General features: G+C 45.8%; 1 protein-coding gene across 1 annotated transcript; it reads left to right on the top strand.

The window, feature by feature from the left end:
* Positions 1-7,160: 7,160 nt before the first annotated feature.
* On the top strand, positions 7,161-36,032 carry LOC126518672 (cytochrome P450 3A8-like). Its single transcript, XM_055064921.1, has 5 exons — positions 7,161-7,379; positions 8,845-9,034; positions 13,444-13,683; positions 30,071-30,198; positions 32,663-36,032. Exons 1-5 carry the CDS (start codon positions 7,206-7,208, stop codon positions 33,644-33,646), a joined length of 1,716 nt encoding a protein of 571 aa, XP_054920896.1. The 5' UTR covers positions 7,161-7,205; the 3' UTR covers positions 33,647-36,032.
* The last annotated feature ends 36,057 nt before the right edge of the window (positions 36,033-72,089 follow it).

Here is a 72,089-nt window from a genome sequence, read left to right on the forward strand (position 1 = left end):
TTGAAGTACACGTGGCGCCCGCGGCAGAAAGGATGTCCCACATCCGTCGCCAAGGCTTGTGAGTCCTGACGCTAACACACTCTGGAGTTAGTTCTGGCAGGTAAACATTTTTACCCCGGAAGTTGATGGTAAAACGGTGCCGCGGTAGCTAAATTGGAAGGAGCATCGCACGCGTAATGCGAAGACGTGTCTTTGTATGCTACTTCCGGGGAATTTCTCCAGGCACTTTGACTTACATTAACCTATAATTTTTTATTTCAATTAAAAATGCACTTCCCCCACGCAGTACTTGGTGTCCTCGCTTATTGGCTTCTTATGCGATAGCGCAACTACAGTGCCACAAGTATCAAGGAATTGTTTTCTTTGCCCTTCCTTCAAAAGGGCAGACTAATAGCGCTGTTAGCACATTTTCATGCGGTTTATCATAATAAATCCCTGTTCCTTGAATTTCACATAAGTACAGCTTATTATATTTTTCAGCGTCTTGATCACCCACCTAAAATACCACCCATTTATGCACGCACTAATCAGCGCCATCATTCACCTTTCCTTTTGACAATATAGCATTGTATGAACGACCAAGGGACATTGCATCTGTTAATGATCAATATGTTCCTGTTAAGAAGCTAAAGCGTTTCCTAAATGAGTCATCATTTCTTGGTTGAGTGCTTACTTGCGTATGCTTTTTTTTCTGTATATAATTATGTCCCTGTATCTTACTAATGTTCCTTTATTGAGCGTTTGTTATTGCTATAACTGATTTCACCCCCCTCTTGTGTAATGGCCGATTGGTCCTTTATGGTGTATCAATAAATAAATCACTACAATATTTAAGTAATTAAAAGTTCATTGGTAGTAGAAATTACATACGGCACGAAAAGTGCCCCCTTCTCCCCCGTAAAATGCACATAAAAGAGAATATTTAAAGTAAGGCATTCTATAAAACCGGCTGCATGGTGCATTTTGAAAATAACCACTGGTTTGCCAATTCTGCAACATTTTGTTTTTATCCCGACACAGTCGTCTAGGGGTTACGTTGTTGCGCTGCTGAGCACGAAGTCGCATGATTAGACTGAACAAATACATGAATAAGCAGAAGAAAAGAGAAAAAAATTTTTCCCGATTCTACGCTTTTGATACCGTTAGCTTTCTGCGATTGGTGAAAATGTTTTCGGACCTCGCCTAGCTCACCCATAGCGTGACGTCACTAAAACGCGGAAATTGCATAATTCAAGGCCGTGGCAGAAAGATTCTGACGGGGCTTTATGCAAGAACGCTGCTGTACCCTGCTTTCAGTCCGCGTTAAAAAAACACTGATCTTCCAGTCTATCAAGAAGGATGACCAGCGAAGCTGTGTATGTGGGCCCCTTTAAGGTGTACTACACCTCCACTGCGGGTCGACAGAACATTGCGCTAACATCTGGGAGTATTGGGAGTGCTTAACGTATTGGGAGTGCTTAACGGGTGCTTTACCTCCACCGCGGGTCGGCCTTGCATTGGAGTATCTTCGGGATGGCCCACGCATGGGGAGTGCTTAACGGATGTTTCAGCTCCGCCGGTGGTCGGCCTGGCATTGCCCTATCTTCGGGATCGGCCCACGTATGGGGAGTGCTTAACGCCTGCCATGAGTAATGCTTGACGCTTGCTTCACCTCCGCCGCGTGTCAGCCCGGTATTGCACTATCTTGGGGATGGGCCCGCGTACGGGGAGTGTTTAACGCCTACTATGGGAGAGCTTGACAGCTGCTTCACCTTCGACGCGGGTCCGCTTGGCATCGCCGTATCTTCGGGATCGGCCCACGTATTCGGAGTGCTTAACGGATGTTTCAGCTCCGCCGCTGGTCGCCCTAGCATTGCCCTATCTTCGGGATTGGCCCACGTATGGGGAGTGCTTAACGCCTGCCATGAGTAATGCTTGACGCCTGCTTCACCTCCGCCGCGCGTCAGCCCGGCATTGCACTATTTTGGGGATCGGCCCTCGTATAGCGAGTTTTTTTTTTTTTTGCTTACCACAACGGAACGACAATTTCGTTGGACGGTAGAGTTATAGAGCTTTGCTATAAAATCCCGCAGAAACGGCTCAGGTAGTTGCCTAAATACGCGTAAGCATTGTGCCACTTGCTCATCTACACGCAGCCCGGTGCCTTTGTCAATGTTATGGAACTTCGTCCAAGCAGTATAATCTCTTATCAACCCTCTTCGGTCGTACGCTTATCATGTTCGATAGGGAACATTAAAATGCGGGTTTAATTACGATAGAGTTCGTTACGGCACTCGACCCGACGACAATTGGTGTTAATTAAAAAAAATGTTGCGGTATCCAGTGTTGGCTTCTGTTTTCGGTTTTGGGTCGTTCACGTCAGGGCGCCACTCAGCGCCAAACGCTGCAAGTTGCCTCCTGTTTCCCCTCGCAGAAATAAAAGAGCATTCTTTGTCTGGTCCCCGACTGAAGCAGTCCGCCTCTTTCTTGCGGCGCTGCGCGCCCCGGCCCTTTAGGCCTCATGCCGTAAAACATTTCGTCCGGCCGCCCCGTCGAAGCTACAACAAACTGGCGTCGAGGTAAATCATTACTCTGCTTCTTACGTGCCCTTGCCGTATTTCTGCTCCTCTCCTGCTTCCGGCATGCAAGACGCCGCAGCTACGTCTCCTCCGTCAACCGCAACTCCTCCGCCTTTGTTTTCGGTGCCCGGCATGGTGTTTGTACCCCACATGCCGCCTTTCCTGGCGCTACCCGGCACTCCTGTGGTACCGTGGCTCACATGGAAACGGTACTTTTGCACGTTTCTCGAGGCAACCGGAGGCGAGGCACTACAAGCCGAGAGGAAGAAAGCCATTTTACTGAGTAACTTAGGCTTCGAGGGGCAGCGTCTCTACTACGACCTCGCGTCGCCAACGTACCAGACGCGTACTACGTTCGAAGACATTCTCCGCATCTTCGACCAGCACTACGAAAAATGCACCAATCCCCAGGTGCACCGCATTATCTTCCGGGACAGGAAGCAACTACCTGGAGAAACCTTTCAGGACTTCGTCACCGTGCTACAAAGGCTAGCGCCTGCTTGTGCGTTCGGCGCTTGGCATGACGAGTCCCTTCGCGACCAAATGCTTCCAGGTGTCGCATCAACAAGCATACGAGAAAGGTTACTCTACGATGGAGCGTCCCTCGCGCTCAAGAAGGCCCAGGAAACCGGACGAACCGTACAGCAAGTTCACAAAGAACTTCAAGTCTTTAACAGCTCGTCTGTTCAGCGCGTCTCGACGCAGCGCCAAGATGGCGGTTCCCGCCACCCTTCTCCCTCGACCCGGCGGTTTCAAAATGGCGCTCGGCGGCATGGCGGAAAGTCGCGACGTGGGGAGGCCGGCCAACATTACGCGGCCCAAACTCCTTGAAGCCAGTCGAGACATTGCGGGCCATTGCTACCGATGTGCTTCACCTCACCGCATCGCATCTGATCCAGGCTGTCCAGCCAAGCACATTTCCTGCCGTGCGTGCGGAAAAGTAGGACATTTCGCTTCAGTTTGCCGTTCGATGAACCGAAAGCAACGACAGTCCGCTGCTCGTACGCAGCTTGTTTTCGCTGCATGCCAACAAGTGTCAGGAGTTCCAGCTGACCCAAGCGTTCAGTTTCCGTCTATCCCGCACAACACTCCCTCTGAGTTCGTCCAGCCGTACTCAGGACAATCGGGACTTGTAAAGGACTTCATCCACGACGTTCATCTTCGAGCTTCAATGCAACCAGTCTCGGCGAAACTGCGTCCTCAACCTCGGGTTCTCCGTGAGCAAGTCTGCGCTGCAAACGGTATTTCGCCCCTGAAAAACCAAGTTCAGTCAGTTGTTGAGGCAGCGCAGCCAACTGACAATAAGTCGCTGCATTCATTTCTCGGTGTCACGCGATACTATGCTAAACTGATCCCGCAGTATGATGAATTGGTAGAGCCGCTTAGGAAACTGCTAAAGCAAGGACAACCGTTTGTCTGGGATCAGGATACCGAGTATAGCTTCCAGACTATTAAGGAGGTGATTGCACGCGAATTCGGCTCTTACGCCAAAAGTGTTAAGACGTACGTGGACCATCGTCGTGCATCAAAATGCCCTCAAGTTCGTCCAGGAGATCTTGTCCGTGTACGCAACTCGAGAAAGTCCGATCCTAAATACTCGGGACCATTTGAGATTTACCCTAGGGTAGGTCGCAATACTTTCACGCTCGAAAATGGCAAACGATGGAATGCATCCAAACTTGTGAAATGCCGTGCACTACAGGATTTTCTTGGAAAATTCGCCGAATAGAGTCACTGTAGTGACTACCCTTCCCTTGATGATTGTCTCACACCTTTTCTTCCAGTTACTACTGGTATACGGGATACATTACGTTTCTTGTAGCGTAATCGTGCAGTACGCACATCATGACTACGGTGCTGACCGCCATACGAATTGCGCTTTCATGCCAAAAAAAGTTTTTCAACATAGGTTCTTACGGGGGGGGGGGGACTATGGAGTTAAAGTGCTTTTACGCACAATGCCCAATCGACGACAGCCACAGAGATTGTCTCGAGTCAGGCTCAGGGCGAATGAGCCACCCATCAGTGCTGTCCAAGGGCGCACACAGATCTTTGTTACTGGCTACTTTTGTACTTCGTGAATTTTTCGTTTATCTGTGTGTGCAAGGCTGCATCTCATCGTCCTCCCAAGACGGGTACTGATACTCTGCAGAACTGGAGTGCAATGGTTCATATTCAGTTTTCATGTGCGCTTTTCTTAAATAGGGAAGCCAAATATGTCATTTTCTATTGTGTAAAGATGTCACCACGAAACACGTGTGTTAAAGTGCTAACATGTGTTCTTCTGTACCGCGTGACTTACTTTTGTTGCGAGGAGAGCGAGTAGCGCATTTTCCTTTCAAGGGAGAGGCGATGTGGTATCCAGTGTTGGCTTCTGGTTTCTGTTTTGGGTCGTTTACGTCAGGGCGCCACTCAGCGCCAAACGCTGCAGGTTGCCTCCTGTTTCCCCTCGCAGAAATAAAAGAGCATTCTTTGTCTGGTTCCCGACTGAAGCAGTCCGGCTCTTTCTTGTGGCGCTGCGCGCCCCGGCCCTTTAGTCCTCATGCCGTAAAACCTTTTGTCCGGCCGCCCCGTCGAAGCTACAACAAAGGTACTTAGCAACAGCTAAGATAGAGTTTCTCGACCTCTGGTGTGAGTAGAATTAACCCATAACTGTCGCTGGTAATTAAGGTGAATAAAGTTTATTTAGCGAAGCTGCTGCAAAACCACCGCTACATTGCTGAACGGGGTATGCATTGCTTTTTTGATGGTTTGCATGCTTGTTTTGAGCTTGCTCTTTATTGAAACGTATGCTGTTATGTGTGCTGTACGGGTCATTTCAATGAATGTATGCCCTGGATGGATGGAAACAACTTTATTTTGAATCCGGCAAATTTGACGACCCGGGCTCAGGTCTCCCATGAGGGGACTTCGAGGCCTTGCCTCGTCGCCGCCTCTCGGGCTTGCTGGACACCCCACTCTTGTGTCTTGAGGTTGGAGCTGCGCAGAGCGGCGGCCCACTTCGACGCAAGAGACTCCGGAGCTACTGCCATTGTAGCTGATGTAACCCGACACTCCACCAACATGTATGCCCTGCTGGCTTCATTTTACTGATCGCCTGTAGCCTCTGCCTTACGTTGGCATGAACCCTTGCATTTTCTCCTTGCTTACGGGAGTATTAACCGTTGCTTAGGGGGTTATGAGCCATTCGTTGTCTTACGTGACCAAATTTCTCGTTGCGTAGGTATTTAAATACGTATTTAAAAACCCCGAAGTGGTTGAAAATTTTCCGCTGTGCTCCACTGCAACGTCATTGACAGCCTATACTCTTTAGTCCACGGAGATCAATACCGAGAATTCAATTAATATTGTGGATGTAGGATGAATCCTTGGAATTATATAACATATTTTTGTAATGTATTTCTATTCCACTTTCTAGCTTAGCCCCCACTCTGCCAGTCTGCCACGAGGCATCACGAAAACCGCGAGAACTCCCCACCTCAAGATGATTTCTACACATTGATTATGCATATTCAGACGGAGCAAAAGAAAACACTTCTATCCGATTGTAGGCGTTGTACTTGTCATATAGTATGTAAGCATTGTCTCCAGGCACTCATTTTGCACTCATGCAACGAATGATTGGCTGAGTAGCCCAGTTACACAAACCGCGGCACACTGTGTCGATGATGAAGCATTGTACTGTAATTATTGCAATCACATGTCGCATTTATCTAATCATGGACATAATTGATGGAAATAATGTGACTGGACGAGATTAGTGCAACTGGAAATTTTCTGAACTAAGTCTAAGTAATGTAAGAAAAATTAATCCTCATTACCCTCCTTATAATTGAATTCCCTGAAGTAGCCTAATCGCAACTAATCCTTATTAGATTAAGGTCAGCCTAATGAACCTTAATTGATCATCATTGGCCCCTAATAAATTTCATAGTAAATATGCTTGATTAAGCCTACTTAATGCAACTTAAGATACTCTTATTTCGGGTAATTGATATAACGCAAAATATTTCAAATATCCTCACTGTTCTTAATTACTTTCAATTACTATTCATTAGGCTTCAGTAATTTCATCTTACTTAATAATTATTAGGCTTTCTTACCCTTCATTAGTGTTAAGGGGTCTTAAAAAGGTACAAATAATTGCGTCTTAAGTAATTTTGTTTGTCACTTTTTAACCTCAATTACTCTTAACTCCTCTTCAGTACTGACTACGTACAGTCAATCATAAATCCCAATAGGCACACCTAGTCATAAGGCATTCTCATATGCACTCACGTACGACCCTAAGTATACCTGTCGAGGGCATGGTGTCGCATGATACAGAGAAGCAGATGCAGAGATTTCCGAGAAAAGAAGCCCTAAAATCATCATAATCATCATCAGCCTGGTTACGCCCACTGCAGGGCAAAGGCCTCTCCCATACTTCTCGAACTACCCCGGTCATGTGCTAATTGTGGGCATGTTGTCCCTGCAAACTTCTTAATCTCATCCGCCCACCTGATCTCATCCGCCCACCTTAGAGGGCAGCCCTAAAATGTTTACACTTTAAAAACGCTTCATTCACTGTGCTTTTTTTCTGTTTGGTATCCCCAGCGCAGGTTTCACTCGGGGCGAGCCTTGCAGGCCGCGGTTACGGATATAAGCATGTTCCCGCTGGAGGTTACTCTGTTTGCAGCAGTCTTTCTCGTTGCTACATTTACCCTGTGGGCCACTAGGAGACGCCACAAACAGGGTCGGCTGAGAAGATACGGAATTCCCGGACCTGAACCAAGCCTACTTTTTGGAAACTATATTGAATTCAAGAAGGACCGTATCAAGGTATTCAGGTCACCATCACGCATGTAATTAGTAGTTTCCCATGTTTGAAAACGTAATTCTGGCCACCACCGTAAGAATCTTCTGTTGATACAACGTATAAAACATGCCACTAAAATCAAAGCTGCACTGCGGAGGTCAAAGGTGACGGTAAAATAGACGGTAAAGAATGAAAGTAGAACGCAAGGTTTATCAGAATGCCAACCTTCCACAAGAGGGCTTTTCTTCCAGAAGGACCTGAAAACGACAAATCCTTTTTTCAATAGCAACGCCGCAATGTTGAAGCACAGATTCTGTTCCTCTTCTCTAAGAGTTGATGATGTAGTTTAAAGAAGCACGTTGGAAAGCAATAAATTACCAATTGGTATTTTTTTTTCTTATCTAATAAAAGAGAAAAGGCGACTAGGTGGTAGTGTCTTCTCATTGTGTCTCCCGTTTGACTTGTGGTCGTTCAGCACGAAATGCTATTCTAACTTGCACATATTTATGAGCACCGTGTTCCCAGAAATGGAGTCTTTCATGTAAAAACCACTTTTGATGGTTAAACTAACACTTATGTAACAAAACATTACACAAACAAAAATCATGAATAATTTTCTTCTCTCTACCATGTTGAGCAAGAAAACGTCCACCTAGATTATCGTAACGCCACCGTATCAAGCACAATGAGCAAAAGGTCCGGAAGAAATGAGGAAAGTAGGAGCACGCGTAAAATAAAAATTGCTATTTTGAAGTGGCTAGATGTGGTCAGAAGGACGTATTTTCGTTTTTAAATTGCATAAAATGTGATATAAAAGATATGTAGACATAAATCTTTCTTTAATATATTTATACCTGAGGACCCCTCATGGCTTTTTGATGCATGCCGCTGCATTCGCCAGTCACAGGACCAATCAGTAATCAAACGGATCTTCAAAGTATATTTTTCATAAGTATGCACCAAAACGTTGAATCTCACTACCTCGCGCCTTTTCAGCACAACGTCGTTTTGGCATGTAATACCCCAGAATTCCTGGTCGTGGTCCCTTTCAAGGTCACATAAATATCTAAAAACTTAATACACAGCCAAAGTGGGGGAAACAGCAAAAAAATCTAAACACTGAAGTTTGGTGCCACACAGAAGGGTCAACAGGATTTCAGGTCTTCCTCGGGTGTTCGGACTTGCCCCGAGACAGACGAGGCCTCCTTCCTCTTCATTTGCTCCCCTCACCCTCCCTCTGCGCAGTGCTACTGAGGTGTCCTCACAAGGGCAGAAAGTTACGACGCTGCCCTTTTCTTTTTAATTTCCTTCCTTTAAAAGTCGCATACTATTACTTTTCACATGAAATGTCAATCAAACGTTTCCTTCATGTCAATGTTAGCTTGATAACGCTGTCTTGGGGCAAGTTAATCGGTCGGGTGTGAAGTAGAAAACAAAACTGCCGTATTTTGTTTGTTTTTTTCACCGATATTCACTGTCCCTACACAGATCATGGAGCAGTGGGCCCAAAAGTATGGCAAAGTGTACGGTTTCTACGAAGGCGAGGTTGCCAAAGTTGTCATTGGCGACGTCATCACTGCCAAGGAAATATTCGTTAAGCGAGCGCATACATTCAGCGACCGGCCCCCGATGGTAACCGACATCGAGTGTATACTGAACAGCCTCATAGGACTAAAAGGTAACATTTATTTATGGCGCATCTACACTTTTGCATCTACGGTGCCGCGGTGGCTTATAGATATAGCATCCGCCTCTCGTGCAAGAGGGTCGTCATTCGAATTCCAGTGCCGTGCGATTTTCCACCGGATAAAAAAATCCGCTTGTTGATAAAGTCACACAAAGAGGCCTTGGGTGCAGCCTGATTCCGGTGACCAGAACCAGTAACGCACTCTTTCACCAGAACAGGGCTGGCCACCCTGGTGCAGTACTTGGCACCAACCTCCTATATAAATACGACAATGAAACCCAGGCCCTCAGTCCCCAGCGGCAGCGAAGCAACTGACCATGGCGGCGGTCAGACCTGTGACGCAGCAGAGGGTGCTAAGAATACCTGGGACCGAACAGGCCGCCATTTGAATCTGAACCTGGCAAAGCTTAATGCTAGAACGTTATCTAGAGAAGCGAGTCTAGAAGTACTATTGGAGGAATTAGAGGGCCGCAAATGGGATATAATGTTGCTCAGTGAAGTTAGGAGGACAAATGAAGCGTATACAGTGATAAAAAGCGGGCGCGTCCAGTTCTACGGGGGCTAAGCGGAGAGACGAGAACTAGGAGTCGGATTCCTGATTAATAAGGATATAGCTGGCAACACACATGAATTCTGTAGCATTAACGAGAGCGTGGCACGTCTTGTTGTGAAACCTAATAAGAGGTACATATTGAAAGTCGTACAGGTCTACGCCCCTACATCACGTCATGATGACCAAGAAGTCGAAAGCTTCTATGAAGACGTGGAATCGGCGATGGGTAAACCCAAAAACAAATTACGCTCTACTAATGGGCGACTTCAATGCCAGGGTAAGGAAGAAGCAGACTGGAGACAAGGCAATGGAGGAATATGGCATAGGATCTAGGAATATCCGGGGAGAGATATTAGTAGAGTTTGCAGAACAGAATAATATGGGGGTAATAAATACCTTCTTCCGCAAGCGGGATAGCCGAATGCACGTGGAGGAGCCCGAATGGCGAGACTAGACATGAAAGACTCTATACCCTGCGCAAACCCAGGCATCATACAATATGTGGACGTCCAATACAACATGTGTCCACGGCAAGGTGCGCTGCAGTGACCACAGGATAATAAGAACTCGAATTAGCCTAGGCTTGAGGAGGGAACGGAAGAAACTGGTACATAAGAAGACGATCAGTGAGTTAGCGGTAAGAAGGAAAATAGAGGAATTCCGGATCAAGCTACAGAACAGGTATTCGGCTTTCACTCAGGAAGAGGACCTCATTGTTGAAGCAATGAACGACAATCTTATGGGCATCATTAAGAAGTGTACAATAGAAGTCGGTGGTAACTCGGTTAGAGAGGATACCAGTAAGCTATCGCAGGAGACGAAAGAACTGATGAAGAAACGGCAATGAATGAAAGCCTCTAACCCTACAGCTAGAATAGAAGTGGCAGAACTTTCCAAGTTAAACAAAAAGCTTAAGACAGCTGACATAAGGAACTATAATATGAATAGAATTGAACATGCTCTCAGGAACGGAGGAAGCCTAAAAGCCGTAAAGAAGAAACAAGGAATAGGCAAGAATCAGATGTATGGAGAAAGCGTCAAATCCGGCAATATCATTACTAATATGGATGAGACAGCTCAAGTGACTGAGGAGATCTAGAAAGATTTATACAGTGCCAAAGGCACCCAGGACCATAATGGAAGAGAGCATATTCTAGAGGAATTTGAAATCCCACAAGTAACGACAAAAGAAGTAAAGAAAGCCTTGGGAGCTATGCAAAGGGGGAAGGCCGCTGGAGAGGATCACGTCACAGCAGAGATGTTGAAGGATGGTGGGTAGATTGTTCTAGAAAAACTGGCCACCCTGTATACGCAATACCTAATGACCTAGAGCTTACCGGAATGTTGGAAGAACGTTAACATAATCCTAACGCATAAGAAAGGGGACGCCGAAGAGCTGAAAAATTAGAGCCCGATCAGCTTACTGTCCGTTGCCTACTATTTACTAAGGTAATCGCAAAAAAATTGGAACACCTTAAACTTCTGTCAACCAAAGGACCAGGCAGGATTCCGTAAAGGCTACTCAACAATAGACCATATTCACACTATCAATCAGGTGATAGAGAAATATGCGGAATATAAGCAACCTCTATATAAAGCATTCATTGACTACGAGAAAGCGTTTGATTAAGTCCAAACCTCAGCAGTCATGGAGGCATTACGGCATCATGGTGTAGAGGAGCCGTGTGTAAAAATACTGAAAGATATCTATAGCGGCTCCACAACCACCATAGTCCTCCATAAAGAAAGCAAGAAAATTCCAATAAAGACTGCCTTAGGTAGGGAGATAAGATCTCTCCAATGCTATTCACCGCGTGTTTACAAGAGGTATGCAGAGACCTGGATTGGGAAGAATTGGAGATAAGAGTTAATGGAGAATGCCTTAGTAGCTATGCGATTCGCTGATGATATTGCCTTGCTTAGTAACTCAGGAGAGCAATTGCAATGCATGCTACTGAGCTGGAGAGGCAAAGCAGAAGGGTGTGTTTAAATATAACCTGCTTAAAACTAAAATATTGTTTAACAGTCTTGGAAGAGAACAGCAGTTTACGATAGGTAGCTAGGCACTGGAAGTGGTAAGGGAATACATCTACTTAGGGCAGGTAGTGACCGCGCATGCGGATCATGAGACTGAACTAATCAGAACAATAAGAATGGGCTGGGGAGCATTTGGCAGGCATTCTCAGATAATGAGCAGGAGGTCGCCATTATACCTCAAGAGAAAATTGTATAACAGCGGGGTCTTACCAGTACTCGCGTACGGGGAAGAAATCTGGAGGCTTACGAAAAGGGTTCTGCTTAAATTAAGGACGATACAACGAGCTATAGAAAGAAGATTGATGGGTGTATCAATAAGAGATAAGAAAATAGCAGATTGGGTGAGGGAACAAGCGCGAGGTAACGACAACTTAGTTGAAATTAATTAAAAGAAATGGACATGGGTAGGACATGTAATGAGGAGGGAATATAACCGATGGTCATTAAGGGTTAAGGACTGGATTCCAAGGGAAGGGAAGCCTAGCAGGCGGCGGCAGAAGGTTAGGTGGGCGGATAAGATCAAGAAGTTTGCAGGCACAACATGGGCAGAACTAGAACATGACCGGGGTAGTTGGAGAAGTATGGGAGAGGCCTTTGCCCTGCAGTGGGCGTAACCAGGCTGATGATGATGATGATGATGATGATGATGATGATGATGATGATGATGGTGATACACTTTTGTGTTACAGAGAGGTAGGCATAATAAGAAGGCCAAAAGCAGGAACTCAAAGGAGAATAGAAACGCCATTTTTCAATCGGTTTGTTCCTATAATTGCTTTCGTGTTTGCAGGCCGGCCTTTCAGCAGCATTATATACCTAGAAATTTTATAAAATTCATGTCGCTCTAAGAATCCATAGTGTTCGCCAGAAAATGATATGTTCTTGCTACTGGATTCCCCGACATAAGCGTGTTCTGGAGTGAAAATTTGCTGAGACATGCCGAAAGGAAGACACGTATAAGGATAACAGCAAAAATCCCACTAGAAGACAGGAATCGCGCTACACTGACCAATGCAGAGGGAAGCATCTGCTGTTGTACTAGATTCCACCGTTTATGCCCACAAGTAAGTTGTGGGGACAACATCGAACAAAGAGAATCATCAGGAGCGTTTACAAGAATGCGACAATGGCGTATAGCATTGATTTTAATTCATAGCGGCAATTCTGTGTGACAGAGTCTACAGGTGATGCATACCTCATGGTCCTAAATGAGGCACAACCTGTTCCCGGCGAGCTCCTTTTGCCATTGAGAGGAATAGAGCACACGCCGGCAGTCGGCTCACCTTTAATCTTTCCATGTAAACGCCTACGCTTACATTCAACGCGTGAGTCGACTTACCCATCGCGATCTACCCTTCCCTATTGTACTGATGTGATTCGCCTTGCTTACGTATTTCCGCCGTATACAATGATGCGATGCTTTAGAAATGCGATTCGATGTGATGCGCCACTTGTCGCATTCATGTAAACGCGGCTACTGAGGTACAACATTCTGTGGAATAAATAGTCACGTGCATTTATCTATTTTTGCACTCATTGATATGGGGCTAAATTGACTATCGTAATCAGCTAAGCCGTATCGACTGTAGCAGTGGTGCCCTTTCTCAGGTCGTTGTTACGAGCACATGTTCGATGAAGTATGGTTGTCCTCGACCAGTTGCATTATTAAATTTGTTTTGATTAAAAACTTCAGCGTCTATATTTTAGTAAAGCTAAGCGGACATTCTTTTCAAATACTGGAGAGAGCACATGACAAACCATGTAAGTGGCATTGACATTTTATTCTGGTCGTTTTATCTTTGCTTTGCAGGTGACGAATGGAAGACAGTCCGAAACCTACTAAATCCCAGTTTCACGTCAGTTAAGATGAAGCTGATGCTAGACATCATCCACCTTTGTTCAGACACTTTGGTGGAAATTATTGGCGATCAAGCTTCGGTGGATGGACAAGCTGATGTAAATCTCTCCAAGCTGTGCCAAGGTATCTCTATGGACGTCATCACCAAGTGCTCTCTAGGATGGCAGGTGCGAAGCCTAAATAATTTCAACCGTTGAGGAGCTTATTAGTGGCAGCGTCAACTGCCGGTTCAGGGCCCCACTGTCCTTTGTTTATAAAGCGTGATGCAGTGATGCATCCCCCTCTGGGGCACTAAACGCTTGAGTATATTATGTGCCTCTCGCTTGCTGGATTGTATTCAGTTACCTTTTGCTTTGTCTGTCATAGCTATATTTTGCACTTAAGGAATGATGAGCCAACTACCTGAAGCATATTGTTTTTCGAAGGTGTAAACTTTACGGACGTGCATTGAGCGATAGGCTGTGTTACGACTGACGTTTAAGGACCACACTAAATAAGAGTAACCAAAGCAAACGGGTGAAAGGAGCTCCCGCCTAGACGTGAGTAAACCCGTCGTAGATGGTGACATGTCAACAAAGGCGGTTTCGTCGCGGCAACAGAACCTGCGTCCTTCGAGGAAGAATTGCTGCCAGTCTACCAGAGCCTGACCCTTGCAAATGGACCATCATGAATGGATCACTCATTTATCAGACGGGACAACGTCTAGGACTTCTGGGAAAACAACTTCGAAATCATGTTCCCCGCTTGGCAGGTCATCGGGTTCCCCGCTTGCCAGGTCGCTTGGCAGGTCAACGCCTCGAATGCAGGGGCGTACCTAAAAGACTGGAGGATGAGGCTCGGCAGGACGATGGGATGTCGTGGGCGTGATTTTCCAAGCGGTTTAACGTTCACGGTTAGCCGAGAACAAGAATAGTGATTTTATCCGACGAGGGGAAAAAGAAGTGCATAAAGAGCGTGCTACGACTCGTACGTGTGCTCCAACTCGTACGTTTGCTCCTACTCTTGCTTGTACTAGTACTCGTGCTAGTACATGTAATCTCTCACCAACGTCAATATGCAAATAAACCCTTCTCTCATTCCTTGGACATTGCCACGGACCTCTCGATTGCCCGGCACCTGGCACATCACCAGCATCGACAAAATAATGAACGCTCGGACGTCCGAAATGCAACAACTGGACGGTAGCGGGGAGATATGACCTGCGGCCAACGCCAGTCGCCATCACCTGATTCACACGCAACTGCTCGGCAACTGATGGGATTGACGACGCTTCGTCCTCTCTAGAACTAACGTCTCTGGATAGCAACTTCAGAACCATCGTCGCAGGATACGTGATTGCAGTTGGGGAGCGCGTGGCTTTTCTTCGCTGAGATATCACTTGGCTTTGTGTATTTTTGGGGGAAGTACAGACCAGTGATACTACTAAACGTCGACGAGTGTTCTTAGAGTACGTCATGGTCGTGTAGCCGTGAAGAAATAGAAGCACTAGGTAGAGCCGTGGAGCTGAAGGAATAGGTAGAGCTGGTCAGTGAGCTTGGCGGCGATATAGAAAATTCAAAGAGAACGAGAAAGGAAGAGTTATTTGAGGAAATCGAGGGAATCGAGGAAATTGGGGCAAATCACAAGGAACTAGAATGCTTAAGTAGCATCACCAAATAAAAAAAACACAGGAACACAAGCGTGTAGCACGTGAGACCAGCGGGGAAGGTGAGCGTGTATCATGTGAGGCCAGAGCAGAGCACTCACCATGGGAGACCAAAGAGTAACACGTAGCACATGATTTGCTCGAAGTTAGATTACGAGAAAGCGTTTGATTCTGTCGAAACCTCAGCAGTCATGGAGGCATTACGGAATCAGGGTGTAGACGAGCGGTATGTAAAAATACTGAAAGATGTCTGTAGCGGCTCCACAGCCACCGTAGTCCTCCAAAAGAAAGCAACAAAATCGCAATAAAGAAAGGCGTCAGGCAGAGAGATACGATCTCTCCAATGCTATTCACCGCGTAATTCCAGGAGGTATTAAGAGACCTGGAGTGGGAAGAATTGGGGATAACAGGTAATGGAGAATGCTTTAGTAACTGGCGATTCGCTGATGATATGGCAACGCTTAGTAACTCAGGGAACAATTGCAATGCATGCTCACTGACCAGAAGAGGCAAAGCAGAAGAGTGGGTCTAAAAATTTATCTGCAGAAAACTAAAGTAATGTTTAACAGTATCGGAAGAGAACAGCTATTTACAATAGGTAGCGAGGCACTGGAAGTGGTAAGGGAATACATCTACTTGGGACAGGTAGTGGCGGCGAATACTGATCATGAGACGGAAATAATGAGAAGAATAAGAATGGGCTGGGGTGCGTTAGGCAGGCATTCTCAAATCATGAACAGCAGGTTGGCATTATTAGTGTATAATAGCTGTGTCTTACCAGTACTCACCTACGGGGTAGAAACCTGGAGGCTTACGAAAAGGGTTCTACTTAAATTGAGGACGACGCAACGAGCTATGGAAAGAAGATTGATGGGTGTAACGTTAAGAGATAAGAAAAAAGCAGATTGGGTGAGGGAACAAACGTGAGTTAATGACATCTTACTTGAAATCAAGAAAAAGAAATGGGCATGGGCCGGACATGTAATGAGGAGGGAAACCGATGGTCATTAAGGGTTACGGACTGGATTCCAAGGGAAGGGAAGCGTACCAGCGGGCGGCAGAAAGTTAGGTGGGCGTATGAGATTAAGAAGTTTGCAGGGACGACGTGGCCACAATTAGTACATGACCGGGGCTGTTGGAGAAGTATGGGAGAGGCCTTTGCCCTGCAGTGGGCGTAACCAGGCTGATGATGATGATGATGATGATGATGATTATGATAATGATGATGTTGATGATGAAGCGCCTTGAGCTTGAGATATTGGGGGTTCAAAATACTGGAGGAGCGACTCCCATCTGAAGCGAAGGCGAGCGAAAAATGAAGGACTTAATGCAGTCATACTGAGTCGGAGAGGATGTGGGCCGCTTCGTGGTGAACTTTGAGCGTACATGTGAGAGGGCTGGATATGTAGGAGACACGTTGCCGTGGCAACTGCGGACGTTGCTGCCATATGAGGTTGCAGACGTAGTACCCCGCATGTAAAAAGAAGATTCAGGGAACTATAAGAAAGTAAAGTCTAGTCTTCTGAAGAAGTACAGGTTGCAGGCGGAAGCATTCGGAACAATGTTCAGGCAAGCCTAAAAGGCCTGAAATAAGTTCTATTCTGAGTTCGAGTACTCTTTCCTGGCCATCTCGAGGGAGCACCTAAAAGACGCCGGAGCTTCTGGTGACCACGAGAAAGTGGTAGAGTGCTTTGGGCTGGAACGATTCTTTCATCTACTGGCTGAAAACATAACGTATAGGGTGCAAGACAGGTCAGGCGTAGAGACAGTCACAATGGTGGCACAACTTTCTGAGGAATACGTTCGTGCCGAGTCCCCGAAAGAGCCGCCCAGGAGGGACACTAGATACAAGTTCGACAAGCAGTAGCGTTTGTGAAGGTGCAGACCTAAAAGGGCAAGGAAAAGCCACCAGAACTAAAAGCTGAGCAAAAAAAGAAGGCTTTCGAAGCTAGAAAGCCAGTGGCGTGCGTTAACTGCAAAGAGAGAGGACATATTGCCGTCGGGTGCAGAAAACCAAAAGTGGTCGTTTTGTTAGTGTGGCGTGCCGATTACAATATGAGATTGTTAGAACCATACATTCGGGATCCTGAGATGAAAACAAACCTTGTCGCGTACTTCGGGACTCGGCTGCCACGATGGACGTAATTCATTCCTCATACGTGGAGTCAGTTTATTGGAGAATGCGCTTGGATAAAGCAAGCAGCAAAGGCTAACAGTCTCTGTCTACCGGTAGCGAGAGTCCGCGCTGAGGGTCCTTTCGGAACACTTGATAGAGAAGCCGCCGTGTCAGCGCACCTTCCACCGCAATATTCATATTTGCTTTCAAGCAAATCCGATGAATTGTTGCGGAGCAGGGGAGTTGTTTTCGGCGAAGCAATAGTCGAAGCTCTAACCAGAGCTAAGGCACGACTATGACGGCAAAGATAGCATGTGCAACCTCCGCAAAGGAGGAGACAGCTTTAAACAAGGAAACCTCAAAGAGCGCTAATGAGGTTACCAGTGAAACCGAGGTCGTTGAAGGCACGTCGGCAAGAACAGGCTACTGCTCTGGTTCAGGAAGAGCAGGCAGTTTTGAGAGAGAAAGGGGAATCTGTAGTATTTCGGGAAACGGAATGCAGGCAAAATCTGTTAAACGTAAGAACTTGCACTTCGGTTATTGAACAAGGATACGACCCCTCTCTTTGGAACCTTAATCCCAACGGTAAGGCGAGGATCGCTAAGAAAACGTAATGTTGCAAAAGAGGGCAGGCGTTCTCTATTGAAGGTATCGCGATAGAAAAGAATTGCAGTTTGATCAACTAGTGCCACAGCGTTTTTGTCAAGATCTGCGACACTTGGTCCGCGGGGACTTTTGGTCGGGTTACATTGGCATTCCAAAAACCAAGAACCATTTCTTGCGGGAATTCTACTGATCCGTGTGCTTTCGGAAAATGGAAGCATTCGTAAAAAACTTCGACACTTGCCAACGTATTGACAACCCTGATTGCAAAGCTAAAGCCCCATGACTCTTCTTCCAATAATTACGGAGCCGTTTCGCAGACTCGTAATAGATACGGTCGGACCTCTACCGGCTACTCAGTACGGCTACCGTCACATGCTCACAGTACTGTACCTCGCACCATGTTCCCTCAAGCAGCGCCCTTAAAAGAGCTAAGCTCAGTCGAGATTATGAACGCGCTTTTCTCCATTTTTGTACGAGTCGGTTTCCCAGCGGAAATTTAGCCTGGCCAAGGAACCGTCTTCACGAGCGCCGTAACCTCGACATTTCTCGAAAAAGGCGGTATCAAACTTATCCATTGTTCTGTATGCCATCCCCAGTCCAACACCGTAGAAAAACTACCATCGGTCATGAAACATCTGTTGCGAGCCATGTCTTATGAGCGCGAAACAGATGCTGAACTCTGATTCCCAGCACCTATACTCGCCATTTGAAACATCCCACATGAGGCGACGAGCTTTTCAGCGGCGGAGCTAGTCTATGTTCGCTCCCGGTGGTCACCGCCCCGGATTATTCGGGAAGCCTCGGAGGGTCGGGCTGACGATCCATCTGTTGCTGAATACGTGCTAGATTTACTATATCGGATGCACACGAAGTACAAATTGGCAGGACGAGAAATGTGCAGTGTCCAGGGCACTGTCAAGCTTTACTGCGATAGAACGGCTCGGGCACAACGATTTGAGGTAGAGGTTCAGGTAATGACAGTACGTTGGTCACCGAAAAACAAGCTGCAAGTACAGTGGGAAAGACAGGCCGTCATTGTTAAGAAATTATCTGATAGGAACTACATAGTAACAGTTCCAGGTACGAGAAGGGCTCATCAGGTATACCATAGCTATTTACTGCACCGTATCGACAGAGGGAGGCCATCATAAACATGTCCCTTAACTTGCAAGAAGAAATGCCACTTGACTTTCTCGAGTTCACACCAGCAAAGGAAGCAGTTGTAGGCGAAACCGGAGCTACACAAACTCGTGTATGACATTAGGGGTAGTTTTTCGGAAAAGTCGGGGCTGACGGCCGCTGCTGTCTGTATAGAATAAACCTCATCAGTGCACGTGAAGTTGAAGTTGCATCGCAATTTGCCACACCAGCGTGAGGTCATGGCTGTGGAAATAAGACAGATGCTGCAGCTAGGCGTAATCAAACGGGGAGAGTGATCGTACTTCACCTCTGATCTTAGTGCAGGTCCCCGGAAAGGAATAGCTGCCGTCTAGCGATTTCCGGAGGCTCAACCTGATCACGAAGGATCAAACTTATCCTATACCTCATATCGAAGAAAGCTTTGCCAAAGTGAGAAGCGCCAAAGTTACCTCTATTCTAGATTTAGTCAGGGGTTATTGACAGGTTTTGTTGGGAGACCAGGCGAGTAGGTATGCCGCACTTATTTCTCTGTTGGGAACGTTTCGGCCAAACGTCCTGAGCTTTGGATTTAAAAATTGTTGTTCCAGTGTTATGGGCCGGGGGTTGCACAGTATGGAAGATTTTGTGCTTCCGTATCTCGATTATATTGCGATCTTTTCGGCATCGTGGACAGACCATCTGACGCACCTGCTAGTCGTACTCACCCGAATGCGCGATGCTAACTCAACTGCCAAATCGAGGAAGTGCCAATTGGGTCGTGCCGACGTGGCTTATTCGGGTCATGTAATTGATCAAGGCCGCTGCCGACTTTGCGAAGTCCAACTAGCTGCGATGGAGAGTTTTCTCCAACCTCGCACAAAACGGTATATCCGGTCATTTCTTGGGGTAGCAGGATATTACCAGAGATCTATTCCGCGTTACATCGATGCCGCAAGCGGTCTGACGGATGTGCTGAGAAGAACGGAACCGCAAATCATACAGTGGGACAAGGCCATGGAAAGGGCTTCCCTTACACTAAAGAGGGCTCAGACGAGTCAACCAGTGTTAACAGCGCCCGATTATTTTAAGCCCATGATTGTTCAAAGTGACGCGAGTGGTGGTGGAATGGGTGTTGCGCTTTGTCAAAAGCGAGATAAAGACGAGGAGCACCCTGTACTCTACGCCAGTGGAAGCTCCCTTCTCGCGAGGAAGCCTACAGTGCTTCTGAAATGGAATGTGCCTGCGTTGTGTGGGTGGTACAGAAGCTAGCCTGTTACCTCGCTGGTTCCAGCTTCACCATCGAGACAGACCGCTGTCCAGTTACGTGGCTGCAATCGATGCGACTCAAAAACGACCATCTCTTGCACTGGAACATGGCCAGTCGGTCGTAGAATTTTCGCATTTACTAGAAGAAAGGTAAACTCAATGGGAATGCAGATGGTCAGAGTCGTCGCCCCTAGTGTATCGAAAGCCACATGCCTCTTCTGGTTTGCTTGTCATTTTTATGTTGGTGTTTCTTTTATACCTTTTTTATTATCGCATGGTTATAGCTCATTGCTAGATGATTTAGGTAATAAATTCTTCGAACTTTCAGGAAATGGCTCTTTTTAGTGTTTTAGGAAGGAGGATGCACAAATGGGATAAGACAGCAGTAGCGAGCTTTTTTTTTGTAAAGCCTGGTGTGTCTCTGTGGAGGGCGGCCTTGTGCTCGCTTGTTTTGTGGTTGAGGATCTGGCACTTTTCAGGAGTGATTACTTTTCAATTAGCCGACAAAAAGGTTGCAAGGCCGGTTTGCAAGTGCAGCTTCACCAGTCGGGCAGAGGGAGAAAAGGCACACGAGCACCACGTGGCCTGCTGAACGACTCCAGGGAATCCACATGCTACTAACAAAGGGTTCGACACAATGGAGGGAAAATCCGCTGCTGTAACGCCGATCCCTCGCCCAGTGGCTTCTGGCCCTTATGCGTTGGGATCTCCCCCCCCCCCCAAGATATTGTTATGGCTACGTTTAAGCACCATACTAAATCAGCGTAACCAAAACTGACGTGCGATACGAGCGCGCGCCTGGACGAGAGTTGTCCCGTCATAGCTGGTGCCTCGTCAACAAAGGCGCTCCCGTCGAGACAACAGAACCACAGTCCTTCGTTAAAGAATCACTGCCACTCTAACGGATCCTGACCCTAGGAAACGGACCGTCACGAAGGGGTTATGCAACGGTTACCGTGTAACACCCAGAGAAAAAAGCATGTTCGAAAGACCCTGCTCAACTGAAACGGAGGATGGATTCATAATTTGCCATGGTTGTCTCGAGTGGTTGCCGGTCTGGCAGGCGCCGCGCAGTGATCACAGGCCCCTTTGTGTGTGCGACTCTAGGAGAGACCCTTTCCGCGAACTGTCCGACTCTATGGGGGGGCCCTTTCCACGAACGAACGTCGCCTAAAAGAAAGGATCAGCTGCCCATCCTCGATCAGACTCCGTGGGGTGCCGCCTGAGGAGTCAAGTACGTGCAACGTCACCTGGGAGAAGGGATCAGGCGCCTACAATCCCGGCACGCGGGTTGCCACTGGACGAGGCGATCCCGGGCAACGTCGCCTATAAGAAAGGATCAGCCGCCTGGGATCCCCGACCCGCGGGTTGTCGCCAGCGGAGGCAAGCAAGTGCAACGTCGCCTAGAAAAGTGGTAGCACCCGCCAGTGCTGCTAAGGGACTCAGTGCATGTGCACGGAAGAGACTCAGTGCATGTCACGTGACGTTGACTTGAGCAAGATCCCGATTACAATTTTAGTGGGCCTATTTAAGGGGCCCTGCAATGTACTTTTTAATTCATTCATTCTCTTCTTCATATCCTTCACCAACCATTGAAAAAACAGTGCGAGTTTCGCACTAGAAATCGTCGCATCCTTTCCTGGTCGCCATGGTCTACCAGACGCCTGCAGCCCACCGACAACGCCACGCTAATGAATAGTAACGCCGGTCGAGTTTCGACAAACCGGCGTCGCAACAACTGGTTGGCCGCAATGGCATACGGTACCCCGGAGACTTCAACTTTGGATGACATCTAAGAAATCATCGCCTCTTTGTCCTGGTGACAACGTTCGGAAGGAAGGTTACAGGATTCATGGCTGCATATGGTGAGTGCACGGCTTTTCTTCACTAAGATATCACTTGGCCTTACGTATTTTCGGGGGAAGCACAGAGCAGTGATTTTTCTTTAACCGTTCATGGAAGTTTTGAGTACGTCGATGTTGTTATAGAGTGAAAAGTTAGCCGCACTAAGGGCAGCCATGAACTTGAAGGCATTAAAGGAACTGGAATTGTTTAGCTTGGCCAGAGAGGTGGGCCTGCAGATTGCCGAATCAAAGAGAAAGCCGGAGATCATTCAGGCGATCGAAGTGATCGGGGCAGACGACGACGAACTTAAGGACTGCCTAGAGAGCATTGCGGATAAGGAGGAAGAGCCTAAGTGCCTAGAAGAAAAGAAAGAGTGTAAGCATCTAGAAGTAAAAGAGCGTGTTGCACGCGACACACTCGAAATGAGGCACCTACAGATTGAGTTTTCCTAGGCTCAAAATACTGAAAGACTGCTAGAGGCACATGAAAGCGAGCGCAGAATGATAGACTTGATGGCACCCTACGCAGTAGGAGGGGACATAAGTCTTTTTTGGTGCAGTTTGAGCGCACTTGTGAGAAAGCAAAATTCCCGAGAAACATGTGGCCGTAACGCTTGCTTATGTTGCTGCCACGTGAGGTAGCTGATATCATTGCCCGCATGGGACAGAACAAGCAGATGACTTTGATTAAGTAAAAGCGAATCTACCTAAAAAGTATAGATTATCAGCAGTAGCATTCAGTCGAAAATTCAGGCAGTTCAATAAGACCAAAAGTGGGTCATACGCACATTTTGCATACACCATGGAGGTAAACCTGAAAGAATGGCTCAGAGAAGAGGGTGCACTCGGTGACGCCAAAACTACAATGCAGTGCGTTGCATTAGAACTGTTCTACCGCCGGCTGTCAGAAAACATCAAGTATTGGGTTCAGGATAGGCCAGACGTGGACGCTATTACGAGAACGGCCGATCTTGCTGAGGAGTACATAACTCGCGGTCCGTTCGAAGGCAACGAAGCTCCTAAGAGGAAGATGAATAAATACAGACACGGCAAGCCAGAGCGATGGCCAAAGTCGAGTCAGTGTAAATTCAAGGTCACATTCGGTCAAAGTTAGTGACGAGAACAGCAAGAGAAGAGAGGAGCACCCGAACAAAGGGGAGAAAGGCAAAAGAAAAAAGCTTTCGAGGCAAAGAAACCAGTAGTTTGCTACAACTGCCAGCAAACGGGGCATATATCCGTGGAGTGCGAAAATCCTAAACTAGTATTGATGTCTTTACCAAGTAACGAGGAAAATCTGAAATTGCTAGAACCGTACATTCGAGACATTGTGGCAAACGGCAAACTGTGCCGGGTGCTTCGCGACTCGGCAGCCACAATGGACGTGGTGCACCCATTGTACGTGGAAGAAGGCCAGTTCACTGGAGAGTCTGTTCGGATAAGGCAAGCCATAGAGGCTTCCAGTCTTTGTCTCCCTGTGGCAAAGATTCGTATCGAAGGCCCTTTTGGAGAACTGGACACTGAACTGCCGTCTCAGCACATCTCCCGCCACAGTCTTCATATTTGTTTTCTAATAAATCTGAGGATTTGCCGCGACGCAGGGGAATCGGCTTTAGTGAAGAAATAGTGCAAGCCGTAGGTTGTTCCAAGCCAAGGGAGCTCGCGGCCAAGGCAGTGTACGAATGCCCAATGGTGGAGGAAACAGGTTTGACGGAGGATTCGTCAACCAGTACCAAACAGGACATGACAGCTCTATAGGGGATATTGCGGAAAGTACACTAGCGAATAAGGAGGTCACGAAAGCACCGGAGCCCTAAATGTTTCGAGAGGCAGAATGCAGAACAATGTTATTGAATGTAAGCCCTGCCACACTGATTGCTGAACAGCAAAAAGATTCCACCCTTTGTAACCTAACGCCAGACGCGAAAGAAGGTAAGCCCAACAGAACGTAAAATTCCTCAAGAGGGCAGGCGTTCTCTGTACAAAGTACGCTAGTCGAAAGGGAGTGCAATTCGATCAACTCCTGGTGCCGCGTCCCTATCGTGAACCGCTCCTGCACCTAGTCCACGGGGGCTTTTGGACAGGGCATCTGCGCATTCAGAAAACAAAGGTCCGCTTACTGCAGGAATTGTAGTGGCCTGGCTGCATTCGGGAAGTGGAAGCATTTGTGAGAAGCTGCGGCCCATTTCAACGCAGAGGCAAGCCCGGAGATAAGGCAAAAGCGTCAATGAAACTTGTTCCTATTATAACGGAGCCATTCCGCAGGCTCATGATAGACACAGTGGGGCCACTTCCTGCAACGCAGTCTGATTAGCTGCATATTCTCACTGTAGTATGCCCCGCAACGAAATTGCCAAAGGCAGTGCCCCTCTAACAAATGAGCTCGGTGGAGATCATCAACGCGTTTGTGTCTCTCTTCGCACGATTAGGGTTTCCCGCAGGAATCCAGTCTGATCAAGGATTCGCTTTTCGAGCGCACGGACCTCGACGCTTTTGGAAGCGTTCGGTATTAAAACCATTCATAGCTCAGTGTACCACCTGCAGTCAAACGCGGTAGAAAAGGTCCACTCAGTCATGAAGAGCTTTTGCGAGCCCTTCGTTATGAGCACAAAGCCGATTGGGAGGTTTGCTTGCCTGCAGCTATGTTAGTGCTTGGAACTGCACCGCACGAGTCAACAGGGTTTTCGCCTTCAGAGCTCGTGTACGGTCGCTACGTTCGGTCCCCTCTTCGCATTGTTCAAGAAGCCTGGGAAGGCCGGGCGGACGATCATTCAGTTGTGGCATACGTGCTGAAGCAGTTAGACCGACTGCACACATCTCAAGAATTAGCAGGACAGCAAATGCGCAAGGCAAAAAGCAATGCTAAGCGTTACTATGACAGAACGGCTTGAACGCGACGCTTTGAAGTTGGGGAAAAAGTAATAATTCTGAAACCCTCATTGAAAAACAAACTACAGGTTCAATGGGAAGGACGGATGACATAATTCAGAAATTATTGAAAACAAACTACGTAATCATGGTACCGGGAAAGCGAAGGATACCACAGCTGTACCACAGCAATCTACTCAAACCCTACCGGCAGAGGGAGGCCATTGGGAACATGTCCCATAAGCAACCTGAGGAGATGAGGAGATGGATGTCGACTTTCAGGAGTTGACATCCGTAACGGGGGGAAAAGACATTTATGAGACAATTGACAAGCTAGTAGAGCAGGCGGAGTTGAATGCCATTCAAAGGGCCCAACTGAGGGAACTTGTGTTTGAACTACGATCGTTCAACCCGCCGTGGTTGATCAGTGGCTGCGGAGTACGAGGTCGCGGGATCGAATCCCGGCAAAGGCGGCCGCATTTCGATGGGGGCGAAATGCGAAAACACCCGTGTACTTAGATATCATCATCATCATCATCAGCCTGGTTACGCCCACTGCAGGGCGAAGGCCTCCCCATTCTTCTCCAACTACCCAGGTCATGTACTAACTGTGGCCATGTTGTCCCTACAAACTTCTTTATCTCATCCGCCCACCTAACTTTCTGCCATCCCCTGCTACGCTTCCCTTTCCTTGGAATCCAGTCCGTAACCCTTAATGACCATCGGTTATCCTCCCTCCTCATTACATGCCCTGCCCATGCCAATTTCTTTTTCTTGATTTCAACTAAGATGTCATTAACTCGCGTTTGTTCCCTCACCCAATCTGCTATTTTCTTATCCCTTAACGTTACACCTATCATTCTTCTTTCCATGGCTCGTTACGTCGTCCTGAATTTAAGTAGAACCCTTTTCGTAAGCCGCCAGGTTTCTGCCCGTACGTCAGTACTGGTAAGACACAGGTGTTATACACTTTTCTCTTGAGGGAAAATGGCAGCCTGCTGTTCATGATCTGAGAATGTCTGCCAAACGCACCGCAGCCCATTCTTATTCTTCTGATTATTTCAGTCTCATGATCCGGATCCGCAGTCACTACCTGTCCTAAGTAGATGTATTCCGTTACCACTTCCAGTGCCTCACTACCTATCGTAAACCGCTCTTCTGTTCCAAGACTTAAATATTACTTTAATTTTCTGCAGATTAATTTTCAGACCCACCCCTATGCTTTGCTTCTCCAGGTCAGTGAGCATGCATTGCAGTTGGTCCCCTGAGTTACTAAGCAAGGCAATATCATCAGCGAATCGCAAGTTACTAAGGTATTCTCCATTAACTCTTATCCCGAATTCTTCCCAATCCAAGTCTCTGAATACCTTCTGTAAACACGCTGGGAATAGCATTGGAGAGATCGTATCTCCCTGCCCGACGCCTTTCTTTATTGGGATTTTCTTGCTTTCTTTATGGAGGACTACGGTGGCTTTGGAGCCGCTATAGATATCTTTCAGTATATTTAAATACCGCTCGTCTACACCCTGATTCCGTAATGCCTCCATGACTGCTGAAGTTTCGACTGAAACAAACTATTTATCGTAATCAGTGAAAGCTATATATAAGGGTTGGATATATTCCGCACATTTCTTTATCACCTGATTGATTGTGTGAATATGGTCTATTGTTGAGTAGCCTTTACGGAATCCTGCCTGGTCGTTTGGTTGACGGAAGTCTAAGGTGTTTCTGATTCTATTTGCAATTACCTTAGTAAATACTTTGTAGGCAACGGACAGTAAGCTGATTGGTCTATAATTTTTCATGTCTTTGGCGTCCCCTTTATTATGGATAGGATTGTGTTAGCGTTCTTCCAAGATTCCGGTACGCTCGAAGTCATGAGGCATTGCGTATACAAGGTGGCCAGTTTTGCTAGAACAATCTGCCCACCATCAACAAATCTGCTATTACTTGATCCTCCCAGCTGCCTTGCCCCTTTGCATAGCTCTCAAGGCTTCCTTTATTTCTTCCGGCATTACTTGTGGGATTTCAAATTCCTCTAGACTATTCTCGCTTCCATTGTAGTCGTCGGTACCACTGGTACTCTATCAATCTCTATAGAACTCCTCAGCCACTTGAACGATCTCATCCATATTAGTAATGATATTGCCGGCTTTGTCTCTTAACACTGATCTGATTCTTTCCTATTCCTAGTTTCTTCTTCACTCCTTTTAGGCTTTGTCCGTTCCTGAGAGCATGTTCAATTCTATCCATATTACACTTCCTTATGTTAGCTGTGTTACGCTTGTTTATTAACTTCGAATGTTCTGCCAGTTCTTTTCCAGATGTAAGGTTAGAGGCTTTCACACATTGGCGTTTCTTGATCACATCTTTCGTCTCTTGTGATAGCTTACTGGCATCCTGTCTAACGGAGTTACCACCGACTTCTATTGCACATTCCTTAATGATGCCCATAAGATTGTCGTTCATATCTTCAACACTAAGGTCCTCTTCCTGAGTTAAGGCCGAATACCTGTTCTTCAGCTTGATCTGGAATTCCTCTATTTTCCCCATTACTGCTAACTCATTGATCGGCTTCTTATGTACCACTTTCTTCCGTTACTTCCTCAAGTCTAGGCTAATTCGTGTTCTTATCATCATATGGTCGCTGCAGCGCACCTTGCCGAGTACGTCTACATCTTGTATGAAGCCAGAGTTAGCACAGAGTATGAAGTCTATTTCATTTCTAGTCTCGCCATTCGGGCTCCTCCACGTCCACTTTCGCCTATCCCGCTAGCGGAAGAAGGTATTCATCATCCGCTTATTATTCTGTTCTGAAAACTCTATTAATAACTCTCCCCGTCCTATTCCTGGAGCATATACCATATTCCTCCACTGACTTGTCTCCAGCCTGCTTCTTGCCTACCTTGGCATTGAATTCGCCCATCAGTATAGTGTATTTTGTTTTGACTTTACCCATCGCCGTTTCCACGTCTTCATAGAAGCTTTTGACTTCCTGGTTATAATGACTGGATGTAGTGGCGTAGACTTGTACGACCTTCAATTTCTACCTCTTAATAAGTTTCACAACAAGACATGCCACCCTCTCGGTAATGCTGTAGAATTCCTATATGTTACCAGCTATATCCTTATTAATCAGGAATCCGACTCCTATTTCTCATCTCTCTGCTAAGCTCCGGTAGCATAGGACCTGCCCGCTTTTCAGCACTGCATATGCTTCTTTCGTCCTCCTAACTTCACTGAGCCCTATCATAACCCATTTACTGGCCTCTGATTCCTCCAATAGCACTGCTAGACTCGCCTCACTAGATAACGTTCTAGCGTTAATCTTTGCCAGGTTCAGATCCCAATTGCGGCCGGTCCGGCTTAGATTTAGATGCACGGTAAAGTACCCCAGGTGGTCGAAATTTTCGGAGTCTTGCACTACGGCGTGCCTCATAATCAGAAATTGGTTTTGGCACGTAAAACCTCATAATTTATTCTTTTACAATCGTTCACGATTTCGGGTTAACCTCATGGGACCCAGTTCATTCGAAAGCTTATCGCATTTCATCTCGTGAACGTCAAGTCATGGCCACTAAAATAAACAAGACGTTAGAGCTAGGTGTAATCGAGCCAGGGGACAGTGATTATACCTCGCCCTTATATTGGTTGAGGCCCCAGAAAAGTAGCCGCGACCGTGTATCGACAACGCAGGCTTTGCATAATCACAAAGGACCAGACCTACCCAATGCCGCATATCTAGGAAAGCCTTGAGAGAATTAGCAGTGCTAATTTCTTCTTCACGCTCGATTTAGTCAGTGGGTACTGGCAGGTTCCCTTGACCGAGAGGGCAAGCAGGCTTGCGGCGTTTATTTCCCCAAAGAGAACCTTTCGGCTGGAAGACCTGAGTTTTGGATTGAAGAATGCTCCCTATTGTTTCTCTAGTCTTACGGACCAGCTGCTACAGGGAATGAGGACTCTGCACTTCCTTATCTCGATGACATAGCAATCTTTTCTTCGTCGTGGGCGGACCATATGCAACACTTGCGAACCGTGTTGTGTCGTCTACGAGAGGCCAACTTAACTGTCAAGGCTCCCAAATGCCAATTAGGGTGCGCGATGGTATCTTATCTAGGTCATGTAATAGGGCTAGGCCATCGTCGGCCTTCCGAGGGTAAACGGACCTCAACAGACAACTTCCCGTATCCACGCGCCAAGCGGGACATCAGGTCATTCCATGGCTTGGCAGGTTATTAAGAAAATATATCCCGTGTTATTCCGAATTAGCAAGTTCTCTAACAGATGTTCTCAGAAAAAGAGAACCGCAAACGGGAAAATGGGATAACGCAAAACAAAAGGCTTTTAGTATGCTTAAGAAAGCACTAACGAGTCAGCCAGTGTTGAACGCGCCCGACAACTCTGAGCCATTCATTCATCAGTGTGATGCCAGCGATCGGGATATGGGGGTGGTGCTTTGTGAAAAGAGATATGACGAAAATGATCACCCTGTACTGTACGCAAGTAGAAAGCTTTCAGTTCGTGAGGAAGCATACAGTGCATCAGAAAAGGAATGTGCCAGCGTGGTATGGGCAGTACGGAAGCTAGTTTTATATCGCTGGTTCAAGGTTGACCACAGAGACTGACCACTGTCCCCTCACATGGGTGCAGTCCATGTCTACAAAAACGGCCGTCTTTTGCGTTCGGGCTTGGCTCTTCAACAGTACACCTTCGATATTCGATATCTGAGTCGGTGCCCCTAGAGTAGCGAAAGCCTCATGCTCCCTCTGGTTTCCCTGGCATTTTTACGTTTGTAAGTGTTTTTTATACGCTTTTTTAACGGGAAGTTGTTCATTGTTAGCTGGTTTTAGCAACCACGTCTCAACGCTTTAAAAAAAATGACTGTATTAGTGTTCAGCCGGGAGGACGCTCGAGTAGGATAGAAAATCATACTTGAAGGAAAGAGCGCTGCGAAGACGCGGACTAAAAAAGGAACATGTAGGATGGAGAAGACGCTAGCAGTAGCGGTTTTTTTTTTTTTGTAAAGCCTGGTGTGTCTTGGGGGTGGGTGGCCTTGTGCTCGCTTATATTGTGGTTGTGGCTCCGACACTGCTCTGGAGTGATTGCTTGCCCAAACAGGAGACGAAAAGTTGCCAGACTGGTTTGCAAGTCCAGGTTCACCAGACCGGACCAGGGAGAAAAGGTACATAAGAACGTCACGAGGACTGATGAACGACTCCCAGGAATCTACCATCCACGAATCAAGGGTTCGTCACTCCGGAGGGATATTCGGCTGCTGAAACGCTGATCCCTCGACCAGTGGCTGCTGGCCCATACGCGTCGGGATCTTCCTGCGCCTAGGAGGTGTTGTTACGGTTGGCGTGTAAAACCCCGAGTAAAATGGATGCCCGAAAGACCCTGCTCAACCGAAATGGAGGATGGATTCATAATTTGCCATGGTTGTCTCGAGTGGTTGCCGGTCTGGCAGGCGCCGCGCAGTGATCACAGGCCCCTTTGTCTGTGCGACTCTAGGAGAGACCCTTTCCGCGAACTGTCCGACTCTATGGGGGAGCCCTTTCCACGAACGAACGTCGCCTAAAAGAAAGGATCAGCTGCCCATCCTCGACCAGACTCCGTGGGGTGCCGCCAGACGAGGCACGTACGTGCAACGTCGCCAGAGAGAAAGGATCACCCGCCTACAATTCCCGAACCCCGGTTTGCCGCCAGCGAAGGCAAGCAAGTGCAACGTCGCCTAGGAAAGTAGTAGCAGCCGCCAAGCACGGAAGGGACTCAGCGCATGTCACGTGACGTTGACTTGAGCAAGATCCCGCTTGCGATTTTAGTGGGCCTATTTAACGGGCCCCGCAATGCACTTTTTAATTCATTCATTCTCTTCTTCATATCCTTCACCAACCATTGAATAAACAGTGTAAGTTTCAGACTAGAAATCGTCTCGTGCTTGCCTGGTCGCCATGGTCTACCAGACGCCTGCAGCCCGCCAACAACGCCACGCTACCCAATAGTAACGCCGGTCGAGGTTCGAGAACGGGTGTGGAAACCGTTACTAATCGATCAAAGGGGACAACATCAAGTAATTCTGGGAGAACAAATTGAACATCATATTCCCCGCTTGCCATGTCATTCCTTCTTATGCGGGGGCGTATATGCAAGGTTGGAAGCTGCTCCCGGTGGGACGATGCGACGTCATGGCCGGGATTTTTCGAACGGTTAAACCTTTGTGGTTGACTGAGAAGAACAGTGATTTCGCCGACGAACGAAACAGAAAAAATTAACGCATAAGAAGTGGGGTTGACTGCTGTCAGGGTGTGCTACAACTCGTACGTGCCCTCCAACTCGTATGTGTGCTCTTACTCTTGCTCGCACTAGTACTCGTGCTAGTACTCGTAATCTCTCACGAATGTAAATGAGTAAATAAACCCTTTTCTCATTCCTTGGACGTCACCTCGGACCTCTTGATGGCCCGGCACCTGGTAGATCACCAGCCACGACAATATAATGAGCACTCGGGCGCCCGAAACGCAAAGCTGCCAGAAGTCTCTCGTTGCACCCCACATGTCATTTTCGCTTCGCGTTTACTGTATCATTTACACAACATTTGTGGAATCACATGAGCATGTCCAACCAATAGCGGTTTTTTAAATCGTACGGCCAGCAGGTATTTGGTAGAAAAGCTCATATACATATATTTATATAGTTCTTTTATATTTTCTACAAGTTAGCGTTTTTAGCATACACATCACAGTTGTATCGAAGACGAAAGCTTTCCTTTTCGCTGAATAAGAAAGTTTACTATTTCTTTATGCATGAAAAATGCATTACGTTTGTTAAAATATGATTTGATGTATGCTTGCTTGGTGAGAGTCAAGAAAAGAGATATTAGTATGGGCACCTTGAAGACGTCGCAGTACTATACATACGCCTCAAGAACAATATTCATAACCGAAGCACTTGGAGCTTGAACACATCAGCTTCAAGCGTCAGAAAATGCGTGATGTGATGTGTCAGTTCCTAGAAGTACGTGAAACACGTCTTCGAATGTAAGGAACGTTAAGTGCAAAACTTTCCTCGAGGTCAGTTCATAGGTTACTGTTCTGAATTAAAATTTTTGAATTTTGTAAGCCACGAGGCTTACGTAGACGAAATGGTGTAAACGTGAATGAGTTAGGAGGAGTACCACCATCATTTTTAACATGTCGAGTTGGTTACTTGCGCATCCGTCAGATTATTTTAAAAGGAGCTCAACCGTTTGTATAGTCAGAACTGATTATATAGTCAGACCTGCACTTATTATCTCGTCCTGTTTAGTGCGCTCGTAATGGCAATTTTTTTTATTACAATAGCAATTATATCGAACCTCCTGGTAAAGTTCCCCCTTTGGCCTCACCGTAATGTTTCGTCCAAGCGCGATCACGTGGCAGCCGCCGTTGGCTGTCGGCGATAGCTCGCGAGGAAGAATGATGCTTCGATTCGGCTGTGCATTCTCGCAAGTGGAGAAGGTAGGGAGGGTTACGCACATGTACTGTTTTTGCGGGATATATAGGCTAAGGACGAAAAGTACAGCATTCCGTTCCAGTTTTCTACGTGATTTTTATATCATGGTAGAAAATGAATAATGATGAATTTCGTTGCAGGCAACTTATATAATATGTGTTTGTCCTAATATTGCTTAATTTCGAAGCCCTAAAGGTTATTTTCTCGTTTTTCGCACAGTCGGACTGCCAGAAAAATCCGGATGATCCCGTCATCACAACGATCAAGAAGATACTGTGGAATTCGGGGAACCTGATCAATGACGTCTGCATTCTGGTGCCGTCACTCGGAACTATTATGTCCTACATATTTCCGCTACTCAGCTACGGGAGGCTCTTCACGCGCATGCACGAGAATCTGCACCAAGTCCTCCAGGCGCGCAAGAGCGGAAAGTCTGCCATAGCGGATATTGTTCAGCTAATGGTTGAGGCTCAGAAGAACGCCTCTAGTACGAACAGGGTTCAAAATGGAACGCTTACATCAGCATCCGGCGTTCTCAGCTTAAAGACCAGCTTCATCAAGGATACACACATTGTGTCCAACTGCTTCGTCTTTCTCGTTGCTGGTTACGAGACAACGGCCAGCACATTAGCATTTGCGCTGTACGAGTTGGCCAGACACCCTGAAGAACAGCGTCGGCTTCACGACGAGCTCATGTCCGCCTTCCCCGATAAAGACGTCCTTAGCTACGAAGATCTGCAGGCACTGAAGCGACTCGACGCGGTCATCAGAGAATGCTTGCGTCTTTACCCACCTTTGGTGCTGGTAACGTCACGCGTGTGCCCTGAGGACACTCCGCTGGCAAGTGGTCACATCATCCCAAAAGGTTCGCACGTCATCTTGCCGACATGGAATGTTCTGCACGATCCCGATCTGTGGGCTGACCCTTACCACTTCATTCCTGACAGGTTCAGCGAGCGACTCGCAGGGGAGCGCCTCGCTGCGTCCGGCGTGGCGTTCGGCTTTGGGCCGCGTGAATGCATCGGAAAGCGTCTCGCTCTGCTTGAACTCAAGGCTGTATTGTCGAAGCTCGTGAGAAAGTACAAATTTAGCGTCTGTGGCCAAACACAAATTACTATGAAAGTGAAGGTTCCTCTCATCAACGTGTTTCCGGAGCGCGATATTGTGCTGCGCGTTCAGGCACGCTGTCCACAGAAAGTGTAGGAACAGAGTATTCGATCGGCGTGTTGCGTCGTAGTGAGACGTAACAACATTTTACAAAACAAGCACTCGGACGCCTTCTTCATTATGAAAATCATTTCGGCGGGAGGCTATTGGCACCTTCAGGTAATATCGCACACCGAAACTTGCTGCTTCACAATCCCACCAACTTTCATAAACTCATGGTCACTTCCGCAAATCTGTACATCGCATCGCCCGGCAGCACATAAGAAAACGCATCAGATCTAGGAAATATCTCAGACTTGTGCGATTCACTTTAATGACTCGCTTAGATACGTACAGGAAGTTAAACACGTACAATCAGGCCTACCGATGCCAGCTATTCAGGCTTAAGACGTAATTAGCTCCCGACCACGTAACTGAATCCCATGTCCTAAAGATATATTGTGGGTAAAAAATAAACAGACACCACACCACACAAATCACTCAGAACCACGAGGCACCGTCAATTCCTTTCATTAGTCTCATTCAGGAGCTTCACGATCACCCTACATATTTAACATCATCCATTCCTGTGACATTGGCCTAGAAAATGTGCCTGTTTCAGAATGTATCGTAAAAGAAAGAGGGAGTGGTGCAATTGAGTCTCGAGAATTCATTTCTACACTTAGTTCCAGCACTGATGTAACGGTGGTGGAGCTGCGTGGATCGCAAAGGCAGATGCGCATCAGATGCGTTACGTAACTAAAAACAACGTTAAGTAGAACGCTGTCGGCAGTCTTCTTTACCTTGCGTATAACCAAGGGTAGGACGAAAGAGTGTTTAAGCTCTTGAACCAGTCGTATCTAGTCGGTGCCACAGCGAACATAAAAAAAGTACACACTACTCTTTGACCCCTCAACGTCATTATTTCTTTATCACCGGATCACAAGCGTAATAAGTTAACGCAGCACGATAGTTTTTTTGCATGCCCTATTTCAAGCCATCAGCTGAAAGGCAAGGCGATGAAATTCTGCATCCTTGTCCACCTCGCAAGCCGAGAATCCGTGCTGCATCTTCAGCTCTATCAGATATGGAAATGGAAATCTTTGAGTGTATAGCCCTTCAATAAAGCTTTCACAACGAAAAAAATGGATGCAGATACCATGCACTCTTGCAAAGGATGTTGTGTGAAGCCTTTTGAGTATAGCTGTTTATCCAGTACTGTTTGAGATTCTGCATAAACTTACATTCAACGTCATTGCTAGCAGCACTCCCCAATAAAAATTTCTGTTTGCGAACTTTCAATACTTTGAGAATAACAACAGACACAGTAATTGTGGAACAGACCAACCAGGATTCCTGGAAAACAGCTTCGGTAATCAGAGCGGTACCTGTGAGAAGGCGCTGTCATGCGCGAAGCAGAACACCCGAACCCCTAACTGGAAGTTATTCCATGACATCATTTATACGTGCTTACCTGCACAACACTGATGTCATCTTGCGATTTCTTGTGTTCGAAATTTCCGTCAGAGATTGAATTTTTTTTTATTTTGCGTATACTAAAATCTGCAATTGAACTGTTTTATATTAGAGTCAAAGAACGCACTAGAGACGCCACTAACGAAGTTAGGGCAACACCAGGTGATTTTGCGCACTTAGCTAAAACAGCACAAGAATATTCTCTTCGCAAGTACCTTTAGTGATTTTGGCTGTAAGTTAGCGGAAACATTACCTACGAATACCACATAGGTATGGGCTAATTGCGATAGCGATTCTATAGCAATCAGAGCAGAATAAGCACTAAGAATTAGAACTCTGAAAGTGACGAACAAATAGCGTTATCTTATCAATTTTGTTTGTTTGAGTTGCGCACACATATAGAGAGAGATAGAATGGCTGAAAATGTGAAAAAGAAGCTATGAATTAAACCAAAACAATCCGAAACAAAGGGTGCTATAACGTGAAGCTGTTACAAACTTTTCTATAAGAATTCTACTGTCAGCCCTCCATGACTAACCACACATTTTGGAGCCACACCCCACAGCACCAGTTTATCACCCGATGTAATGAAAACCGCGAATTGGATAAGCCGCGAATTGGATATGATGTTTGCGCAGTCATTATGCGCGATTAGACAGAACAAAAAATAATAATTTCTGATCAGACGCCTTTTTCGCTATTAGCGAAACTGGCATCGTTTCACGGATGGGAAACCGTCAAACATTTCCGGGCTGCGCCCACTTTGCCATTCTGCACCGAGACGAATTAAAGAAAAGTGACATCCTATAAACGAGAAGTGCAGTTTTATTGGGCTTTTCAAACAACGCTGCGGCTTACCGCCCGATGCTTGCGTCGATGGTTACGTAAATTTAGCATCAGGAGTTTGGAATAAAAACAGATTGTAATAGTGAATTGGACAAATTCAACCTAAGGTGTAGAAGAGGGATACGGCATACACTGTAGGTATTGATTCTTGCTGCTTTTACATTATTTTTGTCTTGCGCAATGGTTCTTGGTAGCGTTTCCTTTTACAGTCCTTCAGCGTACATATATACAAGCATATGCACGCATTATAGAAATACAGAGTAAATTGACAACCCTCTTTCAGTATTCTTGGGGTTTGTGCCGTTTCATCACACGCTGCCTACCATGGTTTATCTGGAAACGTTACTGCCTTAGAAATAGCGTAACGTACACGTGATCGGTTGTAAACAGTGACAAATAAAATCACCAGTAGGTGGGGCGCAACAAGAATGACGCTGGAGGAGGAAGGTGTGCCTTACATTTTGCAACATCTTCCCAATGGCCATAGCGTAACATATGGCTTGTGGAGGCCTATATGCTTCTTATCTATGACGCATTTACACATGTGCGTCAGCGATGACGCGAATACCAATACCGACTTTGTGAAGATATTGGCAATCGGTGAAACTTTTGAGCATTGAAACACATCACGATGAAGTATAGCGACAGGAAGCAGCATGCAGAAGCCACCGGCAAGAATTTAGAATAATGGACAACGCGTATCATTGTACTTATTAATTGGCTTGTGTAAGCCATTGATGTCATTCGCAATATCTACTTTACGACAAGCGGGTTAGTGGAACCAAGAAAGCTAGTCGCGCCCCACTTACCCTGACCATTGATATAGTTTCACTGTGCTACGCCGTCGTCCACTTCAAGTGTGAAAATGGACTACTTACAAACTATCACATACCCTGTGTGGTTTCTTTCTCTCCTCTGCACGGGTGTTCTGTGATATAGACAAGCCGTGCTGTCATATGTCATCTTCAAAACATCAACGCTTTTTTTTAAAGTACCTCGATAACGCTTTTAGTATGTAGAGTTGCCTAACAAATTCGCCTTTGGGATGGCGAAAATGCCGTTTCTATTTCAGAGTATAAATTCCGTCCGCAGATCATGTCAGACTTATATCGCTGTTCTGTCCAATAGATATTCTCTCCTCTTTCACACCTTCACCCTATACAAGGCAAGCATGAATGTATTTCTTCGGGTCAGCCTGCCCATGTTTTTTCGCGTGTTTCTTGTCTTCCATCTTATGTCGCCGTCTATTAATCAGGGCCAATTTCACAAAGCTTCTTGTTCATAACGGGGTCTTTCCGATTGGCCCACCGCCTTCGCTAATAATACGTCAAGCATCGAGATAGACTCAAATATTTTCTGACGAACAATTCTAGCGCAAGAGTTTTCTATGAATACGGGCCCAACTAACTTATTGATTGTGTGTTTGTGTGTGGTTGTGTGCGTGAGTGAGAGCACGTCTGTGCATGTCTTTTCGCTTCCGCGTGCGTTCTTGCTGACCACATACCTAGGTCTGAATTCCCTGGTGCACAAATCCTTCCTCTCAATTTAATGAGTTATTCAAAAAACATTTTTCTTTTAATATTATCTGATTGATAGTTATACACATAAAACTTGCTGTTTATTTGGGCACTTTCTTGTCATCTACTTGTCATCAATCTGTAAGGAAAAGTTCCTTGAAATGGTATTTGACTGTACTGCAGCTTTGAAGCCTGAACACGCAAGTCACAGACTGAAAGCAACCATCTTTTCCAAACACAGTACTTCGCAACGTTGAAGCCAGCGCCGGGACATGTTGGCTGCCTCACAAGTGCGAAACTGCTATCGTTGTCGCTTTAGCATTTTTCGCTTTCTCGGCTCCAGTTTTCTCAATGCAGAAGTATATTTTCTATTACGTTCTTTTTGGTAGCGCTTCTACCTCTCCGGGGTCACTACCACGTGGCAATGCATTCACATACGAAGAGCTTATATACTCCATATATTGCAGAAAATGTGTACGTAAAATATTCCTGAACAATGTATAGGGATAAGCTCAAATAAAAATTTTATTTGGCACTTCTGTCCGAAAACCGTACGAGGAATGAGCTTGTATTGGAATTCGGTGTAGTCTGAAGGACGATGATAGATACTCAATTCTTATTTTTGTGCGAGGAACATATGGCTTGTTTACAATAGCTCAGTACCGCGGCACATTGCCTTACCATCGCGGACTCTGTAGGGCCGGGCCGAGCATGCTCAGATTCCCAGACACTGATTTGGAGACTTGGCTGCGCGTTAACCTATAATGGACGTAGCGATAATGAGGCAGCGTTCCTCGACGGCTGGCTTTCCGCAACGCCTTTCCTGTTTTTACACACTGCGCAATGCACCTACGTCTCCGGCAGTCGGCGTTACGGCGCAGGCGATCAGGAGAGAAGCGCATGCGTATTTTCCTATCTGCCTTAGAATGACTGAGTGCACGTGGAAACTTGTTAAAGATATGCTCGTTCGATAAGAATACCTTAGGCGTAAGGTCACCCATCCGGTCAGCAATACAGTATGACTCGTTGATAGACCATGATCGGGTGATTCCTTAGTGGAATGGGCAACGTAAGAAGGAGCGTTGAGTTCTCCCAATATATTAGAAGAAAGAAAAGTTTGTGAGTTATCGAACCAACCAATTGTAATATGGTTCGTTTTATTTAAAAAAATAAAACGCAGAAATACTGACTCCGAATTCACATTTCAATTCGAAACCATTCTTATTGCGTTTCGCATCTATCTGAAGAGAGGAATCAGATTTCACCTCGAGCTAAGGCTCTCGCATATCGTGACGGACATAAATGGTTCGTAATAAGGTGCGCAATATTTTACGGACTACATCGGCAGTTCTTTCATGTTAGCCCGTGGGGTCTGTTAGGATTGCTAGCCTTCCTACGTAAATGGCATTGGACACTCAAAGTTCACAAACTTATTACTCTACTTTGGCACATCGCGGGCCTGAGAAATGCCGCCTCCTTTTCTTTCTAGGTGTTCTAGCCTCTAATAGTTTAGAACAACAGACGCCGCGTATAGGCTAGTGCACTTTGTTTTTGCTTATGAGTGACGAACGTTACAGAAAAGCTTCGCTGATCCAGGCAAGTGAGAGCAACACACGCCAGCGAAATGGTGAAGGCGGTGCAGCACTCTGTCATACCCAAGGCCTCATGCTCACAAGTATTGGCAAACACACTATCATGTTTGGTGCAAGTACTCCTTGGTCTTACGCGAGGTCTTTATGAACGCTCATAATTACGGAAAGTTTGCATAGTTCCTATGGCTTCATTCTTTGTGTAATGGCACCATACCAGAAAGACGCGCTGACGGAAAGTTTGAAACAGTGCGTAGTAGCGCCAGCACTCAACTCAATCATAGGCTGAGTATATGCTAAGAAGTAGTCGCATGGCACGATGTTATGCACTCAAAAATAGAAATTCATTTTCATACAATGCAAGTGGTGGATAGCTAATTCTTGTGTGCGTATTTCGGACTGAGTGTGACAATCCCAAATGATTTCAAGTGTTGTCTGATTATGACACGTTGCTGGAACTCAAGTCAGACGGAATACAGGGGCGAAGCCGCATCCCTTACAGTGCGCAGATATGTGTGATTGAGGGTGCTTGAGCGCGGATAGCTTGTTCTCCCTAAACTTCAGATTAACACAGCGTTCGGACTATACGCTAAATGCAGGCCCACATGGCAATCGATGATTGTACACAATCCCTGGTACACAACGCACCGCTAGTGAAATGTCCGTACGCAGCAATCAACCTTTTTGGGGATATGGCTTCTGCCTTTCTTTTTTTTCTGTCGGGTGCCGAAATCTCTCCTAGCTTGTTTAGCACAGAAAAACAAAATTTTACGCTGTTTCGGTGATCCAAGTTCCTTAACGCATGCACGAAGGGACAACGGCGGCTTTTTCGTTAGTTTACGAATGCATCAATATATGTATTTATATAGTTTGCACCATTTTTTTATTCACTCTTTATAAATGCCTACGGAATGAGTCTTAACGCTGCACACGCTGCAGCGTTTGCTGTGCGAGCAACTACCAATCGAGCGTTTCGTAATCAATTTACACATAATAGTATTTTAAGCCGCAAAACGTTATTGCAATATATTTTATGGAGGCATGTAGAACGCAGCTGGTGAATAATGGGACAGATCAGCTCTAAAAAGGGTACGACTGGATGCGTTCATGCAAATCTAAACGCACCGCCTCTGTTGCTACTGGCTTTCGAACAAATCATTACAGCACGGAGCTCGCAGGGGATTCAGAGGACTGCTACGTAGCATTTGGCATGTCGAAAAGGTAGATAATGTAGATGTCATTGCCATGTTGAGAACATGACAAGGATCATGTCAGGTAATTTGTTTGTTTAATGCACGAACGCTAAAAACTAGAATATTTGAAGGGGTAACATTGACCATGTGCATTCTAGTACTATAGGTAAATGAGGTGACCCGTGCGTTTCCGAAACAAGCTAGATATCAAAATTGGAAATCTCAAGGTACACGTGCGATTTGCCCTGTCACCATGTATTATTTCTTTAGTGTGTCAGTAAAGTGAAAGTCATGTACACCCCCTTCTGGCAAACTTCCAGTTTACTTTTCACCGCTAAGGACGCTAGACAAAGTTGATTTTTTTTTGTACTTGCGATACACCATGTTAGTCCATATTACAGCATACCCCCAAGAACGCCTATAATAAAGAATATTCAGACAAAAGTTTTTGCGACCATTTCAGCGACCTTTAAGCAAAACCTAGTGATAGGAGTATATATAGATTGTGACTGGGTCGCTCGTATGTGTTCATGGAGGCAACGTTCTGATTTTTCTTCTAAGTGTGCGTGGAATTAGTTTCTTTTAAGCTCCTTGCGAGTGCGTAAGTTACGCAAGCTTTAATTTTTTAATAAAGTGCGTCCTGCATGGACAAAAGGAAGAAACGTGATAATGGATCACATCTATGTCATCAATCAGATAATCAAGAAATCAGCGGTGCACAAACTCTCTAAATGGCTTTCATAGACTACAAAAAGGAATTTACCCTTACAAAATTACTGAGAGGTATTTCGAATACCGTTGGTCAATGTTGGGCTTCGTATTGATAACTTATGAGGAGTTTATAGGAATTTCATTGGATTCAGTGTTGAGGGCTCTTGAATATTATCCACTTAAATTTTATTGAAACACCATTGGGTGTATCAATGATAAATAAAGTTTGAGTTACCACTAAAAGTCGATTGTGCTTAGACAGCTCGTGTTCGTTTGTTGAATTTGTGTTAACGTTGAAGCTGCATTGAAATGACTTTTTGGTAGTTCAGCTGACCTGTTTTGAGTTATTACTGCCACAACACTGCAAAGTACATTGTGGCACAGTTGAGAAGTCATTGAGATTTCAAAACTTGTGACGAAAATATGACTTATACTTCGTTAGGCCAGTTGATTTTTATTTATATCATTTGGAAACTGTTTTGCTATACACACTTGCATGCCCTGGTGCCTGCTCGTAACTTCCCCTAACAAAAACAAAAGCAATGAAAAGGCTGATGTAATTGAAGTACCTTTATTTACACTGAAGATGCGTGCACATGAAACATTACTGCAGTAGATAAGGCACAACTTTATGGAACAGAGAGACAAAGTCTAGTACCTACTGCACTCTTAACAGTGTATATACATCTTAAAAAACTCCACATTTGAATTCAATCAGAACAATCACTGCGCTCTTCACTCGTGACTTAAGTTTATTACTAGAAGGCAAAGTGACTCAAAAGGCAGGGGTTAAGCATACCCTTGTGACAACTAACTTTGAGCACATGAACTCTTGAAGCTGGCTTGCATGTGTGAACACACAAAAAACATCTGGGGCCCTATGACGTAAAACTACCCCAATGGGTTTTTATTCCAATCTCCTGAAGTCAAATGTGCGTAGCCGTCGACGCAAGCATTGGTCGGTCACCCGCAGGGATGCCAGACCAGACCAATCAAGCGCTCCCCTCGGTCGTAGGAGGTCACTTTTCTTCGTTTGAAAAACGAATAACATTGCCTACACTGAGCGGCTTGTCATACCTTATTGGGCGACGATAGGCGAGGAGCACGCTCAAGTGGAGAGGGATTTGATGGGGCCGACAGTGCACTGAAAATCGATAACCGGATGAAGAGGTTGGTGCCAGCATCTGAGATTAGTCCGCTTTCCCTTACTGAGCTTGCGGTGGCTGGTCGAAAATCGCGGCGGCATGCAACGGAAGCTTAAGAATGACGCTAAAACGGATCCTCCGCAAAGAAGAATTCGCAGAACGAGGTCGTAAACGTGCCGAAAGTGTCGAAAACGATACACGGCCACGCACAAACTTTTATTATACGCAAATAAACCGATGCTCTCTGGCAGGCACGAGTAGCCAGTGCCTGAGTGATCGGGAGCAGCCATCTTTTATTCCTTTTCAACGGGGCAGGCCGCGGCTATTTAGAAGGAAATTCAGTTTTGTTCGGGATATCAATGCATCTTTAACGCGTACACGTCACTTGGCCGCGGTGAGTTTGGGCGGTTTTTTGACGAGTGAAAGACAGATGAAGTGCGTGCAGTCCGAAAACTTTTGAACAGCAGCCGAGGGCTCATGGCGCAAAAGGCGTCGAATCAGAAATAACTATTTTGCTTTTGTTCGGTCAGATCATGCATAATCGGTGTGTACACGTCATATCAGACTCGGAGCTATCGCGTTTTTAGTGACATCGCGTGACAGACAGGGAAAGTGGGGGTGGCCCAAAAAATTTTGAGAAATCGCAGAGGGCTTATTCCAGAATTCAATTATTTTGAGTTATACCGACCCTGAATATGTTAAATTGAGGGGGGATGCTAGGCTGAAGGTTCAACTTTCGAAGCGCTCAACAAATTTTCATGAAATTTTCAGGCGTAGTTGATCTTGTTGTCATTAGAATATCTTCGAACTATCAGCACCCTAGCGCAAAGACAAAGAAGTTATAACTGTGAAATCTTGCAATCTTGTGTGTCAACTTAGGATTTAGAAAATAATGAAAATATACAAAGTATTTGTGATTAGATACTTTTTAGATGGTTTATAGTGCAGAATAATGTCAGCTGCACATTTTTATATCGTTTCTGCAAAAATGCCATCACTTTGAAAATAAAGTTTTTTTTTTTTTTTCACTGTCATTACATATGAAAGATCTGCTAAATATTATATGTTGCAAAATTTTAGGCATCAGAAAAGTACTTTATCTCGTTCCTCACAAAATTTCAGTCTAGAAAAAACGTTGGAAGCAGCATTTGGTGAAGCAGTTTGGAAATGATACTTTCCTAAAACTTTTTTTTTTTTGCAAAAAGTTCGAACCGAGAAAAATCAGTTCAAAGATTTCAGAGCGTGGTATTTATTCTTGTGATCTGAAAATATTAATCAAAGAGCCCTGCTGTATATTTCGGGCCCTCCTCTTGAACACAACGCTGTTCTGTGGCGATCACGTCAAGGCGTCGTCTCTTTTTTTTTTTCAGCTTTAGAGCTATCCATCGCTCTTGCGTGAGCTCTTGAAATGAGTTGCTTCGTTGCTTCCTAAACGTGCTTATTCGTCTGGACTCCATGTTCAAGTTCCAGGTTATCGAGCACTCTCTTGATGCCACGTGCTCCTTCATTGAATTCTAAATTAAATTAAATTAAATTATGGGGTTTTACGTGCCAAAACCACTTTCTGATTATGAGGCACGCCGTAGTGGAGGACTCCGGAAATTTCAACCACCTGGGGTTCTTTAACGTGCACCTAAATCTAAGTACACGGGTGTTTTCGCATTTCGCCCCCATCGAAATGCGGCCGCCGCGGACGGGATTCGATCCCGCGACCTCGTGCTCAGCAGCCTAACACCATAGCCACTGAGCAACCACGGCGGGTTTCATTGAATTCTAGCACAGCCAGGGCTGCTGCAGCCTCCGCTGTTCTCAGTGGTGGAAATTCTGCCTTCGGGCACCTTTTACATTCAAGAGCATTGGAGGACTCGTTTGCATTCTGTGTCTGCACCCTTGAACATCGCGCAAGGAGCTCTGGCTTACTAAGCCTGTTGTAGACAGGCATCAGCTGTTTGGCTACGTCTCTGCTGAAAGCTGGACGATGGGATCTTGGAACTCATGGCTTTTCCGCTGCAACTAGGGCTTTGCGCCGATTGTAGTGACACCTAGAGTCCTCACCAACTGGGCAAGCGTCATGTCGTGGGACTTCAAATGCTGAGTAGGAGTGAAAATCGTCGCAAATACTCCTCGTTGCATTTTTTTAACATCTCGTGCATTTTCTTTCATGGCAGATGCATAGTAAGTGGTGAGTTTTTTTTTAGAACACTTTCTGTCAGCTTCCCTATGCCTCCCAGACCTTTCGTCGTTTTCTTCAGTTGCTCAATTTGTCTAAAAAGCGCGAAAAACAAACTTCCTAACGTGGGCATTCCCTTTGCGTTTCGTTTCTTGCCGAATATGCGGCCGCGTCTGGAAAAACTGCGTGCAGAGTCGCGTTCGACGGGAAATGCGCGCCACCAACTAGTGAAAAAATTCATTTTCTTCCTTTCAACTGCTCAGATAACTACCAAACTTGGTAATAAGATTCTTTATTAAACAAGCACTTTAGAAGAACTCAGAATAAGAAACACCTTTTTTCACCGAAATCGGTATTTTAGCCCCGTATCCCCCCTTAAAATGTTTCGCACACTAACATATCACGAGAAGAGTTACGGCTGCCTGTGAGAAAGCAAAATAACAAATGGACTGGAGACAAATGACTTGACGCAAATATATAGAAGCTTTAGCATTCGTCTTTCACCACAAATAGAATCTGATCAAGTACCAAAACAGACTTGTCTGCTTGAGCTTTTGTCCTTGAGGTCTATATATTTTCATGTCGCCCCATTATTCTATAAAATAACATCACTCAACTTAGCTGTTAATCGACGAGCCATCATGGTGAGAAACACCCGAATCGTGTTTCTGACGCGCCAGGTTTGCCTTCTTCAAAAATAAACTTGCAAAGCTTTTGTGTAGTGAATGCCGCTTATCTCCCTGGCCCAAATCAAGAGCCAATTCCTCACCATTTAATTTCTCACGTTAATTTGGGGCACAGGAGAGTTTAGTGGTGGCATTTCCTCAATTTAGTGAGCTGATTTTAAGTTATTTTTCTCCACTTGCACAAAGCTAATGAAAGCACTTTTGGGGTCTTTTTCACCCTTCACAGCAACTAAGTGGTACCTCTGTAAATAAAAAGATAAGGCATGCCTAATGACTTGGATGGTAAGACAACAAATAATTATTTAGCACAGAGAATTAGTAGTGACACACAGCTAACACAATTACCAACAGCCAAATAAATAGTCACCTGCACTTGCAGCATCAAGTAGCCCAGAAAGTCATTATAAGACATGAAAAAAAGTTCCAATGAAGGGAGAGCCAGATTGCTGAGACAGTAAAAACGCCGATAAGTACATATACAAAAAATCAATTCCCTCGATTGCGCAGGTAAAATGTTAATGAAATGCCACCACAATTTCGCTGCATTAAATGCATAAAAGTTGCATAAAAACTGGGACAAAGCGGTACTTGAAAGACGCAGGAAGCTACAGCACCCGTGCTGAAAAAAATATAACGAAAGTGATATACATGCATGTTTAAGGTCACGGCAATTTTTGCTCCAATAAGTACAAAAAGGACACATGCACTTGCAGCATAAAATGGTTCCTGCGCCTGAAGATAGCAGCGTCATGAGAACCGAAAAGTAGAGCTTGGTATGTTTAAAAACTACTAATGCTTGCATACCTACAAACAGGCATGTGACATGTCATACTTTGAATGGACGAAATTCATAAATCTTACAAACAAATAAAGTTATCATCACTATCACTGGCTGCTTGGGGACTCCTTTTGGTTGAACTAGAAAATTGTACGTCAGTGTTTAAAACAAAGAGAAGATAAGACCCTATAGCGTTCTTTCCGAAATAAACAATGCAAATAACTTCATGTATCAATTCTACGGACACTTCGGCAATTCAGTGTACATACATATTTGACAAACCGCCCTAACAGAAACGAGAAGGATGAATTTAGGTAGCAACACGCATGAACGCTGACTCAACTAGAAGTTTATTTGTGAATACAAAGAGTTTAACCACACTGGCCAACTTCAAAAAGAAAAAGTCACGCATGCGTGGCAGAAACAGCCCCAAACAAGAAAAAAGGAAATAAATGCATGCCCTGTAGAATAACCGTGTGCGTCAAAACCAAACAAAAACACATGAGAACTGAAAGATTTGTCCTATAAGCAATAATACTTAACGAGAAATGCTGCAGCAACTCTGTCCCACTAAGGGTCACAGAAATCTTGCTTATGCATTTGTCTTCTTGGTTAATAAATAACGCTTCCATAATTCCTCTGCATTTTACAACAGAAACAAATATTTTTGTTTTATCACAAAGACCGGAACGCCAGAGGAATTACTGAAGCATTATTTATTGATCACAAACAAAACAAATGCATAACGTAGTTATCTGTCGCCCTTAATGGGAAAGAGTTGCAGTTCCTAAGAGTATTTCTCGTTGGGTAGTATCAGTTATCGGACCAAACTTTTTTTCGTTTTGACGGATGTTTATTCCACATGTGATGATATTTTCATTTTTTTTTTCTTGTCGCACGTGGCTGTTTCTGCAAGGCATCCATGGCTTGCGAAGTATCTTTGTGAAGTTGACCAGTGAGCTTGATACCTCTGTCTTGAAGAGTACACTTTTACTTGAGCGTGCGTTCGTGTGTGTTCCTACCTATTTCGTCGGCCTCCTCTGTTCGCGCTGCTGTTTCACGCACGCACGCGTCACTTGATTAGGCTGATAAACATTCTTACAAGAAAAAGGAAATACCTCCCCTCAAAAGGTAGCACATCCTTTATAACTAAAAGACAGAGCAAATCGAAAGTAAGCCTTCACAGCGTTCGCGATACAGTTGTTATGCCACAGAACGGCACAAAAAATAGCTAAAAATCCCACTTTATGGAGAGTGGCAACAAATATGCGAGCTTCCTAGTTAATCAGCAGCATATCAATTGGTGTCTCTTGCACGACGCTAAGCTGCTTTTGACGTAGAACACTTTGGCACCTGGGCGTTTGCAGCATGTGTAACCTATGAGAAGGGAATGTGGACAGAAAATGAGATTACGCACATTAGGAATCTGCCACTCACTGCGCATAACTACGCACGTAATAGAAGTACAGACTTTAGTGGCAACTAAAATTTTCGTCTCAGTACGAGGGCCATCGAAAAAAAGGAAGAAATGGGTTGCTACAGTAAACGGTACCTAAGACATGCACAACGACGCTTGTTTCACAGTGATGAAAAATATTCCGGGCTCTTTCGAAGAACCAAAGCCACACCTGCCTTGGTTGCTCAGTGGCTATGGTGTTGGGCTGCTGAGAACACGGTCGCGGGATCGAATCTCGGCCACGGCGGCTGCATTTTGATGGGGTTGAAATACGAAAACACCCGTGTACTTAGCTTTAGGTGCACGTTTAAGAACCCCAGGGGGCAGAAATTTACGGAGTCCTACGGCAGGCCTCATAATCAGAAAGTGGTTTTGGCACCTAAAACCCCTTCATTTAATTTTAAACCAAAGACCACGCCAGAGTGCACGGCACCAATCAGATATCGAATCTTTAGGGGGAAGTCCAGCAGCAGGAATGACCCAAAGGTACGCCGAGGGCTGTGCGAGCGTGCCTCTACGAGTGAGAACCTGTACCGCTTCTTTGAAGCTCACTATCCGCTCCCGCGTCATTTTCGTACAGCGCGTCGTGTGCACGCCCTTGCGTGCATTGCGCGGTAGCGTCTGCGCTGTGAGCTAGGTTCATGCGCACGTCATTCCTCGCCACGCAAACGGTGCTCGAGTGGGGCGCTTAGCTTGAGGCGTCAATGCGTCGACTGGCGCCCCTTTCGCTACTGCAAGGAATGCGCATTCAGATCGCTGAAGCTGAAAGACGCAGCAGAGAGTGGTGGCGTGTTTCGATTATCGCCCATTAAAAGTGTACAGTATGCCTTGTTAGATACGGATCCCTTGCCTGGCATTACTTGAGTTCACCAGACCTCATTCAATCGCCGTCGCACCTAATTAAGGTGCGCAGAGGCAAGTTTGGAGGGTCAACATGGCCACAATTAGTACATGACCGGGGTAGTTGGAGAAGTATGGGAGAGGCCTTTGCCCTGCAGTGGGCGTAATCAGGCTGATGATGATGATGATGATGATGAGGCACGCCTAACACGTTCCCGGACATGTCAGACAAGTTGGCTACCCTGCGCTGGTATTGTGTACTTCCTCTCATCGTTCGTCCGGGTTGCGCTGCCCACTCATATGAACATGTTCACCCCCCCCCCCCCCCCTCGTGCTCCGCACGTCGACGTATTGTCCCCCTGCTTGACTCTTCCCGAAAGTGCAACGGGAGCCTGGCCACCTTCGAGGTAATGTTGGTCCCGAGCGAAGCTGTTTTGCAGCTCTGAAAGGTCGCTTGAAAACACCCCGTCTCCTCCCGCTGAGCGCTCCCAAATCCGGAGTCAACGCCGTGGCAGTCACCCCTCGGACAATGGAGCCCTTGCAGTGACCTCCCCTTAGCCGATTGTGACGGCACTTGCATGGGCGCCTACCATCTACCATTGGAGGAAAATGACGACATGTGAGCGCGCTCGACTATTGGCCGAAAATGACGACAACTCAGCGGGCTCGACGATTGACCGAAAAAGACGTGAATCCGAGACATCAAAGGGGGTTAAAAGCGAGAGACAGGGACCCGAGAGAAGGATTCCTTCATTCATTCATTTCTTTCGTTCTTCTTGCCACGGGCCGCAGCGTCCAATTTGCTGCTTGTCGTCAATGACCTTATGACTGTTAACTACTTCCTGTTATTACTCTAAATAATGCAAATAAACCTTCCGTTCCATCTCAAAATCCTCCTCAACGTAGGCCAAGTCCCGCACTCGACGGCCAGATCAAATAACCTTCAATGGCAACAGGCCACGCAAGACTGCGGCAGCTTTGGCGGTGATAGGCGATGAGGCGAGCCCGTCGGCTACTGTGCTCTTTGCCGAAGTCTTCATCCCGCCTCAGTTCATTCCGCATTCAGTCACCGCGCGGAAGCTGGACTTATTGGTTGGGCGTTCTCCGCACGTGCCCAATAGGCGATATACATATATATATATATATATATATATATATATATATATATATATATATATATATATATATATATATATATATATATATATATAAATATATATTGCGGCACACCGCGTCATTAGCTGCAACGTACATCGAGGCGCGCTTAACCGCTACGGCACAAAAGGTGATTGTACTAACTGTGTGGTATACGATGAGCCACTGCGGATTAAAAAAAGAAATTCTGGTGTCGTACGTGCGCAGACAGCGACCTGATTATGAGGGAGGTGGTAGTAGTGGACTACGTAATAATTTTGACTTCCTGGTAATTTTTCACCGACATGCAATGCACAATGCACGAGCGTGTTTGCATTCCGCACCCTGGGAATGCGGCTGCCGCAGCAGGGATTGAATCCGCGACGTCGAGATTGGCAGCTCATTGCCAGAGCCACCGGAATATTGAGACAGGTGCCAGTATCGATTAAGCAATCTACCAATACATTAAACTCTATGGAAACCAGGTTGGTCGTATTTGTCGCAACCACGTTTTAACTATTCGTACATTTGAATCTGGTAGGCATTAAGGAGGCTTTTCTCTAATTTTATTGCCCCTCTCAAGAAGCAGCATACTTCAAGGCCAGCCATGCATGAAAGACCTAAGACAGAATAAAATAATAACTGATACCTAACTCCATGCGTTGGGTTAGAAATGTTATAGATTTCTCAACAAAATTTACTTGCCGTGAGTCGGCGAGGCACATTCGAAGTAGCCTTAAGGATTTTATTTTCTTCTTGTACCTCTCTGAGCCTCTTCGAGCAAGTATATGGTGCCCTCTATTAGTCGTAAAAAAGTGGAAGCGAGGGACATTGCGCTACATACAAGGTACGCATGTAAACCGCCCCTAAAATTCGTTCAAGTGCGCATATAACACAATATTCAACTCACATTCCACTAAAATGAGTCTCAAACATTAGGTGCAAAGAATGACTATAAAGTGCAGCTCACGTGACCGTCCTGACTCTTCGAAAATGCAAACTACGAGCGTGTGGCAGATAGCCGCGAACCATGTTACACATGGCGATGTACTTGTGGCTGAAGGTAACACCAACATAAGGGAGTGGTTCTGTTACTCCGACTGCGCAAGCATGAATGGCTAATGTTTAAGAAGCTCTACAAGAAGGTCCCGTCCCTCATTGGGCCACATTATCAATGCAGCATGACATGCATAACACTTTACAAGATTGCCTAAATATATATAAAATGTCTTATGTGGAGCAGTGCCGTCCGAAGGAAGGAGTGTGAAGTGATTCCATGTGTCATTTATGCGGCTTGATGCCCGACACGAGTTTGAGGCCACTTAACATAAAAACTGCCGACCCACAAGTCAGCTTCGCCGCATAAGTGATGTCAATAATGGGGCCGCCATAGTAAAGCTTTTCGCAGTCGCAAGGCATAGGCGCTGACTGTAGCGGGGGGGGGGGGGGGGTGAAGATCACCAGCGCCCGAGCCCTCTCCGGAGTTTTCCGAGGTGGGGGGGGTTGCGCCCCCCCCCCACTACATTATTATTCTTAGCCTACATACTCGCATTTATGGTCTTAAACCCTCCTGTTAGCGTGTGGGACGTGGCCGCCCAGGTTCCGATTTCCAAGTCATCACTTTGGATAATTCTAAAAGACGGCCTTTCGCCTGTACCACCTGGTGCTAATCAGCATTGGTACTGATTAGCGCCAATGCTTGGAAGATAGGGACTTGTGAAATCGGCAAGATTTCTCAATGAGTCACCGGACTATTTGAGCAACATCATGTGCACAGATGAAGCCAATTTTCACAGAAACGCCCAGGTAAATTTGCATAATACACACTACTAGAGTGACTACAATGCACACTGGATAAAGCGCAAATCGCCAACAGTACCAGTGGTCGTTCAATGTGGGGTGCGGAATTTACGTCGGTGCTAAAATGTATCCTATCTTCTTCGATCCCACGTTGACTGCACAGCCTTACGTCGACGAAATTCTTGAAGGAATGGTGGATGAGTTTCTCAGCGAAGTCGCACTGTCAGGTCTTCCACATCTGTGGTGTCAGCAAGATGGAGCACGAGCAAAGAGCAGCAGCCGAGCACTAAAGTGGCTGGAAGCGGCTTTTCATGAGCAATTGACTAGAAGGCAAGGGCCAGTAAATTGGCCGGCTAGGTCACCTGACCTCTTTCCACTCGATTTATTTCTTTAAGCTTATGTGAAAGATCATGCTTACATGATCGAGACGGACGTCAGATTAGTTGAAGACAAGGACAATAGATGTCTGCCGTAGAATTCGAGTGTCTGTCATCAAGTAACCCACTTAACATGTGATGTTTTGTATTAGACTTCAGAAAGCTGCTTACTCTTCTTTTATGTCTTTGATTTTGTAACCCCCCTTACACAATTCCCCCATAAGGACCGTAAGGTATTTTAAACAAATAAAGCGCCCTTAATACGGCGCAGCTGCAGGAGGAGACCTATTCGAACACATCTTCTAGGCAGCAGCGGGTGTTCAACGGCGCTTACGAATTCATAGATAATAACGGCACACTGAAATCTCATGTATTTTTTTCTTGTTTATGCAGGATTGCCAATTCGGCTCATTTAGAAGTGGTTACTTAGTTGATTCAACACATCGGTTTTGCCTTTTCTCAAGACATGGGTCTCTTCCCGTTCTCTTTATTGCGCTTTTATTTTTTTTATTTATTGATACTGCAATCCCACTTTGGGAATTTGGCAGGAGGGTACAAATGTTGAAAACATCACAATAAAGGAAACCAACAAATACATAGATACATAAGAGTAAATAAACTAATATAAACTCAAATAGAAGGCATAGGGTGAGTACTAGGTTAAACACGATGTAAACAAGGTAAGTGAAGGCTGTTGAACTTGGGCGTTAGTAAGCTGGTTCCATTCAGTTATTGTCCGCGGAAAGAAAGAGTATTTAAAGGAGTGGTGACGTGCGTGTAATGGAGAAATTGTTCATAGATGTCTTTGTCTAGTGGCATACCGGGATGAAAATGTTATTACGTCTGAAGTGTCTAATTTATAGTGCCCCTTCATAATATTGTTCATAAATTTTAGCCTACATGACCAGTTTCTTCGGGTTATTTGTGGCAACTTGGCTCTGGTTGAAAGGGCAGGAAGAGAAGAACGTCCAAAGCTGTTAAATATGAGTCGCGCACTCTTTTTCTGTACGCTTTCAATCTTGTTAAGATTGGTCCGAGTGAAGGGGTCCCAGATTATGGCTGCATAATCTAATGATGGGAGAATAAGCGCTCTATATGCGGTCATGCGGACATCAGGAGTAGTAAATTTTAAAGCTCTTCCTAAAAAGAACAACTTACAGTTTGCATGTCTTGCGACATAAACAATGTGTTTATTCCAGTCTAAGTTACTTGTTATCCAGAGGCCTAGGTATTTGTAATGAGGTACTTCGTGAAGAACACTGCTGTTGATAGATTAGATAAACGTTAATGGTCTTTTTTTGTGAGTAACTCTCATGGACATTGCTTTTTATAGTTAATACACGTTTGCCCATATCACACCATTCAACAATTTTGTCGAGTGTATCATTTAAAAGAATTTCGTCAGCTGTACTGTTCACTCCCGCGTAAATCACGCAGTCATCGGCACACAATCGTATTTTGACAGGAATGTTGCCGACAATATCATTAATAAACTCATTAATAAATTGTATGCCATAAACCTGTTCGGCAGCAGGTATACACTCTCACGAAAACTAAAACCATCACTTTAATTTGGCTTTGGTCCGAAGGAAGTTTCTGGCGTTAAATATAGTTGCGCGCGCACTCTGTCGATGCGGTTAGAGCAAAGCCGGGATTTTTAAACATGCTCTATCTATTACATTGCTTTTCGCGTTTCGTGCGTGGTGAGAGCGGCACTTCGGCAGCGTTATTAACGGGCTTTTGTTATCAATGTGATCAGTCGGCCTTAAGAGACGGATAATAAGAATGACGTAGAGAGGAAGGAATAGCTAGCTGCAAAGCCGTGAAACTTGGTGCTGGTGCTCGTTCAGTACCATTATCAAGGTGATGCGCTGTCTCTTCGGGTTTGCGACAGGCAATGCAGTTGCTTTCAATTAGCATATTTGAGGGCGCTGCTTTATGATGTAGGTGGGAGCGCAGTCATGTGGCATTTTTCACATTTCATGAAGTTTGTTCGCCAGTTGGAAGCAATTGCACGCAATTAGATCGTCGCTGAAAACATCGCATTTAGATATCATTTAGGGGTGCCTACAAATGCCTTATTGACACCTTGATAATTAGCACAGTACTTCTCCAATTAGATAATTAATTACAATTGTCGAATGGAATTTCAGGAACGAAAGAATTACTGTCGGCTACTCCACTGTACTGGAAAGAATATGCACTAGCTTTTCTTTGAGTAACACAACTGCCCTTTCTTAAAGTCTTGGTGCATGATAGTTGGGACACTCTGTATAATTCACTTAATAATCAAAATGAGGCCAAGCTGGATTCACTGAAAATCAGAACCAAAAGCAGTAACGCACTGGAGCGCTTATACTCGGACTCACAGAAAAAGAGAGAGAGGCTGCAGTTTCACCGGAAAGGCGAAGCAGTATTAGCGACAGCGAAGTATACGATAATTACAAGAAAGAACATTGCACCAATGAGAGACGCCAGATTCTCGGTGGTGGGAGAAGACACAGGTTGTGCTGTCCGTTACCTGCATATCTTTCATTTCCCTTCGACCTTCTTTTATTTCACTGAATATTGGGAATAATTTTTTTTATTTACATAAAACTGCAGACCTCATGTGGTCCAAGCAGGAAGGGCAGATAACAAGGCATATTTACAAACGCCATGAAGTTATTGCATAGACAAAAGGTTTGATACGTGGTACAAATGAGCGAAACAAGGCAAAGGAAACACATTGCACATCAATCAGCACATCCAAATTCATTTCTACGATTTCTTGGAAAGCTGTCACTTGAGACAATCTGTTCAGGCAGTGCATTCCAATCGTTTATTGTGCGCGGAAAGTATGAGTATTTAAACAAGTTTGTTTTCGCAAAATATGGTGTTAGGGCATGGGTATGTTGGTGACGGGTTTTTCGTGTAGTTGAAGGTGTAACATAAGGTGAAGAAGAAATTCCAAACTTTCCCTGGATGAGTGAATAAAGAAACGTTAATCGAGCAATTTTGCGTCTTATATGAAGAGGTTTAATTTCGTTGGAGGCCATTAAAGCAGATGGGGAATCAGTTCTCTTGAATTTAATGTAAATGAAGCGCAGAGCCCGTCTTTGCACGTTTTCTATTTTTGCTATAGCTTTTTTGGTGTAGGGTCCCACACTATAGCCGCATACTCAAGTTTGGGCCGAATAAGAGAGTTATAGGCTAATAGCTTAACGTGACTGGGTGCTCCTTTGAGCTTGTGTTTTTTTAACGCAGATGAACAGATGTAATCAACATGGTCGCTCCAGTTAGGCTGTGAATTTATTAAAAGGCCTAAATATTTGTTTTTTCGACTTCTGAGATAGTAGTGCCGTAAGCAGAGTAACTAAAGGGGATAGGACGTTTCTTTCTTGTCATGCGCAAAAGCACAGTCTTATCAGAATTGAAGACCATTCCTGATCTGTCACACCAGGCCACAATTTCGCGGAAAGCATCATTCAGTAATATTTGGTCAGCCAGAGAACTTATTGGGGTGTACAGCATGCAGTCATCGGCAAATAAACCAATTTTAACATTTCTATCAATGGAACACACAATGTCGTTTATATAAAACAAAAATAACCGTGGACCTAGTACACTTCCTTGGGGCACACCAGATGTCACTGGGAGTAACGTGGAAGAGATGCCACCAATATCCACAAACTGTGTTCGATTTTGTAGGTAGGAAGCAATCCAGTTTACTGAAGTCAAGGGCACGCCTATTAATTTCAGTTTTTCAAGAAGCTTATTATGGGGAACTTTATCAAACGCTTTGCTGAAGTCTAAAAAAATTATGTCCAGTTGTCCAGATTTATCTAATAGGGAACTAAAGTTATGGATAGCAATAACCAACTGCGTGACAGTTGAAAAACCTTTGCTGAAGCCGTGTTGAAATGGAGACAAGCATCCTTTAGAGTTTAATATTTCAAGTATGTGGTTAGCGATAATGTGTTCGATTAGTTTGCAGCAGGTACTCGTCAAAAAATCGGACGCTAATTGCTTAAACACGCGCGGTCCCCTTTTTTATGCACAGGCACAACTCTGCCTGTTAGCCAGTCGGGGGGCAATGAAAAAGACGATATGGATAAACAGAAAATTTTTGTTAAGAAATGAGCTAATGATTCAGCATAACGGCGTAAGAAGGCGTTTGGTATGTCATCTGGACCATGCGAACTTTTGGTCTCTAACCGGAGTAGGGATTTAGCAACGCCTTCGTAGGATACACTGATTGATTCTACAGGTGGAAGGCCAAACACATGTTCATTGGCACTTTCTTCAGAAAATACAGAATGAAAGTAGGCATTGAAATGCGTAGCAATTGATTGAGGACACGTTATGCACAGTGATTTGATTTATTTGCTTGTGGGAAGTTCGAAGGTGATCCCAAAATTTATGGGGTCATATTGTATAAATTGTGGAAGACTCTCCGTAAAGTAATGTTTTTTTTGCTGCTTTATTGTTAGAAGACAGCTCTTCTGCTAAAATAGCTAACTGACTAGAACTGGCGTTCTTAGCTTTTTTCAGCCGTTTAAGCCTTCGTTTTAGGTGAATAATGTGCCGATTTATCCAGGGATTTGCTTTCTTTAAGCGCTTCTTCTTATCGGGTATGAAGCTATTGATACAATATTTACAGTGTTCCTTGAACGTGTTCCATAACTGTGTGACACTGGTTCCCTCAAAGCTTTCATAAGTCAATTCCAAGTAATCAAGGATAGATTCATCCAGTGCTTTTGAATAATATTTTACGTTCTTATGCTTTGCTTTTTCTATACGTCCGTGGACTACAGGTAAAGATACTACTACTAACTTGTGATCATATATCCCGTCATGAGCAGATACTGTGTAATCACAAAAATAGCGTTTTATGAATACTAAATGGACCAGCAACATACGGTTATCACTTCTGCATGAGGAGTAGCAACCAACCTGGATAAGCAGAAGGGGAGGCATGCCTAGAGCCAGTTTTCCGTGTGGTCCGCCGTGCCCAGTGAAGTCGAAGCGCTGGGGATCTGCTCTTATACCGGTTGTTGAGGGTGACGTCACTCCCCAACCGAAGTGGCCGGCAGGGGGACGGATGGGCCTTGCAGTCTCATGGACAGGGGGATCGGTGAAAGTTGTATCAGTTGATACTGGCAAGCGGGTGTAGTTGTAGCACGTGTCGTTTTCATCGGCGAAGCCAACCAGCAGAACCTGGATAAGCAGAAGGGGAGGCATGCTTAGAGCCAGTTTTCCGTGTGGTCCGCCGTGCCCAGTAATAATGAATAATGATAATGAATAACTGAATATTGGGGAATTGGGGATAAGAGTTAATGGAGAATACCTTAGTAACTTGCGATTTGCTGATGATATTGCCTTGTTTAGTAACTCAGGGGACCAATTGCAATGCATGATCACGGACCTGGAGGGGCAAAGCAGAAGGGTGGGTCTAAAAATTATTCTGCGGAAAACTAAAGTAATGTTTAACAGTATTGGAAGAGAACAGCAGTTCACGATAGGTAGCGAGGCACTGGAAGTGGTAAGGGAATACATCTACTTAGGGCAGGTAGTGACCGCGAATCCGGATCATGAGACGGAAATAATCAGAAGAATAAGAATGGGCTGGGGTGCGTTTGGCAGGCATTCTCAGATATTAAACAGCAGGTTGCCATTATCCCTCAAGAGAAAAGTGTATAACAGCAGTGTCTTACCAGTACTCACGTACGGGGCAGAAACCTGGAGGCTTACGAAGAGGGTTCTATTTAAACTGAGAATGACGCAACGAGCTATGGATAGAAGAATGATAGGTGTAACGTTAAGGGATAAGAAAAGAGCAGATTGGGTGAGGGAAAAAACGCGAGTTAATGACATCTTAGTTGAAATTATGAAAAAGAAATGGGCATGGGCAGGACATGTAATGAGGAGGGAAGATAACCGATGGTCATTAAGGGTTACGGACTGGGTTCCAAGGGAAGGGAAGCGTTGCAGGGGGCGGCAGAAAGTTAGGTGGGCGGATAAGATCAAGAAGTTTCCAGGCACAACATGGCCACAATTAGTACATGAACGTGGTAGTTGGAGAAGTATGGGAAAGGCCTTTGCCCTGCAGTGGGCGTAAGCAGGCTGATGATGATGATGATGATGATGATGATGATGATATTTCACTGAACATACGAGGCTTGCAGACTTGGGCAAGGCGAGGCTAAAATAAATTGAATGCCTCTTTTAAGGTGATAGTCGGGAGCAGCCGTAGATGCAGCGGTTAGCTCTGATAATGCTGCGGTTGTTGCCGAATTCCAAGCTCTTTCAAGTCAATGATTATAGCACCTGCGTGCTGCGATCTGAAAGCGGGTTCTTTGCTTGATCTCCAGTACCACGGGTGCTGGATAAAAAAAAAAAAACTAGATTTGCTTTCCCGACACAGGGCGCGACGCAGGAAATTCGAAGACCTCTCACGTGTACGTTTGCAGCCTGCGCAAACTTGTATCCCACGCTCCCCACAGCGCGTCCGATGTTCAAAGGTAGCGTCGTCATGTGTCGGCGCCCGTCTTATTGCCACCGGCCGCGCTGCCACCGTGTCTACTTTTGGGGAACCCCAGATGCGCGTGGTCAACGCGTTTGCAAGTGAATTTCACTATCTTCTGTTCCCCAAAATGTTCTCACTTTGGATCGTACCCATGGCTACGTCATCTAGTGTATGTTAAAGCAACGATGGCATTTGTACGCCTCCGAAGAAATGTTAAATCATTGTGAACTTGGGCGATCATGAGCCTGGTCCAACGTCGCAGTTTCTACGTAGCGCCGATGGCTGCGAAAGTGGGGCAGTCCCGGAGATAGGCGCTTCAAAGCACGAGCTGTAGCAACAGCCCGAGGAAGTGGCACCCGGCGCACGCGCCAAGCATTTCAGAGCTTACTGGTTTTCAAACGTGAGGAGCATGCGTCCGCTCGTGGCCTGATGGTTAGAGCACCGGGCTCGATGGCCGACGTACATAACTTCGGACGTCAGACGCACATAACTCGGACGTACATAACTTCTTTTTATGAAAGCGTGGCGAAACAAGAGCCTACTTGCCACAAAGTGGCAAAAAGAAGGAAATAAAGATCTGTAATGTCTTCATATGCGGGTTCTAATTATTATATGTTTGACTCAACTGCTACACTGCAAAACAAAACTACAAAAATCAACACAAATTACCCAATCAATTATTTAATGAGACGCACTCAATGGTAATAATGTTCTGCAAGTGTTGAGCGCGCTCAATCACTTTTAAAGTTTCTTTGTAAGTTCGTTATTTCAACAATTACACAACAATATATCAATGGTAAATGAACGGTCATTTTTGTACGCGTAATTCAGTAGAGATAGCAGCAGTAATAGAGGCATTACGTAATGAAAGAGTACAGGAGGCATACGTAAATATCCTGGCAGATATCTATAAAGATTGCACAGCTACCTTCATTTTTCACAAGAAGAGTAGAAAGATACCTATAAAGAAAGAGGTCAGACAACGAGACACAATCTCTCCAATGCTATTCACTGCATGCTTGGATGAGGTATGCAAGCTTTTAAACTGGGAAGACTTAGGAGTAACTAGTAACTGCGAATATATAAGGAACTTTCGGTTTGCAGATGACGTTGTACTGTTCAGCAACGCTGGGGACAAATTACAAGAAATGGTCGAGGATCTTAACAGAGAAAGTGTATGAGTGTGGTTAGGGATTAATAGGCTGAAGACAATGTCCAATAGTCTGGCAAGGGAACAAGATTTCAAGATTACCAGTCAGCCTCTTGAATACGGGAAGTTTTGATTTTTCTTAAGTCAATTACACGAGACCCTGATCAGGGGAAGGACATTTACAGAAGAATAAAGATGGGTTGGAGTGCATATGGCAGTCCAGATCCCGACTGGGAGCTTAACAACTATCATAGAAAAGAAAGGTGTGCAATCAATGCACTCTACCGGTGCTTGCATATGGGGCAGGAACTTGGAGTTTGACAAAGAAGATCGAGAAGAAGTTGAGGACCGCTATAATGAGCGATGGAACGAAAAATTTTAGGCATAACGCTAAGGCACAGGTAGAGAGCAGTGTTGATGAGAGAGGAAACGGGGATAGCCGATATTCTAATTGACACAAAGAGAAAAAAATGAAGCTTTGCGGGCTATGTAGTGCTCAGGATGGATAACTGGTGGACCATTATAGTTACAGAATGCGTGCCAAGAGATGGCAAGCGCTGCCGAAGACGCCAGGAAACTAGGTGGGGTGATCAAATTAGGAAGTTCACCGGCACAAGTGAAATCATTTGGCGCAGGAGAGGAGTAATTGGAGATCACAGGTAGAGGACTTCGTCCTCCAATGGAAAAAAATTGGCTGATGAGATTATATATATATATATATATATATATATATATATATAACTATATATATATATATATATATATATATATATATATATATATATATATATATATATATATATATATATATATATATTGTGATACACTTTTTTATTCTCGAAGATTCCGCGCTACGACGACAAAGAAGTCGCGGCTGTGATGATAATATGTACAGATTAGGTAGATGAAATCCGAATAATTTGCTCACTATAATTTCCCCCTCTAGTGGAAATGGCCAGCCTGGCCACCGAAATGGGCTACGAAACGCGCCGTAAATAAAGTTTCAAACGAGACACGTGCACAGTCTCGATCTCGCGACAACGACCGTCAGAGGGATAGAGAGAGAGAGCAAATGATAAAGGAAAGGTAGGCAGGTTAACCAGGACTGAGCCCGGTTGGCTACCCTGAGTACAAAGAGGCGTAATGCGATAATTAACAGGCGAAGTTCGTTCAAGAATCTGGTGGGGTCGAGGAAAACGACTGTGAAATTTGTCACATAAACGGGGACCCTTACAGGTGTCCACAGTAGTCCTTCGTCACCAGGGCGGAAAATCACACTGCGACGAGTGGAGTCATAGCGGTGCTTGCGAGCATCTTGGGAGATGTCGGTGTTAATACGGGTGGGGTAGCGCAGGTGGGCAAGGCGAGAAACAAGTAATTCGGGAAAAGATATTGCTGAATAGGCAGGGGCCAAGAAGAAAGATGCATAAAGGGCGGAATCGATGAGCGGCCGTAGACGAGGAAAAACGGGAGAAAACTGGTGGTACGTTGAGGCCCAGTGTTATAGGCAAAAGTAACAAACGGTAGGACTGCATCCCAGCTTGTGTGCTCCGGGCTGATTTGCATTGAGATCATGTCGGAGAGTGTACGATGGAAACGCTCGGTCAAGCCATTGGTCTGTGGATGGTAGCTGGAAGTTGTCTTATGAACAGTGCTGGTGGCTCGTAGGAATTCGGCAACAATGGAAGAGAGGAACACCTTGCCATGGTTGTTGAGGGGAACACGTGGTGCTCCATGGCGTAAAAAGATGTTTCGCAGGAAAAATTCCCCAACTTCAGAAGCTGTACCAGAAGGTAGTGAAGTTGTCTCAGCGTAACGAGTGAGATCATCAACAGCTATCCCGATCCTGCGATTACCATTCATGGTCAGGCGATGAGGTCTGTGCAAGTCTATTCTGATGACCTCACACGGAGAGACAGGGCAAGGGAGGTGTGGTAGGGGCCCAGCGGGTCCAGATGTAGGGCGTTTGCGGCACTGACAACGCACGCAAGAGCCGATATACTTGGCCACGGCGGAGGAGAGGCCAGACCAAAAAAACCAGCTTCGAATATGGTCATACGTATTGCGATAGCGGAAGCGGTCAACTGGATACAGCATCGGCGTCTTCGTGCTTCTTTCCAGACCTGTACATTATGTAGAAGTTTTCCTCTTGTAAGCGCATCACCCAGCGCCCAAGACGACCTTGTAAGTTCTTCAGCGAGGAAAGCCAGAACAACGCGTGATGGCCTGTAACAACCGTGAAACGGCGACCGTGTAAATACAAGCGGAATGTTTCCACAGATCAGACAACAGCGAGGCATTCCTGTTCAGTAATTCTATAATTTTCCTCTGCTGGTGGACAGGCAACGACTGGCATGACTCGCTCCCGAGAGGTATGGTCCCATTGTAATAAAACGGCGCCTATGCTGTGACCTCTAGCATCTGTGTGGACGATGCGCAGCCGTGTCGAAATGATATAATACGGCGACACGGCGCAGCCGTGTCGGAATGATATAATACCGGCTCGGAAGTGAGCACTCGCGTTATAGCCTGAAAAGGTGCTTCTCCGGGCTCTATCCATGCGAAGGGTATGGCAGCTCCAAGAAGTTGGTGGAGCGGAGATGCAAGAGTTGCAAAGTTGCGTATGTAACGGCGGAAGTAGGAGGCGAGGCTGAGAAAACTGCGCAAGTCTTTTTGACGTTTTGGCCGCGGAAAGTTTAGGACTGCGACAATCTTCCCCAGGTCCGTTCGAATCCATTCTTTACTAAGTGTCCCAGAGCCTTCGTGGCCTTACTCGCGAAGTGGTATTTTTTTTGTGTTCAGCTGCTGTCCAGCCTTGGAAAGACCGGTTAAAACTTCATCAAGCTGATCGAGATATTGCAAAAATGTTGACGAAAAGACACCTATATCGTCAAAATAGCATAGGCAGGTCTTCCATTTGAGACCACATGACACTGTCACTGCCACATAGGGCAGTGTCACGTAGGGCAGTGGTGGCGTGGAGGTAGATCATCCGCCTCGCATGCAAGAGGATCATAGTTCGAATCCTGGTGCCGCGCTATTTTCCACCGCATTAAAAAATAATCCGCCTGTTGATAAAATTGCATAAACAGGCCTGGAGTGTGGCCTCATCCCGGTGACCAAAACAGGCAACGCACTCCCTCACCAGATCGGGATTGGCCACCCTGGTCCAGTACTTGGCCACAACCTGCTATAGGAATACAGCAATCAAACCCCGGCCCTAATTCCCCAGCAGCTGTGAAGCAACTGACCATGGCGGCAGTCAGACCTGCGACGCAGGGGACGGTGCTAAGAATCTGTTCGTTCGGAGAGGCCGCCTGTAATCTGAACCTGCCAACGTTTAACCCCAGAAATTTAACTAATGAGGCGAGTCTTGCAGTGCTATTGGAGGAATTATCGGGCAGTAAATGGTACATAATAAGGCTCAGCGAGGTTAGGAGGACAAAAGAAGCATATACAGTGCTAAAAAGCGGGCCCATCCTCTGCTACCGGGGCTTACAGCAGAGAGACGAACTAGGAGTCGAATTCCTGATTATTAAGAATGTTGCTGTTAACATACAGGAACTCTACAGCATTAACGAGAGGATGGATGGTAGGTCTTGTTGTCAAACTTAATAAGAGGTACAAATTGAATGTCGCACAGGTCTACGCCCCTACATCCAGTCATGATGACCAGGAAGTCGAAAGCTTCTATGAAGACGTGGAATCGACCACGGGTAAAGTCCAAAATAAATACACTATTTTCATGTCACGGTAGGCCAGAAGCAGGCTGGAGACAAGTCCGTGGGGGAATAGGGCACAGGTTCGAGGGATAGCATGGGAGAGTGAAGGGTAGAGTTTGTAGAACCGAATAATATGCGGATAACGAAACCTCAACAGTCATGGATGAATTAGGGAATCAGGGTGTAGACAAGCAGTATGTAAAAATACTGAAAGATATCTATGGCGGCTCCACAGCCAGCGTAGTTCTCGATAACGAAAGCAACAAAATCCCAATAAAGAAAGGCGTCAGGCAGGGAGATACGATCTCTCCAATGTTATTCACAGCCTGTTTATAGGAGGTATTTAGAGACCTGGATTGGGAAGAATTGGGAATAACAGTAAATGTAGAATACCTTAGTAACTTGCGATTCATTCATTATATTGCCTTGCTTAGTAAGTCAGGGGACCAACTGCAATGCATGCTCACTGACCTGGAGAGGCAAAGCATAGGGGCGGGTCTAAAAATTAATCTCCAGAACACTAAAGTAATATTTAAGTCTTGGAAGAGAACAGCGGTTTACAATAGGTAGCGAGGCACTGGAAGTGGTAAGGGAATACATCTACTTAGGGGAGGTAGTGACCGCGCATGCGGATCATGAGACTGATATAATCAGAAGAATAAGAATTGGCTGGGGTGCGTTTGGCAGGCATTCTCACATAATGAACAGCAGGTTGCCATTATCCCTCAAGAGAATAGTGTGTAACAGCTGTGTCTTACCAGTACTCACGTACGAGGCAGAAACCTTGAGGCTTATGAAAAGGCTTCTACTTCAATTGAGGATGGCACAACGAGCTACCGAAAGAAGAATGAAGGGTGTAAGGTTAAGGGATAAGAAAGAGCAGATTGGGGGCGGGAACAAACGCGAGTTAATGACATCTTAGTTTAACACAACAAAAAGAAATGGGCATGGGCAGGGCATGTAAGGAGGAGGGAAGATTACCCATGGTCATTAAAGGTTACGGAATGGATTCCAAGGTAAGGGAAGCGTAGCAGAGGGCGGCTGAAGGTTAGGTGTGCGGATGAGATTAAGAAGTTTGGAGGGACAACATGGCCACACTTAGCACAAGACCGGGGTAGTTGGAGAAGTATGGGAGAGGCCTTTGCGCTGCAGTGGGTGTAACCTGGCTGATGATGATGATGACGATGATGATGATATTGACGATAATGACACTTTCTATCGTGGGCTCGAATGTGGCCGGCGTGTTGCAGAGTCCGAATGGCATCACGTCGAATTCGTAGAGGCCGCCCGGAGTGGCGAATGCTGTTTTCTCCTTGTCAGGCTCATACATTGGTATTTGCCAGTAGCCAGATTGAATATCAAGACTGGAAAAGTACTCAGCGTCCTGCAGCGAGTACAACGCGTCATCATATCGTGGCAGGGGATAAACGTCTTTGCATGTGATTTTCTCGGGGGCGTGGTAGTCAACGCAAAAGCGAACTGAGCCGTCCTTTTCCTGTACAAGAATCACTGGAGAGGACCAGGGACTTGAGGAAGGGCGTATTATGTTTCAGCCAAGCATGTCGCGCACATTTTTTTTCGATGACCTTGCGCTCGGTGAGAGACACTCCATATGGACATCGGTGAACGATGCGGGAGCCATCGGTCGGAATGCGATCAGTTGCCACAGGCGTTTTAACGAGGACGGGTGAATGGATGTCGAAGGAGGCACCACGTTTTTTTCAACAATTTAGTAGATCTCGAGCCTGAGTAGGTGAAAGGCCTGGGCTGATTTACCTTGTCAGAAGAAAGCAAGAAGGGTGAAATGGAAGCAATGTTGATCCAGTCGGGGCAACAGTCAATGGAACGAGGACAGCGGGTTCAGTATCAAAAGCGCATGTGATAGCTGATCCACAGGGCCACATTTGTGGATCGTGAGTAGTGTTCAATGCAGTAACCACTGTGTACCCGTCAGTGAAAGGAAGAAGGCTGGGAGAGGTCACAAATCCGCTAGATGAAATGCGGCGATAAGTGCGAATGAACACGTCGCCACGTACAATCTCGGCGGAAGGAACGGCGATGATTTGTTCTCTAGAGGGCAAAAAAAGCACATAATCTGCGGCTGTAACGAAACGGCTGAGTGCATCGTCTGTAGAATGGCATGGCTGAATGGTGTCAGTCAGGGAAAGGAGGCGCTGGCGACAGCAGATAAACGCGGAGGCGGATTACAAGAAATCTCAGCTCAAAATAAGTGTGTTAGTGCACTCACGTAGCACGGGAAATACTATATGTGACCATGGATGCCATGGATGGAGGCACGTACTGTACATTGCGCGATTGGGAAAATTCTGGCATATTTTGCACCACGCAAAGGAGTGCCGCAGTATGACGTGGTCACTTTTCGCAGACAGAAGCATAAATGAGCCCGAATGATAGAAATGGTAGCATCGGTGTCAATTAGAGCTTCTACGCGAACACTTTCGACAAACCCTAATAATAGGTTTCACGGGCGCTCTGGAGGAATTATAGGCAGTCCAATGGATGCAGTTACTCCTCCTAATACTTCAGCATGGAGTTTTCGGAGCAGAGGTCAGGGGCCTGTGAGGCGGGCCGAAGTGGGGACACTGAGCGACGGCGTGCAAGGATGAGAGGCGCCGAGATGAACGGTAGGTGGAAGACATATCATCTGCGTATGGAGGAGACGGTGAACGGTGCGATGAAGGTGGGTATGTCATCCGCTGGTAAGTCATAGGTACACGGACATCGGAGCGTTTTTCCGGAACGTAACAGGGCTTCTCGTCCTGTTGGCGCTGTCAGCAGAACCGGGAAATGTGTCCATGGTATCCGCAGTAATAACAATGAGGACGGGTATGACGCCAAGCAGGGAAGAAAGGTTGAGGACGAACTTCTGCCGCTCCTGAAGCCGCGGATGTATGTGCGGATGGTGTGCACCCAGGCGTGGTGTTAAATGGAGACTTCGCGGCGATGTCGGCATATGTAGGTACAGCAAGAGCACCGGTAGCGCCAGAACACATGACACGGGGAGCAGACGCGAGCTCTTCTTTAATGATTGCGCTCAAGCCGGTCGTACAAGGGGAAGTGGCGGTGCCAGAAGCACATGAAGAGCATTGCGCGTTGATTTCCTCACGCATGATAGTACGGATCAAAGTGCGCAGGTGCGTAGCATCAGGGAGGCGACCGTCATACGTATCGGTTTGCACATGGTGATGACATCAGGCACGGTGGTAGGGTTCTGTGCAGGCAGTGCGTTGAAGCCAATAGTGTTGATTCCCTTGATTATGTTACATATGGGGTCGCTTTTGGACATAGCGGAGTTGACATGCCGGCACAGGGTGAGAACATCTTCAATGTAAGACATGTACGACTACACGGAAAATTGAGCACACTGGTCGAGCTTCTTTTTCGCGATCTCAGTGCGAATAGCAGGAACATCAAAAATAGCACGAAACCATTGTGCGAAAGTGGTCCAGTAAGGGAAGACGGGCTCATGGTTGAAGAACCAAGTTTTAGCGACGCCAGAGAGGTAGAAAGGGACGTTGCGTATCTATGAGAATCGTCCCACCTATTGTAGTCGCTGACTCGATCACAGTTATTGAGCCAGTGTCTGTCGTCTTCCGAACGTAACGCGGCGAAAACTTGGGGGTCACGCTGATGCCTATTGATTGTCCAGACAGAGGAAGGCTGGACAGAGACAGCAGCGTCAGTTCTAAAGGGTGGGTTGTGGCTGGACATTGTAGCACACGGTGGGGTGATGCGACAACCCGAGTGGAGCTCCAGGGAGAAACGGTGAGAGGAACAAGGAGCAGCCTCCACCGCTTCTGAGAAACTTTCTTAGTGTCGTAGATTCCGCGACACGACGACAAAGAAGTCGCGGATGTGATGATGATATGTGCAGATGAGGATGATGAGGTGCGAATATTTTGCTGACAATATCTATATATATATATATATATATATATAGAGCAGGACCTTCAACGAATTATTAGCTGGTGCAATAAATGGCTAATAACTTTAAATACCTCGAAATGCAGAGAAATATCGTTTACCCTGAAGTCGGCAAACTCACCGTATCCCTACCACGTTAATAATTTCTCTGTTACAATGGCTACACAATATAAGTATCCAAGAGTTTCATTCACATCGAATCTTTCTTGGACACAGCATATCACGTCCATTTCAGCTAACGCCTCCCAAGCGTTGGGGCACTTGCGACGCAACTTAAGAAATGTTCCTGCAAATGTTAGCACGCTAGCTTACCTAACTCTCGTTCGTCCTAAGCTCAAGTATGCAGCTCCCATTTGGTCCACTCACCAGAAATACCTCATTGAAATGCTAGAACGGATCCAGAACAGAGCAAGTCGCTTCATCATAAACGATTACAGCTACCATTCTAGTGTAGCACAGATAAAAGTTAAGCTTTCATTACAATCCTTGAGCACTCACCGAGACATTACCCTTTTATCACTGTTCCATAAATTCCTTCACTCTACTCCAACACCTGAATCCTTGAAACCACCCTACTCCATATCACATAGGCTTCATAATCATTTCAGCTATGCATGCCTTTATGGTTCTACAAATGCATTCCACTACTCTGCTCTTACTCGTGCTATCAGAATATTGAATTCGCTCCCGGACAGCATTACATGCCGGTCCAACTGCGATTCATTCCGTGATGCCTTGTCTGAAAACATGAATAAAGAAATGTAAAGTCTTACGTTTGTCGCACAATGGTTTCTTGTACTCGCACTATCTTTTACAGCTTATTGTCACATTATTAGCGTTGTGTCGCTATGTTTAGTGTTTCGTAGGAATGTCGCGTTAGTAACTTTTCTGTCTTTTTTCAAATCATTAATACCGTTTAACACTCTGGTCTTGTTAATTACACGACTTCACTCAAAGCAATGAGTTTGATTTATTCCTTGTTATTAGATCATATTTTCTTTTTTCCCTGGTGAATCGTTAACTAAATCATTCTTTTTGATCTCGGTTGCACTTGCGGTTGTAGTTTGTAAACTGATACGGTATATAGATGTCATATATTCCATGTATTTTCTATGTGGTGTCCCCCTTACTCAATGCGCCACTTTGAGGTCTGTAAGACATATATATATATATATATATATATATATTTATATTTATATATACACAGAGAGAGAGAGATAGAAACTTTCTATTTTCAGGACCCAAGCCCCCGTCGGCAGGTAGGGCAGGGAAAGGGGGAAGAGACGGGACGGAGCAGGCCTAGGGTCCATCGAGGCTAAAGCGGTGTAATAATTTGGCTATTTTTTGTCTAAATTTCACGACATGCTCGAAGAAAAGTTGGTAACACTGTTCAATAGTTTGTAGTAATTGCTTTAAATCTTTGTGGAAATTGCGAAAATTCTGTCAGAAGTAACGCGCTCGCTTCTGGTATGTAATTAGGCTCCGTACGGAAAGCAGTGGGGAAAAGCGCGCACAATCGGGACGATAACAAGATCGCACTAACGTCATGTAGACGACAGGGATGGTTGCTTGCTGCTGTGAAACATCCCAAGTGCTTAGTTTCTGTCGCACTATGTCATGTTTTTCACCGCTTTCTTTTTTTCCTTTTTTTTTAATTGCAAACAGATCTCTTAAATCTAAGCATATCCCGCGATTAGGCCTGCTCAAGCAAAATATAAAGTGGAACATTGCACCCACGGCAAAGCACAATGTACAGGCAGCCAATTTAATTGGTGGCACCTTTTTACTTAAATTGAGGATTTTACTTAAATTGAGGACGACGCAACGACCTATGGAAAGAAGAATGATAGGTGTAACGTTAAGGGATAAGAGCAGATTTGGGTGAGGGAACAAACGCGAGTTAATGACATCTTACTTCATATCAAGAAAAAGAAATGGGCATGGGCAGGACATGTAATGAGGGGGGAAGATAACCGATGGTCATTAAGGGTTACGGACTGGATCCCAAGGGAAGGGAAGCGCAGCAGGGGGCGGCAGAAAGTTAGGTGGGCGGATGAGATTAAGAAGTTTGCAGGGACGGCATGACCACAATTAGTACATGACCGGGGTTGTTGGAGAAGTATGGGAGAGGCCTTTGCCCTGCAGTGGCTGTAACCAGGCTGATGATGATGATGATGACTGCGTTGGGGTCTCCTCGCGCTTGGAGCTACGGCACTGCGCAGACAGGTTTGCGCATGTGCAGCACAGAGGCCCCAAGCGCTACGGGCCCCAAAGCTTGCGTCCCCCTACCGAAAACTTTTCTATTGTCCTACGCATCTGTCTTCATGCACGTAGTGTTCACTGCCCCGTCTTTCCTTTTTGTAGCCTCCTATTCGCTTAGCCCCCTTTTCCCTTTCCCCAGTAGAGGGTAACTAACCGGAGATATCGGTTCGTGAATCTCGCGCACTTTTCCTTTACATTTAGCTCACTCACTCTCCCAGCCACCGAGAAGTTCGCGCATATGGGATGTCCTAATAATTCATTAAATAACTTATGAAACAGATTGGACGCTTCCGGGCATTGATGCGCCCGTGAAAGGAACATATACGCGGTGGTATGCTCCCTAAAGTGCGCAAATCTAAGCCAAAAGCGATAGCGCTATCGCTACAATGGAGAGTTGGTTCCATATTTCTACGAGCGGCGCGTTTCGCCGTGTTCTTTTCTTTTCTTATTTTTTTCTTGTTTTAGCCGTTACAGAGGGCGTCACCGTTTTGCTGCAGCGTAATCATTAGCTGCTTGTGTTTGACCGTAGGCTAGACTTTCATGGCTCGATATCAAGAGGCAAGCTCCAGAAGACTGCCGAGATAACGCCCGCACTTTCCTGCCTAGGTGAGATAAAGGGCACTGAAATTATACACCACTTACTTCTCGTGAAGGGGGAAAATGAGATACCAATGGCTACCTGCTAGGCATAAAGTGGGCCAAATGCCATCATGCCAGGTGATGAAGTGATTTTAAAAAATTATTGTAGGTAGTATATTTTATTGTGTGTCGAATAAAAACCTGTATTGGCCGGAAGCGCTTCTATTGTTTTCTCATTCGTTCGTGTATTTTGCGTCGTTATTGTTTGAAGATGAACCAGGCAGGTATTGCGAAAAATTGACGTTAACAACCGATGCAGTAAAACGCTCGTGTACGGAGCAGTGGGTGCAGCATAAAAAGACTTCATCTTGTGGAAATTTACAGAAAGCCCTCTACTATGGTGTATCTAATGCCCCTGTGTTACTTTGGGCCGTCAAAAGTGATCGTCTGTTCAACCGAGCAATCATGTTTACTGGCGTTTGTCGTTGACGTGTGTTGTAGCTTGCTACCGAGGGAAGTTGTGCTCTCAGAAAGAGGGGTCCCGCATTGGTGAAAAGCTGTACTAAGTTGAGTTTCTTAGTGAATATGTGCGTTCTCTGGCCTATTTTTTCTACCACCGTGTTAATCACTCTACATGTTATGTTGAGCTGATCGGCTTCCTAGTCGACACTAGCTTGACATAGCTAAATAAAACTTAAACGAGCCCTGAGCTTTTTATGGAGGCGGATAAATGCATTTGTAGTTAAAATAGGCTATTTCAGAAATACTTTCTAGCAAAAGAGTACTTCAATGCCTTCAGCAGAAGCAGACTTATTGGCAATCAAATATACCGGTCGCGGTGTTTCCTTACGCTCCTTCAATGATTTGCATTGCGAAGGATACGGCCGAGCAGGATGTGCCCAGAACGCTCCGCCTACTGAACTTCATCATGGTGTGCAGTTCAAATTTGATTTTTAATAGTAGCGCTGACGCCACTGTTTCTGATTTTCGCGCCTACGACGAGCGCAAGCCGGAGGCGGTTGTCCTCAGCGAGACGCAGTGCCAGCGTACTGGCACCGTAGCAGACTGCAGCTACCCGCGAATTCAGTGCGCATGCGCATTCTTTGCTTTGTGCACGGCAGGGGCGTGCTCACATGCTCCGCTCGCGACGTGCTATGTGGCTCGCACCGGCTTTGTCCGGCTCCAGCTTGACCGACGGATAGTATCCACATCCAACTTGCGCATTTTGAAGCACTATCAAGAGCTTGAGAATTACAAAAAAAGTCTGGCACTGCATCTAACCAGGAGCGGCCAGGAGTGAGCGCGGGCTGGCAAGCGTGCCTGACTTTAAGTTTAACGTGGTTCGATGCTAGTTGAGTGTTCAAAATTAGTCGAAATTCACGTGACCCGATGCCTGCGACGCCGACAAGCTGGGCGGCCAATTCCTACACGGGTGGCCACGGCCAAGTGTGAAAAGAAAATAATCGGCCGGAACTTCGTAATTATTATCGAAATTCGAAACCTGATTTTCGCTTACTTCAGCCTGTTTATTAAGCTGCGTTAATAAACATACAGAGTAACAACATGAAGAAGCGCACTGCTCAAAAGCTTCTTGATTGACGTCGGCTATTAGCCAATAGCAGCCGTGTTAGGGAATTCGCAAAATTACGAAATACAACGTTGAGAGAAGAAGAGAAGCAGACTTCTTTTGAAGGACGAGCGTTTGAGAGAAGGGGACTTCGCGCTGCGCTCTACGCGAAGCGTACGAGGGCAAAATTTGGCTGAGATGCTCACAGCAGCGTACGCTATCTCCGGACTATCTTTTATGACCAAGGGCTGGTTAAGGAAACATTAAAGCTTCAACCAGCCCCCTCCGTTCCACGCTATACAAACAAAGCAATGGAAAGTAAGAATTTTGCCCTAATTTATCGGTCAGCGTGAATACACCGTGGCATGTGAGTCTTCTTTCAGAGAAATGAGTGTCGTGCGACGTTAGTCATGACGTTCATTCAGTGTATGTCACTTTCACTGACGGGCCTTTGGAAACCTCTTGGTGAACTTCTGGGGATGGAATAAGTTAGCTTAATGCTTAGCGTGAGAACATGCTCCGGCTGATCCTCAGGGTGACCAACCGCAGGGGAGGGCTCAGCGAGAGCAATCTCATCAGACTTTACCACGCCTTCCTCATGAGTCGCGTAAATTACGTAGCCTCGGCGATAAAATGGACCAAGAGAGACGGGGCCAAGATAGACACACTGATGCGCAAGAGCATCAAGAGGGTGCTAGGTCTTCCGATCAGTGCAAGCACGGAGCGCTAAAATGGACCAAGAGAGACGGGGCCAAGATAGACACACTGATGCGCAAGAGCATCAAGAGGGTGCTAGGTCTTCCGATCAGTGCAAGCACGGAGCGCTAAAATGGACCAAGAGAGAAGGGGCCAAGATAGACACACTGATGCGCAAGAGCATCAAGAGGGTGCTAGGTCTTCCGATCAGTACAAGCACGGAGCGCTAAAATGGACCAAGAGAGACGGGGCCAAGATAGACACACTGATGCGCTAGAGCATCAAGAGGGTGCTAGGTCTTCCGATCAGTGCAAGCACGGAGCGCTAAAATGGACCAAGAGTGACGGGGCCAA

The sequence above is a fragment of the Dermacentor andersoni genome, chromosome 1, assembly GCF_023375885.2.
Source record: "Dermacentor andersoni chromosome 1, qqDerAnde1_hic_scaffold, whole genome shotgun sequence".
In the NCBI taxonomy this organism is placed as follows: Eukaryota; Metazoa; Arthropoda; class Arachnida; order Ixodida; family Ixodidae; genus Dermacentor; species Dermacentor andersoni.

What these genes read in the sequence shown, in the direction of transcription:
- LOC126518672 (XM_055064921.1), top strand. Translation starts at nt 7,206, where the DNA reads ATGTTCCCGCTGGAGGTTACTCTGTTTGCAGCAGTCTTTCTCGTTGCT. An exon ending in TCAAGAAGGACCGTATCAAG is followed by an intron (nt 7,380 to 8,844) that starts GTATTCAGGTCA and finishes GTCCCTACACAG; the next exon opens with ATCATGGAGCAGTGGGCCCA. An exon ending in CAGCCTCATAGGACTAAAAG is followed by an intron (nt 9,035 to 13,443) that starts GTAACATTTATT and finishes TTTGCTTTGCAG; the next exon opens with GTGACGAATGGAAGACAGTC.